The sequence below is a fragment of the Pocillopora verrucosa genome, chromosome 12 (genome assembly GCF_036669915.1).
Source record: "Pocillopora verrucosa isolate sample1 chromosome 12, ASM3666991v2, whole genome shotgun sequence".
In the NCBI taxonomy this organism is placed as follows: Eukaryota; Metazoa; Cnidaria; class Anthozoa; order Scleractinia; family Pocilloporidae; genus Pocillopora; species Pocillopora verrucosa.
Window position 1 is genome coordinate 16,348,326 of NC_089323.1, and position 72,089 is coordinate 16,420,414.

General features: G+C 38.3%; 2 protein-coding genes and 1 long non-coding RNA gene across 4 annotated transcripts; all 3 read right to left on the reverse strand.

The window, feature by feature from the left end:
• Positions 1 to 905: 905 nt before the first annotated feature.
• On the reverse strand, positions 906 to 2,863 carry LOC131783465 (uncharacterized). Its single transcript, XR_010715877.1, has 3 exons — positions 2,746 to 2,863; positions 1,679 to 1,709; positions 906 to 983 (listed from the first exon to the last, which is right to left on the reverse strand). It is a non-coding gene; the product is annotated as an uncharacterized lncRNA (long non-coding RNA).
• Positions 2,864 to 25,921: 23,058 nt separating this feature from the next.
• LOC131783169 (glycogen debranching enzyme) lies at positions 25,922 to 44,594 on the reverse strand. Of its 2 annotated transcripts, none has more exons than XM_059099915.2 (27): positions 44,509 to 44,594; positions 42,698 to 42,938; positions 41,687 to 41,834; positions 40,716 to 40,868; positions 39,688 to 39,959; positions 38,857 to 39,078; positions 37,886 to 38,101; positions 36,777 to 37,043; positions 36,339 to 36,396; positions 36,048 to 36,171; positions 35,129 to 35,295; positions 34,766 to 34,867; positions 34,269 to 34,427; positions 33,797 to 33,974; positions 33,188 to 33,330; positions 32,386 to 32,513; positions 32,061 to 32,272; positions 31,526 to 31,659; positions 31,030 to 31,163; positions 30,637 to 30,900; positions 30,020 to 30,245; positions 29,549 to 29,796; positions 29,101 to 29,213; positions 28,607 to 28,812; positions 28,047 to 28,144; positions 27,644 to 27,731; positions 25,922 to 27,158 (listed from the first exon to the last, which is right to left on the reverse strand). In XM_059099915.2, the coding sequence occupies exons 1-27, from the start codon at positions 44,582 to 44,584 to the stop codon at positions 26,883 to 26,885; spliced, it is 4,653 nt and encodes a 1,550-aa protein (XP_058955898.2). In that variant the 5' UTR covers positions 44,585 to 44,594; the 3' UTR covers positions 25,922 to 26,882. The 2 variants fall into 2 exon arrangements, with proteins under 2 accessions (XP_058955898.2, XP_058955890.2); XM_059099907.2 differs by having other exon boundaries at positions 28,607 to 28,824.
• Positions 44,595 to 45,586: 992 nt separating this feature from the next.
• On the reverse strand, positions 45,587 to 71,785 carry LOC131783455 (receptor-type tyrosine-protein phosphatase delta). The gene is given in 31 exon segments (XM_059100216.2): positions 45,587 to 46,669; positions 46,794 to 46,929; positions 47,254 to 47,405; positions 47,559 to 47,690; positions 47,938 to 48,072; positions 48,318 to 48,394; positions 48,548 to 48,641; positions 49,342 to 49,488; positions 49,998 to 50,133; positions 50,707 to 50,870; positions 51,307 to 51,429; positions 51,744 to 51,835; positions 52,519 to 52,555; positions 53,196 to 53,272; positions 53,666 to 53,756; positions 53,891 to 54,006; positions 54,237 to 54,289; positions 55,223 to 55,337; positions 56,016 to 56,097; positions 56,256 to 56,482; positions 57,183 to 57,494; positions 57,897 to 58,202; positions 58,932 to 59,255; positions 60,216 to 60,281; positions 60,284 to 60,424; positions 60,427 to 60,447; positions 60,450 to 60,497; positions 64,833 to 65,141; positions 65,497 to 65,793; positions 66,919 to 67,203; positions 71,151 to 71,785. Coding segments are annotated over 31 exon segments (4,434 nt in total). The 5' UTR covers positions 71,206 to 71,785; the 3' UTR covers positions 45,587 to 46,585.
• Positions 71,786 to 72,089: the final 304 nt, after the last annotated feature.

Sequence of the window (72,089 nt, forward strand, 5' to 3'; positions counted from 1 at the left end):
CTTGGAATCGCGATTTCAGCTCTGCGGCTGTGACATATCCATCATGGTTCTGGTCAGCTGCCCTAAAGTGATTGAGGTAATTTGTCTCTTTGATGTTTTTGGAAACTGCCTCCAGGATGTCCAGTTCCTCTTCACTTAATTTTTTGTCATCTTCGGAAAGAAAACCATAAAGACTGAGCTTCTCAACATTCAGAGTAACTTCCATCTAATTTCTCCTCACAATATCACCCCTGAATAACACATTCAGGTCATGAAAATAAAGGAAATGATCATCAATTTAGAAGCGCTAGATTGTTAAACAAATTCTTCTTGTCGGCACCTTAGGAAATGCACAAAGAACAGTATGGAGAATATGCATACTGATGTTAGGGTGTTAAGGTTTAAATCAAACACACTAAACAGAATTTCATTCCTGAACGATAACAACAAATTTGCTCTCACACTTTGTCGACAGTATCCTCCCCTCTTTTGGGTAAAAGACTAAAAGTAGTAGAGGACTTGTTCAGAACTTACAAGAAATTCAGAAAATACTGGTTTCAAGACATAAACTGAAAATTCTAGAACTGAACACCTGTTTCCCATTGCGGACCTATTTTTTTTAATCATGCACCTGTTTTAGGAGGCTCAATCAAACGCTAACCCTTCCAACCCTTAACCCGTCACATCCTGACATGAGCACTGATATTCTCTATTCTCTTCTCTGCACATTCTCTTTGGTACTGACAAGGAGAATTCGTTTAACAATCAGAGCCTGGAGATTATTTCTTTAATTCTTATTATCTCAATGAATGACTTAGCAGTATTATTGTAAGGAGAAATTAGATACTGGTCACTCTCAGGGTTTTAAGGGGTTAACAAGTGGAAAAGGCCATACTTACTGTTAAGGTCGTAAACCTTAACTTCGTTCCATTGTATTTTAAACTTGTTGAGTTCACTCTCAGAGACAAATCCATCATTGTTGCTGTCCAGCTTTTCAAATAGACCTGAACAAAGAAACAAATGAAGGCGAAATTAAGACTTATAACTTTAGAAGGGATGTCGTAAAGCAGGAACGAACAATATCAAGTTACATGGTACACATTTTTTTTAACTGGTTAACTCCTAACCATTAAGACATACACAGGATCAAGTAGAATTAGGCGACTAGGAATTTTGCTACACCAGCTCCCCCTGGATGGAGGGCTAGTCTAACTAGGTTTACCACTCCCCCCCCCCCCCATCCCTCTGACCATCTTCCAGTATTTTAGACAGTATGCCTGTGCCAATTTGTACTCTTGGGGGATGAGATAGGCATTGTGTGCAGCACAAAAGTGCGAAAGAGTGACCTCTCGATCTGGAGTACATATTGCTTGCTTTAACCTTTTAGTCCTTAAGAGTGGTAGCCATCTAATTTCTCCCCACTTTGTCACCCCTGAATCAAACATTAAGGTCATGAGAATAAAGGAAATGATCACGAACTCAAGAAACTCTTGATAATTAGACAAATTCTCCATGTAAGTGCCATATCAAAGGTATAGCGGAGAAGGGTATGGAGACTTTACATACTGATGTTAGGATGTAAAGGGTTAAGACCCCCACGTCCCCCCCCCCCCAAAAAAAAGGAAAAATATTCTGTGGCTCGTTGAAGTTTTGAAAATATATTGCATTTCAAGATATTTTTTTAAAACTTAATACTTACTTTCATCTTGCACATAGTTCTTGGTTTCTCTCTGCAATGAAAACAAACTTTTAGTCAATATGGTGCGAAAACCTCGACCACAGAATTATTCTTGATTCACTATGGCGGTATCACGAAAACTTTTAGGCCAGCGTCCCAATGAGAGTTCTTCTATGAATTTCCTTTCCGAATCACTGAAAATCCTGTCCACACAGGCTGACGTAGTCTACGATGAGTTTCTCCTTTTCGGCGAAGTCCGCTGCTTGCATTAAAAAAAAAAGTGATGATAGCGCTCCTCTCTAAATTGTGGGAGTGTGCTAACATCAATTTTTTTTCTTTGATTTTGTTTACTCGCGCAACAAACTTCACTTAAAAGGAAGGATGGCTCGTAGTCCTTGGCTGATGTGGAATTTGACTTCTTGATACGGTTTGTGGTGCTCCGCGAGGGCTCGAAATAAACGGTAGAGACTACAAAGAACTTTTTGTGATGATTTAATTGTGATGGTTGCAATCCTGCTTAATTTCAATTTAATTAACATTTGTACTCAAATTTCAGTTTTTGCAGTATAATTATTAAGTCTGGCTGTAACAAGTTACTAGTCTTAATTTATCGCCTGAGTGGGGAGGAAGGATTTCAGATGTGACACGATTAAATTCAACTGATCGTTCCCTCCCCCCTTGGGGCTCGGTGATATTTTATGATTTCGCAATCAATTTTTAAAAGTTCCTCCTTTAACGACAGCTGATCCCCTCCCGTTCCCCCTGAAAAACATCTGACAGCCCCAAAAAAACTTTTCTGACCCTCTTCCCCCCCCATCGAGAATAATGAATGGTTCCTAATCCTAATTAAGCTGATAATTAAGGAATGTAATATATCTTTTATGGAATGAGATCACTTGTTTATAATTAAAACCGTCAATAATTCCAACTGGCCATTTCAATTTCCTGTGAACCATTTGCTTCCGGTGTTGATGTTTCATCGGATACGCGTGTTGTGTTTTCAGCAAAACTTCTCAGATAATAATGTTTCATCAAGTGATGTACTAGTAAACCGCATCATTCAAAAATGAACAGAGCCGAGAACTTACCGGTGAAACGTTAAATTTTGGGGCAGCTTCAGCTGCACCTATTACCACAACCATAAACAATATCATCCACTTGATGGGCGCGGCCATTTTTGGACACTTTTCCTGCGAAGGAAGGTTTAATACTCTTGACCTCAGTTTTTAAGGGATCATCAACTCTTATCATCAGTTTGATATAAAGGAAGAACTTAACTTGACCATATCAACATGAAAAAAACTGTATACCTAGACAAATTAATCAATATACCGCTTATTTATCGGTTTACCGACGTAATAACTCACGTGGGATGTTTGGACTGCGCGAGAATTGAATATAAAGTCACTCGAATGTTCTCGCAACATCCCAAGGGGGTTATTATGTTGGTGAGTCTTCTGAGACTCCTAACTACGCCTCGCTGTCTTTTATTGGCGGTCGTCATTTCTAATAAACAGAGATTTGAAAGGTAAAGTAGATAAAAAAAGTTCCCTTTCTAAAATGGAAGAGAAACTATGTTGCCCGGCGCTGCCTTACACAGAACTAAAAATTTCCCAACAAGCCTTATCAAGGACGTCCTGGAAATAAAAGTTATCTTCCATAAAGCTGGTTGTTCCTATAAATTTGTGGATAAAACTATCCTCAATTTCGTATATCAAGCACTGAAATATGATGAGCCCTAATACTTAATTTTCTGCTTAAAGATCGAAGAATGATCCTCATCAATCGCCCGTTCTGTGAGAGCGGCAGCGAAACCTTCATTTCAAAATTGATTGAACTCACTAATCACAATTTATCTTATCTGTTTTATAGAAAATGCGCCAAATAAGCCTTTTCAACCACAAGGACAAAAACTTCCTCAAAGCCATTTTGGTACGTGAAGGAATGCGTTTGTGTGGAGCAAGTTGTATCAGTGAAACTTTCCAAAAACTTTGAAGCTCGCAAGTCTGAACATTTGGAGAGAAGTCATAAATATGAGTTAACCAAGCATCTTAAAGCTTCACCAAGACAGAGTTTTGCGTGGAAAGATTGTGTTCGGTTAAAAATGCCTTCAAAGGAAGAATAATGGAAGACTTAATCAAAGGAAGAATAATGGAAGACTTAATCAAAGGAAGAATAATGGAAGACTTAATCAAAGGAAGAATAATGGAAGACTTAGTCATCCCTTAAGGCATCCTTCACTAAATAAGGGATTATAATGTGTAATTTGGTATGATCAACTAAGTTGAGTATTATCAACTGTGCTGACGAAGGGCTGACGCTCGAAACGTTTTTAAGGTGGCAAATTTACGTTATAAATTCAATTGATAATTAATTAAATTACCCTGTTATACTCGCCCACCGACAGAGCACCACAGTTCCTTTAGAAAGGTACCCCTTCATTCAAAGAATTATAATGCTTTATTTCATAATTGTTTCCCCTTGGGTCACCCAGAGTATTGTATTTGCATTTGCACTGACAACACTGTTGTTATCTTTGCCTTGAATTTTTCTTAACTTGTGATCATATATTTCCTTTTTTCTGTATTTCTCAATTGAAGGATAACTTGAGGCTCGTGAACTAGCCTGTGAACGGGGTACTTATTTGTTAACAAGGTTACATAAGGTTTCCTAGGAACCTACTGGAACAGTGGGCGCGGTGCTCTTCAGATAATTTCTCTTTCTCTGATATCGTGCGCAATTCTACAAGTTATACTTTTGAAACCAACTCAGAAAGAAGTTGGAACAGGAACAAAGATAATCTTGCTTCGAAATGACAAATTTTGTAAAATGACATATTTTAGGCCTCAGTTAATCATGTAAGCTGAAAAGGCGCCAAATTTTGAGCGGTATAATGGTAAGAGAGGCGATGAATATTCATTCAGCGTTCTTTTGGTATAGCAAAGGTATAGCAAACGATAACAGATGAAGATCTCACTGGCTTTTCAGGAATCAGTCCAAGTAACACTGATCTAGCTTAGCTTTACAAATTCTTAACGGTAACTTATTAACATTATCAACTCCGTTATTAAAACCAAATTATCTTGCGACATTCCCCACCAACGCAGCACCACAGTTTCTTTAGAGACGTACCCCCTTTAACACCGACTAGCTCCGACTTACCTTGAATTTTGAGCAAATGATCTCGAACTGACTCAGTAAGGCTAAGCGCTGGATAAAACTGACGGCGCTCTCGAGTATCACGGTGCTTTTATGATGGAAAATGTATCTGCCCTTATTGGCTACACATTTGTTCTAATTTGACGTTGCCATGAAAACATCATTTGGAACACAAAAGTGGATAACTATAGTACTTATATACTTCGTTAACTTCAATGTTTTTTTTTCCAATGTGATTCTTGTAATAATACTCTAGAGTGCTGTTTCTTTTTCAAATGAATAAAGTGGGTAAGTTTCTAAATAAATTGTTTTGCTGTGTCAATGTTCATACCGAGGGGAACAAGAGAACCGATGTTAAAAATAAATTTTTGTTCTAGAGTGTTAAAGCTTTCCAAACTACCTAGGTATTTTCCTACGTATATAATCACACACAACCCACTATATTCTTCTATTCGCTAAGAGAAAGGACTACATCTCGAAATATTATCAACTCAGTTGATTAACTAAATCATTTCCAGTTTCTTTCAAATTTTGTTCTATTCACGTGCTTCTGGACGCTTGATCTACGAAATACAAAGAGGGGAATCCCCTTGAGACCTTCAGACGGAAAACAGAGCGTAGAAGCTAGAGAAGTCCACTAAAATCCAGTCGTTTTGTAGCCACGGACGTTTCGCACTCAGTCGATTCGTACCCAGAGTAAGAATATTCGTACTCAGTTTGTGTCAGTTCGTTCCCAACGCGCTGGTAGATATTTACCCGTCCAAACGCTCAATGACGATCAAAACCCGGTTAACAGATGGCTATTGTTGCGTTTTGCATGTTAATACAGAGTTAAGCGAGTAAGATGCAAATATAGTTCTGTTGGTTATAATTGAACAGTTAGTTGCTTATACTTGTGGCTTTCTGATTGTGGAAAGTATTAGTTGTTGTTATCAACGGTAATAAGAAACCGATCCTACGTTAAACGTACTTTACAAGGAAAACACACTTTATTCGATTAGTGAAATTTTGACTTCCGACTTAAAATGTCCTTTTCCTCTGAAATAAATAGGGACGGTCACTTCTTCAATTTAAAAACTTTCCCTTCGTAAGCAGACTGCTAATGATGTTCACGCGAAGGGAGTTCTTCCCTGTCTATTGGGTGACTGAACGAGAGCTGTGTGTGGTACAAATGACCTCAAAAATACGATATTTTGTGCCAACACACGTTTTTTAAACATTTATTTTTCTCATATTGTACCATACTTAACTTATGGTCTGATAGGGTAATTCAGTATTATCAACTCGTTGATAACGTTAATTGGTCAGCGTTAAGGGTTTAAAAGCTGACGTTTCGTCCTTCGCCCTGACGAAGGGTTATGTACCCTCGGTTTTAATTACTTTTCTGATCGCAACCAGCATGCAATTCCTTTGTTTACTAATGCCGATGTTTTACCGTTACAATTCTTCTACTATGAACTTACCGGCGCTAATTTGATGTTTAACATCAAACATGGAAATGCACCTTGCTGCATTCAAAAAATCCTCTAAATCTTCCAAAATATTTCTGAGATCCCTTTTTAGAGCACCCGATATTCTGCTTATAACAACTTAATAAACAACGTTCTGGACTTTCACATCCATTACAATTTCTTCAGACTGGAAAAAAAACATTGGAATGAGATGCCTTTAAAAAAAAAAAATCTTTCGAAAAATGAGTTCAAATGACCATCAAATGAGTGCCAAAATGGGACCTAGCTAAGCATGGGGCTAGATACAAAACCCCGAAAAATGGCATAGAAATCTATTCGAAATTTTCCAAAAAATATAAATGACATAAATATCATCTTTATCTCTAAAGATCTCGACATTTTCTCTAAAAAACCAGCATGGCTGTGAGATGAGATTCCTGTGATGAAACTGCATGGAAGCACCTTCAAACTGATTCAAAATAATCAATTATTTATTCATTAAGCAGTTCGTCTCCTCAAATATTTATCTTTCAAACAAACAATAAAGGCAATAGCAATGAACAAAGCTTGACATTTCATATGGCATAACCGAGGCCAAAAATATGACAGCTATACCGCTATTACAAAATTACTTGGCGAAGTACCATTTGAAGTCATAAATTATCCAAGACTTGAAACTAACCTTCCGGTTATCAGCTATATTTTTAGATGTTCTGAAAATTATCAAATTTTCTTAAAATCCTCCTTTTGACTCAGTCGATAAAGCCGCAAAACAAAAGTCAAATTGTGGAAGAAGTGCAGCTATTTCGGACATGTCAAATTTCTACCATAAAAGCACCGTGATACTCGAAATCTCGTCAGTTTGATCCAGTGCCTAGCCTCACTGTGTCAGTTTTAGATTATTTGCCGAAAAGTCAAAGTAAGTCAGTTTAAAAGGGAAAGTCTCTAAAAAAAATTGTGGTGCTGCGTCGGTGTTATCCACCGACGCAGCATGTGAACTAAGCTAAGTCAGTGTTAGCTGAACTAATTCCTAAATTAGTCCATTATCGGTCATCCGATAGAACTGCGGTATATCGCTTCCAAGTATATAGTATTCTTCATGTTTTTATAGTTAACTTAAGCTTTGTTATGTCGAACTGATGATAAGAGTTGACGATCTCTTACGAACTGTGGTCAAGAGTACTGATCTAACCTTTCCTCTACAGGAAAAGTGTCCAAAAATGGCCGCGCCCGCGAAGTGGGTGATGCTGTTTATGGTTGTGGTAATATGTGCAACTGAAGTTTCACCACAATACAAGGTTCCACTGATAAGTTTCTAGGCTCTGTTAATTTTTGAATGATGCAGTTTACTAGTACATCGTTTGATATAACATTGTATATCTGAGAAATTTGCTGAAAAAACAGTATGCATGTCCACAGAAACATCAACATCGGAAGCAATTATGGTTCGCAAGGACAAAGCCAGTTTGTTTTTAATGGTTGTACCCGGAGGTGATTCCTCAGTATACCACTGCGCATTCTTCTCCGTATAGAGTGACGTTTTGGTTGTCGCTCGCATGAACTGTGACCCGGGTGTTTTTCCGGACGACATACACTGGGAACTAGTTAAGAGTAAATTCAACATGGCGGCGTAAATATTCGAATAATCGGAAAGGGGAATCGCTTATTTTGGTACCAAAACAGAAGCAAAAACAGCACCCTAAGCATAATTTGCTTTTCATTACACATTTTCGGTTATTTTATGGTGTTTGGATGGAGAAAACTACGATAGAGTGGCTAGGAAACTCCAAAATGGAAAACACGTGTGACATTCAGATCAAGTGAGGTAAGGATAGAATACTTGAAAACTCCCTGATGGGCATATTGTTGCAATTCTGTGGAAGTATTATTTAGTCTTAAGCAAGAAAGCAAAATATTTTGCTACTTGAGTACGAGTGCTTACCGTTGTTTTGTTATTGTATAAAGCATTGCTACTAATGTGAGCTGAGTTTGCAGTTGACAAACCATAACTGATGCAATTACTTAATATTTTTTCATTGCATAAAAACATATATGAAAAAGAGCTCAAAGGTCTGAAAATATTTAATCTTCCACACCTTAAATTTAAATATTTTGTGTTGGCAATATGCATATTCTCCATACCGTTTTCTATACATTTCCTAAGTTGCTGACAAGGAGAATTTGTTTAACAATCAAGAGCTTCTTTTGTTGGTGATCATTTCCACCATTCTTATGAACTTATATGTGATTCAAGGGGGATATTGTAAGAAGAAATTAGATGCTGGTCATTGTTAAGGGTCAATAGGTGAAGGCATGTGGAAAAAAAGAAGCCTTAAAACCATTTTTGAGGATAACATGGAAGAAAACAGTTTGAATTAAACAAATCAACTGAGGTTTAGCGTGGTCTGTACTCTAAAAGAGTACAGGGGTAGCTGCTGTAATGGCAAAGATTGTAGTTGATAAGAGTACAAACCATGCTAAACCATTTTATACTTGTTTTTTACCACAATATTAATGTCAAAATAAAACAATTCTTTCTGTGAGTGACATGTTGTGTGACATGTTGTATGACACGTTGTGTGACATGTTGGCCCAAACAATGTTGTCTGTACTATAATCCACAGCAGGAAATTGGCCAATCAGATCGTGACATTACTGCCAATTATGATGAAAGTTAATTTTTTTCAATTTTGTGATTGAGGCATGGACATAAACCATTTTAATCTAACTAGTCAGTGATTCTGGCTGTTGCTTTATACAATGTGGAATTTAACTTTAAAGGGAATTTGTAACGTGTATATTTTCAAAAACTATTAATCAATTAGCAAATGTGTAGCTTGATGGGATTATCTTTCTAAATCTGTCAATCCACCTGCCATGGTAATTTAGTGAGTCTGTCACTGGACATATTAAATGAGACATTTGTGGAAAATTAATCTCTTCAAATGAAAAGGAAGAATACTGTTCATGTGCATAATAAAATATGAGAATGTTCCTGCTACACACTTGTATTTAACCCTTGAACTCCCAATAGTGATTAACATTTAACTTCACCCAAAACATCCATACATTACTCATCAATATGCATAATCTCCATGTTGTTCTTTATACATTTCCCTAGGTGCTGGCCTGTTCACAAACCTTGGAAGGTGGCCTGTGGCAGACAAGCCTTGGAAGGTGTCCTGTGGCAGACAAGCCTTGGAAGGTGGCCTGTGGCAGATAAGCCTTGCTGGGCAACCTTTAAACAATTCTTGGTATGCAGCTAATGGGCAATTGTTGGGAAGTGGCCTGTGGACAATCTTGGGAAGGTGGCCTGTAGATAAGCCTGGAAAGGTAGCCTGTGGACAAGTTTGGGAAGGTGACCTGTGGACAAGCTTGGGAAGGTGACCTGTGGACAGGCCTTGGAAGGTGGCCTGTGGACAACTGTGGACAAGCTAGGGGAGGTGGCCTGTGAATAAGCCTTGGAAAGTAACCTATGGACAATCTTGGGAAGGTGGCCTGTGGATAAGCCTGGTAAGGTGGCCTGTGGCAGACGAGCCTTGCTAGGTGACCTGTGGACAATCCCTGGTATGTAGTCTTTGGGCAATTGTTGGGGAGTGGCCTGTGGACAAGCCTTGGTAGGTGGCCTGCAGCAGACAAACCTTGGAGGGTGGCCGCTTCGGACAAGCCTTGCTGGATGACCTGTAGACAATCTTAAGTACGTAGCCTCCGGGCAACCCTTGGGAAGTGGCCTGTGGACAAGCTTTAGAAGGTGGCCTGTGGACAAGTTCGGAAAGGTAGCCTGTGGATAAGCATTGGTGGATAAACATTGATGAGCCTTGATGGTTAGCCCGTGGACAAGCCTTGGTAGTTAGCCTGTGGACAAGCTTGGGAAGGTGGCCAGTGGACAAGCTTGGGAAAGTGGCCTGCAGACATCTCTTCATGGTCAGTGGACTATCCGAGATCTTAGATAAGAGTGGTCAGTAGATGAAGAACAAGCGAACTGGCAAACCAGCGAACCAAAGGGCATGGGCAAAATGCGAAAGGTAAATGTTTAATTTTTTTGTCAACTTCACTAGACTTAGAGATCTTATAAAAACTTAGAAAATGAACTTACTTTCTAAGAGAAATCTTTTTGACTTTTCATATATCCTACATTTCTGGCTGTTTTGTGGAAGTTGTGATTACTAGAGCCACTAATTTTATTCACATACTTGTGTACAGCAAATTCACTTTGCAAAAGAATGTTCATATCCATTTCCATTGGACTGTCTTGATCACCTCTCATGGGAGACACAAAGATGTTATATTCAACTTTCACTAAAAGCATATATCGTAGAACTGTATTGGTTAATCAATTGTTACGTCAGTATCTCGTGCATTCTTAGTTTTGTCTTATATTCGATTGTTACGTTAGTATCTCGTGCATTCTAAGTTTTGTCTTATAATCGATTGTTACGTTAGTATCTCGCACATTCTCAGTTTTCTCCTGTAATCGATTGTAAAGTTAGTATTTCGTGTATTCTAAGTTTTCTCTTATAATCGATTGTTACGTAAGTATCTTGTGCATTCTCAGTTTTCTCCTGTAATCGATTGTAAAGTTAGTATTTCGTGTATTCTAAGTTTTCTCTTATAATCGATTGTTACGTAAGTATCTTGTGCATTCTCAGTTTTCTCCTGTAATCGATTGTGAAGTTAGTATTTCGTGTATTCTAAGTTTTCTCTTATAATCGATTGTTACGTTAGTATCGCGTGCATTCTAAGTTTTGTCTTATAATCGATTGTTACGTTAGTATCTCGCACATTCTCAGTTTTCTCCTGTAATCGATTGTGAAGTTAGTATTTCGTGTATTCTTAGTTTTCTCTTATAATCGATTGTTACGTAAGTATCTTGTGCATTCTCAGTTTTCTCCTGTAATCGATTGTGAAGTTAGTATTTCGTGTATTCTAAGTTTTCTCTTACAATCGATTGTTACGTTAGTATCTCACACATTCTCAGTTTTCTCCTAAAATCGATTGTGAAGTTAGTATTTCGTGTATTCTAAGTTTTCTCTTATAATCGATTGTTACGTTAGTATCTCGCACATTCTCAATTTTCTCCTATAATCGATTGTGAAGTTAGTATCTCGTGTATTCTAAGTTTTCTCTTATAGTCGATTGTTACGTTAGTATCTCGCACATTCTCAGTTTACTCGTCTAAACGATTGTTACGTTAATATCTCGCGCATTTTAAGTTTTCTCTTATAATCGATTATTACGTTACTATCTTAGGCATTCCAAGTTTGCTGTTATAATCGGTTGTTACGTTAGTATCTTGCGCATTTTCAGTTTTCTCTTCTAATGAATTGTTACGTTACTATCTTGAGCATTATAAGTTTTCTTTTATAATTGATTGTTAAGTTAGTATCTCGTGCATTCTAAGTTTTCTCTTTTTAATCGATTGTTACGTTAGTATCTCGTGCATTCTTAGTTTTCTCTTTTAATCGATTGTTATGTTAGTATCTTGTGCATTCTAAGTTTTCTCTTTTAATCGATTGTTACGTTAGTATCTCGTGCATTTTTAGTTTTCTCTTATAAGCAGTTGTTACGTTACTAACTTGTGCAGTCTAAGTTTGCTCTTACAATCGGTTGCTACGTAAGTATCTCGCGCGTTCTTAGTTTGCTCTTACAATCGGCTGTTCGTTTTCCCTTCTAATCGATTGTTACGTTAGTATCATGCGCATTGTTACGCTAGTATCCCGCGTATTCTAAGTTTTCTCTTATAATCGATTTTTACATTAGTATCTCGTGCATTTTTAGTTTTCTCTTATAAGCAGTTGTTACGTTACTGACTTGTGCAGTCTAAGTTTGCTCTTACAATCGGTTGCTACGTAAGTATCTCGCGCGTTCTAAGTTTGCTCTTACAATCGGCTGTTCGTTTTCTCTTATAATCGAGTGTTACGTTAGTATCTCGCACGTTTTCAGTTTTCTTTTATAATCGATTGTTAAGTTAGTATGTGGGGCATTCTAAGTTTTCTCTTGTAATCGATTTTTACGTTAGTATCTCGTGCATTTTAAGTTTTCTCGTATAATCGATTGTTCAGTTAGTATCTCGCGCATATTAAGTTTTCTCTTACAATCGATTGTTACGTTAGTATCTCGCGCATTTTAAGTTTTCTCGTATAATCGATTCTTTAGTTAGTACCTCGCGCATATTAAGTTTTCTCTTAGAATCGATTGTTAAGTTAGTATCTCGCGCATTCTAAGTTTTCTCTTATAATCGATTGTTAAGTTAGTACCTCGCGCATATTAAGTTTTCTCTTAGAATCGATTGTTAAGTTAGTACCTCGCGCATATTAAGTTTTCTCTTATAATCGATTGTTAAGTTAGTACCTCGCGCATATTAAGTTTTCTCTTAGAATCGATTGTTAAGTTAGTATCTCGCGCATTCTAAGTTTTCTCTTATAATCTATTGTTACGTTACTTTGTGGCTCATTCTTAGTTTTTTCTTATAATCGATTATTACGTTAGTATCTGGGGCATTGTTACGCTAGAGTCTCGTGCATTCTTAGTTTCCTCTTATAATAGACTGTTACGTTAGTATCTCGCGCATTTTAAGTTTTCTCATATAATCGATTGTTACGTTAGTATCGCGTGCATTCTCAGTTTTCTCTTATAATCGATTGTTACGTAAATATCTCGCGCATTCTTAGGTTTCTGTTGTAATCGATTTGTACGTTAGTATCTCGCGCATTCTAAGTTCTTTTATAGTCGATTGTTACATTAATACTTTGCACATTCTAAGTTTTCTCTTCTAATCGAATGTTACGATAGTATCTCGTGCATTCTTAGCTTTCTCTTTTAATCGATTACTATCTCGCGCTTCGTAGGTTTTCTCCTATAATCGATTGCTACATTAGTATCTCGCTCATTCTAAGTTTTCTCTTATAATCGATTGTTACGTTAGTATCTCGTGCATTCTAAGTTTTCTCTTGTAATCTATTTTTACGTTAGTATCTCGCGCATTTTAAGTTTTCTCTTATAATCGATTGTTACGTTAGTATCTTGCGCATTCTAAGTTCTCTCTTGTAATCGATTCTATCGTTAGTATCTCGCTTAATAATCGATTGTAACGTTGTTACCTGAGGTATTTGGAAAATTTTACAGCACCTGCTGTTTGTAATTTTCACTCTTTTCACAACTTTTCACTCTCGTCACTTGAAAAATAGACTTGTTTTCAGCCAATTAATTTTAGAGTGTACTTTTTTCATGTAATATAGTTTTCTCTTGTTATAGATTGTTACTTTAGTATCTTGCGGGATTCTTGAGGTTTTCTCGGAATCAACTGTTACCCTAGTATTTTGTGCTAGAGTCTATTTTTTTAGTAACAAAAAAAACAAGACAGACAAAATTTTGGCAGCGCGTGAATACTTTTTTGTAATATGCTTTCATATTACACGAAAACTACTCTTGTTTTCAGCCAATCAGACACACATTAGCTTTTCATGTAGATTATTACTCTTTTAATAGAATGTTATGTTAGTATTTCACTTATCTTCAGTTGCCTCCTTTAGTTGGTCGATAAGTAAGCATGATGAACAATCTTATTTATTTACCAAAATTGGTGCAATTTTTTAAGCTTAGCCACTGTATTTATGCTAGTCTTGATATTTTTCAACTGATATCCTATGCAGGAATTTGTAGAATATAAAATATGAATAGGATACATTTCATATGAATATGAAACGTGGGTTTGGTCAATTTTTCATTTATAGGTTGTTCTTTCAATAACTAAAGGAATACAGCTAAGACTGTTATATTAATTACCTTAAAAATTTGTCTAAAGCATTTAATTTTTTTTCAATGTTTCTTATTGCAGATTTACCAAAGAGAAGGATGACCATTTGAAAAAAGAAGCCTGGCATTGAGGTAGAAGTTTACAGCAGCACACACATTTTTTGGTGAGGGACCTCTGATGATTGGTTCCAACAACAAGAGCGCCAGGAAATTTATCAGTTATTTCCATGGAGTTTTAGCTAATTTTAGGTATTAAGATGGCCCAGCCCGGGAGGTCATTGAATGTGGGGTGCAGCTGGCCCGGGGTTTTCCTCCCAGGTGCAAGTGGACGTACAAGGAGGTTTTTCACCCAGTTGTTGTTCCACAACCCCCATTCATTTAGTCTTATGGAAGCCATTAATTCTTTAACTTTTTTTTGAGTGTGTGTGCCACAGTTGTTCAAACAAGTGCTCCCCTACCCTTTGGTTGTTAGATTTTTTTGGGTCATACAGTTTTTTGGGTCTTGGATATTTTGGGTGCTGTGTTTTCAAGGTCTAAGGTTTCATGGGTATAAGAGTTTTTCATCATAGGGTTGTTGGGCTTGGGGAATCTAAGTGTTAGCTACTAAGGTGTTCAGGGTCAAAGGTTTTATGGTCTTAGGTTTTTGGGGTCTAAGGTTTTAGGGCCTAAGGTCTTAGGAGTCTTGGGTTTTGGGGATCTATGGTTTTTTGGGGTCTAAGGTTTTAAGGTTTAAGGTTTTTGGGGTCTAAAGTTTTTTCGGGCTTCAAGGTTTTTGGGGTCTAAGGCTTCTGGGTTCTGAGGTTTACTGGGTTTTGAGGTTTTGGGGGGTCTAAGGTTTTTAGGGTCAAAGGTTTTTGAGGTGTAAGGTCTTGGGGTCTAAGGTTTTGGGGTGTAGGGTTTTTGGGGTCTAAAGTGTTTTGGGGGTTTAAGGTTTTTGTGGTCTAAGGTTTTTGGGATCTAAGTTTTGGGGTCAAAGGTTTTAGGGTTTAATGTTTTTGGGCTATAAAGTTCTTTGAGGTTTTTACGGTTTTTGGTGTCCAAGGCTTTTGGGTCTACAGTTTTGGGGTCTAAGGTTTTTAGGGTCTAGGGTTTTTGAGGTCTTAGGTTTTTAGGGTCTAAGATTGGGCTTTTGGGTTTTTGGGGTCATATATTTTAAGGATTATAAGGTTTATGGGTTATAAGGTTTTTAGCGTCTATGGGTTCTGGGGTCTAGGGTTTTTTGGGGGTCTAAGTTTTTTTGGTCTTTAAGCACTTGTTTTTACAATTTTTGCAAAATTTTCAAGGTAAAGATAGAAGGGTGGTTAAATGTTAGATGTAGCTAACTTATTCTAGCACTGTTAGACAGTCTGATTTATTTGTCCATGAGCTGGTTACACAATTTTACAACACTTTTTGATACTTTGTTTCTCAAAAGTCAGTTCTTACATTTTTTGACATCATCTGTCCATCAAATTCAGCTTTACAGCCACAGGTACTAAGGGGTTTTGTGTCCTAAGTCTTTATGACTAAGGTTTTGATTGGGTCACTGATTTGAGGCACACCTCTTATTTCATATTTTCACATATACATGGTGTTAAGCCTAAGCCTCTTTAAAAGAGAGGTTAATCATCCATTCATACAAGTAACTGTAGAATTTGCCCCACTGCTTAGGTCTAGCTTTGGAAACTAAATAAGCAGAAGTAATGATAGGTACTACTGCCAACATTGTGCTGCGAGAAATTTAAGTTTTGCAATCTTAGAGTTTTGGACTAAAGGTTTTCCTTGCTGGGTCTGGCCTGGGCTGGGATTTCTCCATCTAGCAAATATTTTTTGGTGGGTTGGCCTTCAGAATCTTAGGCTTCATATCTCGTCCTTTTCTTAATATTAGGTATTTCAGGTTTACCAGGGGTTAGGGTTGGGCTTTCTTCACTTCAAATCTCTTAAGATTTCTAGTTCTAAACCTCTAGTTCTAAGGATTTCTGGTGCTTAGGTTTTCCAGAAATCTGGCCTCTGGTGTCTTAGGCTCCTGAGTCTCAGACTTCCTTGTCTATGGGTAGCAGTTTTACTCTTCCATACCTTATTTATGTAATATTTAACACATTTTATCTCACAGGTAAGTGGGTCTAAAGTATTTCTAGTATGAGGTACTCCGATCCTAGGCATATGGGTCTCTGATTTCCAGGCCATAGGTATTTAACTTTATTTTGGGCTTAGTAGTTCTAAGTTATGGATATGAGGTTTAGGGGTCTTAGATTTTGTTAGTTCTTGATTTCTGAGTCTCAGATTTGTGGTTGGTGGTTCCTCTGAGCAGCAGGTGAAGGGGTCTTTAGTTTTCTTGATCTTATGTTCCCAGATCTCAGAGTTTTTAGGTCCTTGGTATATTTCCTAGTCTTGGGTCTTGGGTTTAGAAGTCTTTGGTTTAGAGGTCCCAGGTTTATTGAATCTTTAGTTTCCAGGTCCCTCATTTCCTTTTTGTGGGTCTTAAGTGTTTAGGTATTTAGTTCCCCAGTCTAAGGTTTTCTAAAATTTAGGATTTCTAGGTGTTACGTTTTATGGGGTCTTAGGTTCCTGCAGTCCAATTCTTAGTGGTTTTAGGCTTTTGGGTCTTAAGCCTTAGGGTGATAAGTTAGTCGAAGGTTTTCACTTTTCAAGGTCTCCAGAAGTCTTCGCTTTCACACTGGCATGATGTTGGTGGTAGTACATTTGCAAAGCTCATTAGCACAAACTATTCATAATTAGTAGTATAAATATTTTAGTTTGATTATGGTTACCTCATCATCTTGTCTCTTAGGCTGCATTTGTTGCTGCTTACTAAGATTTTTCACCAGGTAGTTTATTCATGGTATAGATGACCAAATTTTAGGTTTTTTACTAGGTTTATCATAATTTTGTCAAATTATGAAAGCAGATTCTTCATGAATTCACCTTAGTATCACCAAAATTAATTTTCCAAATTAAGATAAGCTAGATAAAATTTCACTTGCATATTTCCTTGGGATATTTCTCTTTTTTTACAAACAATGTTATCTTTTAGGATTTCCTGTAGGTCTTTATATTTTTTTTTCAGCACTCAGTTCTACAGCTGGTAGGTTTTTTTAAGCTCACAAATCTGAGCATATCCCTGAACTAGCTAAGTAAGTTAAGGCTTTATGCCATTGATGAGCATCCTCAAAAAAACACTATTCTAATTATTTATATCATTATTTATAATTTGGTAGGTTATTGATTGTGCTAATGAGCTTGCATATCTACTTAATTTTTTTCAGTATATTATTTAATTTCAGATTGCGGGTGGCACACACACTTAGAAGCAAGAACAAAGAAAAAAAATGTAGCCAATCCCATCCCTGCTGGGTTGTGGAAGCTCTGTCTGTTCTAAGAAGGTGTGTTTCTGATGTCCTCTGAAATATTCCAATTGAGAAATCCTGTGATGCTTTGTCTGATCCTAAAGTTCAAGCCAGGGACAGTTGGACACTTGGAAGAGTTGACCACTTGCTCTCAAGTAGGGAGGACAGTGTAGAGGAAGGTGAGAGTTTGCTCTTTTGTCTTTGGGGTCTCACCTAATTTGTCACAGAACTGCTGCATCAATTTGACAAGTTTTGGCCTCAGAAGGTGCTTTTTTGCATTCAATGTATCTCTTGAAATGTTTCACAACTAAGGATCATTAAAACAGTTGCGCTGAATTGTAGGGGTCAATTTAGGTGTATTTACATTGGGAGTGCGGATTTTTGCTGGATTTCTCTGGTCTGGCTTGACTGGGCTCACACAAATAACATCAAATTGAGCTGATAGTTACTGGGGGTCTCTCTGATGGGTTGATACTGAATCCAGAATCTCTCTTCTTTAGTTTTTCATTTAAATATAACTTAAATATAAAACAAAATAATAACCATAGGCCAATTATAAATAAACAAAATTTACTAGGGGTTCTTTTTCTTACAGAAGCAAAAAACATTACTGTAGATACCATAGGTTTAGGATAACCATAATGCTATAGATATGCTGCTATAAAAAATGTAAAAACTAGGTCTAGTTATTGATAGGGACTAACCCTAAGTAGCATTTTCTTTCAATCTAAAAATAAATCTATTACTCTAGGATTTTCCTCCTCCTGAATTGGATGAAACTTATCTTTATATTAATTTCAGGAAAATTTCTTTTTTTTCTACTTAAGTAGAATTTATCCACCATGAAAACATCATACTATAGATACTTTAATTTTAGGATAAGCATAATTTTTTTTGTAGAATATTAAAACAGGATTATATACAATAGGCTTAGTCATGAATAGGCAATTTCGTTTGCTTTTTTGATAAGGTAGCATTTTTTCCCTAAATTAGGATAAGTTATACTTATAGGATTTTCATCATCCTTTGCCAACTAAAAATTATCTTAGTTTTATTTTGGAAAAAACCTTAATCAAAGGACTTATATAGATAGATAAATAGTTAAGTTACTCTAATATTTTATAGGATAATTACAGATCTTACTTTCATTAGCGGTCACGCGGCTTTTCGTTGGCTTGTCACGCAGCTGTTCGTTGACTTGTCACACAATGTTCCAGTCACAGATGAGTTTGTGGCGGGAGCATTCTTAGGAATAATTAGCATAGGAATAAAAACATACTTTAGCTGAAATTTAAATATCTAACCGATCTAGGTTTTGAGGCCGATTTAAATCGCATTAATAATTAATTTTAAGAGCTAAGGTAAATCTATTCCTATCTTGTTAGCTATTAGAATTACTGCGCCCTAGTCTTTAGCTCAGTCTTAAAAATTCCAAGGTTCACTATCATTTCTCTAGCTTTTCATTTAGTTCGAGGCGGTTTTGTTTGTTGTTTGACTGTTTCAGATCACGGACGTTCTATGGGGAGTTGTTCTTTTATTTTTCCTCCAATTATTCCGTCGCATGCACATGCATGATTGAAAATTTAAAAGGAACAATTCCCTGTTGACGTCTTGTGATTTAAAATGGTCAACAAACAAACCAAGCTGAATGTGCATAATTAACATAAACCTTTTGCAATAATTTTTTTCTTATTTCAAATAAATCTAAACCTTTTAGTAGTCATAAGGATAGAAATCGCACCGAATTATTTTCAATCAAATTAGAGAGAGATTCTGGTATGGGTATCTTCACTGATAAGAGACATTTAGCGACTTGTGTTCTTTGGTGACATTTGTGTGATAAAGTCAAACCAGATTAGTGCGATTCCGTATCTTTCCTTGCTTTCAGTGGCGATGCACTGAAAATTAGGCACGGCAAGTTAGCACTTCGGTTTTTTTTGTCCTGGTTGGGAACATTTCTAACTCAATTAGGTTTTTTCCTTTTGATTTTATGGCGCGATTGCGAGCTTAAATTTTTTCTACTGCCGCCGAGGCAAATCACTTTAGCTTTTGATACATTGATTTGCAGATCAGCACCTTCAGTCAAATTCCATTTCGCATTTTAATTTTTTTTCCCAACTAATTAATTCCAAATTGATTAGCAGCGGTATTGTGACAAATTAGGAGAAAGACCCTGGAGGCATTGGGAGCAAACTCTCACTTTCCTTTACCCTGTCCCCCCTACTTGGGAGCAAGTGGTCAACTCTTCCAAGTGTTCAACTGTCCCCGGCTTGGACTAAGGGATCAGATAAAACTGAACAGGATTTTAAAGTTGGAATAATAAATGAGGACTAAAGAAACAACACTGACTAAGAGCAGCAGAGTGGAAGCAACCATAAGGCGGGGATGAGATTGGCTACATTATTTTTTTTTTATTTTTTTTTTACAATAAAGTCATGGACAACAGAGACAATGTTTTATTTCCTCAATAAAATCGCATGTTGTTTTACTTTGCAATCCAGTTGTTTGGGTGAACTAATTAAACCTCTCAAAATAGAGCCAAGTTCAGTGCAAGTTCCAATAAAACTTTGTGGTATCAAGTTACGTTTGGTTTCAAGCAAACAGTTCTTTCTGTTACCAAAGTACGCTGCAGACACAAGCTTCAGCCGAAACTTAACTTGGATATTTTTTTGTCACGTTATCCGAATTCGTGACATAAAGTTCACTCCTGTTGCGTGACAACAGGGAACGTTTTCTTGAACTGATAATAAAATTTTGGATATGTTTACGGCGTACATAAAACCAGAAACAACCTTTTTACAGAATCCACAGCACAACAGTACCACAGAGTATTATTAAAACCTCAATAATTATTTACTGTGAACATAAATTCAGTCGTTTTATAATGTTCAATCTCTAAATTCCCACTGCGCGTTCCGATCAATTTAATTTTTAATGCATGCGTTGAGAATTTCGCGCAAAATAAATTTCCTTTTTCCCGATATCGAGATCGCAGCTATAACTAGGAATTTAACCTGTTTTGGGGCTGAAGAGCCTAAGTATATCTTCTAAAAACCTCTCCATTTTCCTCAGTTAATTTTGTTTCCTCGTGAGCGGGAGAAAGTTATTCAAATATATTCCTACTTCGGAAAATTATTCGGTCGATCGACAACCAACAAATGCAACTCTGGCCCAGTCATCTTTCAGCTACGCGGAAAACGATTATTTTTGAAGAGTTCTGTTTACTAAAATTTAACTTAATATTGACACAAAGATTGATGAGTCGATGGTTTCAATGCGTGAAATAAAATTTTACTTTGAAAGCGACGTTTGAGCTTTTGATTTACGTTACATTTTGTCAAATTTTTCGTTCGGGTTTGATAACAAACTTTTCAGAAGTCGTTTTAGTTTCTTTTTTAGATGAAAAAAAAAGGATCAGACACACCTGAATCAATAAAACAGAAGAGAACCTGTTCTTGGGAGGATTCGCGTGACACGTGACATCGTTTTGGTAACGCATGGTACAATCTGTCACGCAATAGTAACCATGTTTGTTTCCCGAACGTACTTTTTTCCTACTTGATTTTCCGTTCTAAGTGCGAAGGAAATTACGAAAAAATTTGAACAAAACTGATATTTTGTAATTTGAAAAGCATTAAAAAACGCTGAAAATCAGGTCACTGAGGAAAAGCCAATGAGATTTTAAGAAAATAAACCAATTAAGTTCACAGTAAATAAAATACATGTACATTATACAGTCAAACCATCCATTGGCAACAACCTTAGATTAAGCAATATGTCTCTTAATACATGAGTATAATTTGGAGGAGATTTGCCACCATGAGATAGTTTTCTGAATTAAAACAAGTTGTTATAACAGAGTTGTTTGCTTCATGTGGCTAACTTAAAAAGTGAAAGCATATGTATTTCTAAACTACAAAATTTGCAAAAAAAATTTGCAGTAAGTTAGCTTTCATGTTTTTTTACCTCTAAGTTACTGTGTAAAGAAAATTTTCAGAAAATGAAGTTCATGTCCTCTCATTCCCTTCAATCAAAATTTGCCTCTTTTCCCTCAGTTGACTGAGTAATAAACCTTGAGATCTTGGATGAACCTCTACAGCTCAAGGCAAGCATTGTGGTTGGCAGGTTTTTAAATTTTATTTTCTGGCCACTGAAACTTTGTTTCTGGGCATCCATTATTGGTCACTGAATGACGACTTTGAAAATGAAAGTGAGCCCTGATTAAGCAAAAATTGAATCACTAGCATGACACCCACAACTTTTCAAATTTGTTTCCTCGCCATCAGATGGCAGTCATAATTACAGTGTGTCCAAGTGGCAGCTGTTAAGTTAGAGAGTTGCAATTCAACTTACACTGAGTTGATGGTGTTTTTTCTTTTTGGCCTAATATTTCTTGAAAAGTCTCTTTTTTGTGATGGCTTAAGGAAAGATTTTTTAAATGAGAAAAAATGGAGTGTGGTATCATTTTCAACTTTCTGTAAGGTTTGCCACATGGAAAGTTTGACTATACATCAAGTAACCTGGACATGCAATTCACGAAAGTACCATGCATAGATTGTACTAATTGTATAGACCACTAAGATGAACTGTAAAAAGCAACAAAGCAACAAAATATGATAGGAAAAAACTAAGAAAAATTTGCTTCTTCTGACCAAGCTTACTGGTGCATTTTTGTACTCTCTATTGTTGTATTTTTTCCTTAACTTTGGACTAAAAGAGATCACAGTGAAGAGGAGGCAAATGAGAGGAAAGAAAAGGGCTGAGGAATGGATGCACTTCACAAAGGCCTCTTCCTTAATTCTGTCATCCTTTTGGTTTGCTGCGTGATTTCTTAACCTCACTACTACTGATATTTTTCTCTTTTTCAAACCAATTTATGAAAACTATCCAAAGGAAACAACACTAATTCTATTTCCACAATAAATTGGCCATTTGGGTGATTATTTTAGATCCTCCTTAGGGAGACCAACTCTGCAAGTAAAGCCAAGGACTGAAGGAAGGGGTCTGGGAAGGAGACAGAGACTGTCCCAAGATTGATAGAGATGGTGGCTTACAGTGAAGGTCCTATGTTCCAAGGAAAACAAAGAAGACTACATACATCTCATACACAGTGAGAATCAAGCATGGCACTTATATAGATTGCATGTCTCAGGCAAATTTAGCACTGAACTTGGCTTAAACAAGAGTTTTGTTTACCTGGTTCACCCAAAGGCTGGATTGCAATTAAGTAAAACAACAACTCTTTGAAGATGACAGCCACATCCTGACTGCTGAGGCTGGTCTACTTCATGTTCCAGTTGGCATCTTCCTGTTAAAGTAAAAGTCAATAAGTACTACACTTCACAAAATGCCTTTAATTAAAAAAGCAATTACAAGACTATTCAAAATGTTTGTCAAATAGAATCATAAAATCAATAAAGGAAAGCTACTAATGAGACATAATTTATTAAATTGATAAAAACAATTTTCAATCCAGAGTAATCCAAAAGTAATCGGTTGCTTTGTTTTTACTTTACTTCCCTCTGTGATTGGTCCAGAAAACTCACACCACTCTCTCAACCAATCAGATGCAAAACAAAAATCAATCACAACTTGGTCTCCTGCATTTTCTTGCACTTCAGGCAGTTTGGTTGTTTTTACTTTTAGTTCTCATTGGTTCTTAAAGGTATTTTCTTTCTTTTGATTGGTCATTGTGATTACTTTCAAATTGTTATTGGTTTTACAACACTCAATCGCTAAAGTGCTCCAATGTTTCATGACAACTTCGGCATAGTCAAAATATTAAATCATGCAAACTCCATTTCACTTATGGCTTTTAAATGTGCGTTCAAATGAGAAATGTATCAACTGTTTTGGAAGCATCACAAAGCATAGGCTGCAAAACCAGCCAAACACCAATATGGTTCAACTTACTAGTTCCCACAAGAAATTAACAGAACTGTTTTTAAAACTCTTTGAAGAAAAAATGTTTTTGTTCTACACATTAAATGCGATTAGAAAGTTTTCCTTAAAAAGGGTTATCCATTTACAGGAGTTGAAGACCAAACTATAACAGGCTGCAAAGCCAGGCAAATACCAATACAGTTCAATTTTTTGGTTTTGGGTTTTTTTAATGGTAATTTTTCATGACATGCAAACTGGTGTAACAATGTTGAAGTATCATTCAGTGACAGTCTTATATGTCCATTCAATTAATCAGTGATGTAGTGTGTCCGTCAGTCATTTGATCTAACAATCAAACCTTCCAGCCAAACAGAATGTCACATAGGCACACAATTATACAGTAACTCAGTCAGTCAATCTGTCAAATTGTCTTCCATTCAATAACACAATCTTACAAGTCAGATTGTCAGTCAATCAGTCAGTTTGTCAACCGATCTGTCAGTCAAAAAGTCAGCCAGTGTGTCAGTGAGTGGGTTAGTAACTCATTTAGACAGTCAGACAATCAGTCATTTAGTCAGTCACTCAGTCAGCTAGTCAGTTAATCAGTCAGTCTTAAGTCAATTAATCAGTTAGTCAATTGGTCAGTCAGTCAGAAAATCAGTTAGTCAGTCAGTCAGTCAGTTATTCAGTCAAACAGTTGGTCCATCAGAAAGTAGGGTTAGTTCTTCAGCCAGTCATTAAATTAGTAAATAAGTGGGAAAGTCAGTCTGTTGGTCAGTCAGTCAATCAATCAGTCCGTCCTCCAACTAGTTAGTAAATCAGTCAGCCCATCAGACAATCACTCTGTCAGCCACTCTGATCATCTGTGAGTTCATAAATAAGTGAAGAAGTCAGTGCATCAGACAGTCAGTCATTCTGTAAGCCACTCTGTCCATTAGTGAGTAAGTATATAAGTGAGAAAGACCATCAGTCAGTCAGTCAGAAATTCTGTCAGTGACCAAGTTAGTCAAACAGTCAGTCAAACAGTCTGTAAGTCACTGAGTTATAAAGTTAGTGGGTCATTCAGTCATCCTATCAATCAGTCAGTCAGTCCATCAATCAGTCTGTCCGTCAGTGAGTACGTGAGAAAGTCTGTCAGTGAGTTAGTCAGACAGTCAGTCAAACAGCCTGTGAGTAACAGACTCACAAAGTTAGTGAGCTATTCAGTCAGGCAATCATCCAGTTGGTCAAAGTTTTTGATGTTTGTTGCAGTTTATTTATAAAATAAAATTACAATGTTTAAAATCTAACTTAAGTAAGTTACTCAGTTACTCTAAGTCTGTCAGCTGGACAGTCAGTCTGTCCCACTGTCGTCTCAAGGCTTAAAGGTAAACTTGCTGTTAAAAAGGATGATCTATTATCAAAAACTGTTTGTTTTACCACAAAAAAGAAGTTACACGAATTCAATATTGGGTCTAGAAGGCAGCATGAAAATTCTCGTACTAGCGTCTTGCCCTTATTTCAAAATGACAGATAATTTTTCCAAGTATTGACGACTGGCTATTTTAGGGCCGAAGCCCCAAAGGCAACCTCTTACTTCAGCCATTGTTTTCTTTCATACTAGAACTGTATGCATAATGAAGTATGGGCTGTGTGGAAATCTTGTCGTCGACTGCCGAAATTGAGAGCAAAATCATAACTACCTAAACTGTCATAAATACAGCCTTAAATTGAACGTAAATGTCATAAAAGCGAGAAAATCTTACCTTGTTAGGTGCAAACAAATCTTTCTAATCAAGGTCATCGCTGTTACACTGACATCTTGAATTCAGCCAGCAAACCAAGTGAGTAAAGTTAACTTATGTTTACCCTGAGGTACTTCAACGTTTTGGACCCTAAAAATATAGAACATACTTTCGCAAAACGCTGAGCTAAGTCGATTCAGTTATCTTCTCTGAGCACATTGTCCGCAATATGGCCGCCATACCGGTTGTTACCCGCCAAGACTGATGGGACGTGTCAGATTACTTCCGCCTTCTAAGCCTCACTTCAGTGCCGGAATTTTAAAGATAACGGAGTATAAACTTTTGATTGCGGAGCATATTAACCACTCTACTTCTGACATCCAGTTAGTCAAGAGCAACTCGAAGGTAAGCGGTGCGATAGCCAGCGGTGGATTGAAACGTGAGATTGGTCTGAATCAAGTCGCGAAATATTGAAGCTAACGCAATACAAGAAAGATACCAGTCTTAACTCGCAAGGCTGCGTTGCGTATACGTTTCTCAGAAGACGTTGTTTGTGAGCAGACTTAAGCTTGCGATCCCCTGGGTGGAGGGTAAGGGTTAGCCTAATCTTGTACCCAGATCTTCCCGTTTAACTATAACCGCGTAGCCATGGAAGGTCTGGGTACGAAACTGGGGCTACCATTGTCAAGGAGAGTGGGTCGGTACTTTACCTCTTAGGGGTGGACTTCGTCTTTTGTTTGCTATCCTCAATGTGATTTACTTCTGTCTTCAGACGCTTTGAGACGACTAAAGTACCAGCTGTTATCACGGAGAAATCAACTATTTGATCGAATGATCAGTATTGTATATTCCAGGGGAAACGAGAAGTGCCGGAAAACAACTATGATGGCCGGTGGCGGGGTTTAAAATATCGTAATAATGTTATGGAAGGGTTTTCACCACAAGAAGAATAAAAAATTCATTCATATTTCATTTATTTTTTAAAGTTCTTTTAAATCACGTACAGTGGAACGAACAGACAACTCACGTTACACCTAAAATGCAAAGTAACCCTGACGAAATAACTTGCATAAATAATACTATAGCAAAAAAAAATTCGACATTCTACATAAAATATACATAACCAATTTAATATTCTGAGAAATTAGTTCCTTTCTACGAAATCACTAATTTTTCAATGTTGTAACTTGATGCTACATTGGAGACACTACGATTTCCCATGATGTAATCCCCTCTAAGTGCTTTTCTACTGCGCAGGCTCAAGCGCATGCGCCAATACACACCGTTAAAATGGTAGAGCCCGCATATAGATCTCAGGTTGGGCAAAGAAGGAATTATACTTCGGTTGATGAAGTATACATACGATTTCGCAAAAATACTATTACATCTTGTTTTTTCATTAAAACTAATATTCATTTTTGTTTCGTTATTTGTGTTTTTTCGTTAGGATTGGAGGATCAGGCCTGGAGAAAAAAATTACATCCCATCTTAAATAAGCCATTAAAAAAGGTTTTGCACCTAACTACTTTGAAAGCTCCAAGTCTTTCCTAAACTAATGCAAAAAAGAAATCTGATGTTGAAAACAAACAATAAAACATTCACGAGTTAGCAAATGTCAGTTCTACACCAAAAAACATTAACTAAATATTTATCATTATCATTACTTGCAAATCTTACCTAAGTGAAATCTGACTTGGAATAACCTAGGGACATCTCTATGATATTCGACTTTACCTAAACCTTCCAGTTTTTCTAGGCAAGCTGCCGTTTCATAGTCACGCAATCTAACCCGTTCCGTGACCACTTATAGTCACGTCACATAATGACGACAACGTGCGTGGCAAACCCACCATTGAGTTACGTTACAGAAGTTGCGTTACTTAAAACAACCATAGGGAAGAAAAAGACTAGTTAATAAAAACTAAGTTTAATTATCTTTGACCAACTTTTCCATATCATACAGCACATCCAACAAGCAGCCGACAGACCACGCCTGTGCTGGACAGCCATCATGACACGGAGCCCCCCCTGCATTAGTAAGTTCTGGTAGGCTACGCCAGGGGGAGCTCGTTATCTCTACCTTGTGTCTTGCCAGGATGCTCTTTACACGCACAACTGCCAGTTCCAGTCCCTTTGGATCATGAAGTTTTTTAGCGAAGTACAGCCGAGCTCTCAAGAAAGGGCCAGTACACCATAGCCACTCCTACAAAATAACGATACAAATATTATATTCCCTCTCAGATGTGGGTAATATCATGTTTTCAGAACGATAAACCAAATTGTTTAAGTCTTGCTTGGTTCTTATATTTGAGTGCCGCAATTCTGTGGTGCTTCTTCTTTCAGGTGCCTCTTTTCGGGGGAAATAACCTTCTCTTAGAGTTGCTAATCTACGATTCTAAGCTTCTCATTTCGATACGGTATTTTTTCACTCAACACGTCACTTATATGCGAGCCCGATAAAAAAAGCAAAAAAATTAACAGGACTGGTTCTCTCAAACCAAAAAGAAATTTCCTAATTTTTTTTCATGACTTAGTCTCTTCGTCCTTTTCTTTTTCCCACTACTAAGGTGTCGAAATTATAGTAACTTTCCCTTCAACACCCTCCTTAAGTGGGGGGGAGGAGAGGGGAGCAGCAACCAGGCATAAAAACAATCCCGTCTTCAAATATCAAATTATTGACTGACTCACCGGGCCTTGGTGATAAGCGAATCCTTTAGCACTCTTGTATGAGGTGGAGTCTTGCGAGTTGTCATAAACTCCTTCATACGCCCAGTCACTGAAACAGAAAGAAATAGTATCAAATTAAAAAAATCCCCTTCCTTACCAGTAGCGGATCCAGACCTTGAGCTAAAGGGAGGGGGGAGGGCGCTTTTGTATCGGTTGCCCTGCTGGCTTTTCTTCCTTATGCAATTCTTTTTTTTTTTAACCAAAATAAGCGGGGGAGATCCGCCACTGCTTACGCTCCCCCCCCCTCCCTTCACACTCTGTCCTTTATACTCCTCTACTCTTTTTCTCTTTTTGTGTTTTACTGAGTGCGGAAGTTTTAATTAGGTTTTTTTACATCTTTTCCACAGATGTGCGATTACGTTACCTGGGATCCAATGTAGCCATGCCTAGTGGACCTAGGAGAATTTCCTCCACCATGTCAAGACACTTCCACGCATTTTCAGGGTTAAACATCTCTGGAGCCTAAAATATCAGCGAAACACGTGGCAAATTAGGCCAAGATCCAAGGGTTAACTCTCCTCACATGTAACAATACCATCACTTGTTAGCTAGTTCTGAGAATTTCCTCTTAATCATGAAAATATCATAACGCTTTAGCAAACAATTTTTTTAAATTCTCATTGAGTTACCCTCTTTGCAACGATGGACTAAAATTTCAAGGATAAATTAAGCCCTGAACAAATCTCAAAGTCAGAGGTTGAGATGTAGTGATACCGACAAGAATGTAACAGTTTATGGAGGTTTCGACCAATCGCACGTTCCCCTTTACCAGTTCGCCCCCACCACGACCAGTCTGCCCCTTCAAATATAACAAGATTTTTAAGGCGAACTGGTAAAGGAAGGAGCGCAATTGTTGTATTGCTAGAGGAGAACTAGTAAGAATAGGGGCGATCTTGCTACCTACAAACACCGAACTGAACTTACCACAACCATAGCCACACACAAGTTAGGTCTGAACTGGTAATCTGTAAATCTGTGAGTAGCTCCGACAGTGTCTTTGTAAATTCCTCTTCTGTGGACCAACTTGTCTTCATCACCTTGCTGCTTTTTATCTTTAGGATCCTCAGGTATCCAGAAATGTTCTTCAAACGCATTCTGAATCTTCAAGCTCCACTCCTTGTAAGATAACTCTACGGGAAAACCTTAAAAGATGTAAAGTTTCGCCTGTAAATGAAGCGATGATGGAATTCCTATTCTGCTAATAAATTTCCTAATGAACTTGCAACAATCAATATCAAAGAAAAGTTCAGTTTCACTCCCAAGAATGAACAGCACCTTGTAACAAGTGAATACTTCTCAACAATATGACATCCAAGGTTGATGACAAAGATACCCTTTAAATTTCTTAAAATTTGGACAAATAGATGTACCAGGGAACTTTGCATTTAAATCGGCACTGTAATGAAGATTAAACATACCATCTTGAAGTTTTGAAACGCCCGCATATGGAAACTTCTTTTGATCACACAGCTCAGCTAACCAGCGCACAGTTGATTTGCAAAGACCCACTATCTCAACTGCGCTGCCGTCCCTAAAACAGAGTATTCAGCTTAACTTGAATGAACTGTGCGATGTTCAACTCTCGAGAATTGACTTTACTGGAGACTACGACACGAAACAACGAGAAGCTTTTAAAGCGAGCTCACGAAAACAATTCACCCTTTAACTCCAAGAAGTGATTCAAATGTAACTTCTCCCAATAATATATACTTTATCCAGCAAACAGGAAATGAGAATAATCAAACTTATCAGTAAGAAACCATCTTGATCTGACTGTCTGCTGTATAGTTCTTAAACGGCAGAGTATTTGAATTAAGGTTAATATTTGTGTTTCCTGTTCCCATAAACAATAAGCAAGGTATTTACCTGGGAGTGGCAGGCACTCCAAAGTTTCCCGCCATATGAGATTCACCAACTTTGTCCATCCATGTCCCAGCATTCCACTGGCTCCCACCATAAACAAACCCAGTGCTCTCGCGGACACCAACAGAGACATTGAACCCTGCACCATGCATGTGGTTGTCTAGCTCTGGCCCAGCTCCCCGCTCACGGAAACTGATACCGTTGAAATGGCGTTGCATCACTTCTTGTATTACGTCATATAGAGGCTGATCCTGGAAAAGAAAGGGAAGGCAACGTCTACTTCCGTTATGACGGATGTGCAGTGTGACATCAACAAGATTGCAAGCGAGAATGCGCACGCACGCGAATTGTAAGGATCGTTAAATTGGAGTGAGAAGATTTTTGGCTGCGTGCACTGTTTTTCAGGCGAATAAACAGTGTTTATCTTAAGTATTTCGAGGGTTTTTAGGGAAGTTTAAAATATTTTTAACTTACGGTTTTGCCTGGCGGCTGCGGATCAGAACAATCCGAAGGGAAGATCCTGGAGACTGGTTCCGACAGGATCTTCAGCCCATCCGGGACAATGGAGCAATAATCCTGAATACACTGGAGCCACCACCACGGGGCGTCCCTACAGTTATACCGGGGCTTGCGTCCACCGTCCAACAGGTTAGGAATGAGGCCATGGCGGATACATCCAGCAAAGGCCAAGATATGATGTCTGCAATAGTCCAAGAAATTAGAGAACATTGAGAAGGCAAAGGGCTTTGAAAACAAGTATTTTATTTACAGTTCGATTGAGCGTCGTAAAACCAGCACCAAAGTAATCTCAACAGCCAATCACAAAAAAAGAAAATATCACAAGTAGCCAATGAGAATTCAAAGTAAAAACTAGCAACTGCCCGAAGCGAGGGAAAATGCGGGCGACCAAGTCGCCCGCATGTAGTTTTTAATCTGATTGGCTGAGAAATTGGCGCGAGTTTTCTGGACCGTTCGCATAGAGAGGTATGACAAAATCAAGGCAATTCCAGAGTAATTTTCGACATTAAATTTAAAACCTCTCAATAACATTTCACATGCAAGTAGGTACAAGAGCTTCTTAACTTATATACCTGGCATCCTGGTACCTGCCCGTTACAAGTAATAAACCTCTAAGTGCAATAAACGTATCTCGCCCCCAGCAGCGCATGAAGCCAGAAGAAAAATGAGGCAAACCCGCCGCTAATGACATCAGAGTTGGCATGTCAGCCCCAGATGATGGACCATGGTACAGTTGGGGCGACAGAGCTGGAAGCGAGGCTGTCCGAGACAGGCCAACGAACTGGAGCGAGCCAAGTGAAAGGGCTTTGAGGAATGATGAGCCATTTTGAACAAAACTGAAAAAATGGAAATTTTAAATTACACGGATGGTACCGTGTTCTCCTCTAAGAGATGATACCACAAGATGAATTTCAAAGCATCTACAAGGCCACTGGAAAAACTTCACAGAAAAAGAAACAACAAACCTTGACATCTGGCTCCAAGCTCGATCCAGCAGTTTAAGATAAAGAGGGGTGATAATGGCGTCAAAGTAGCATGGAACCAGATATCTTGGACATTCCTTGATCAGACTGAAAACCTTGTCAAGCCATACACCCAACTACAGGTATAAACACAACGGAAATCATAAAGTAATTATACTATAACAAAAACAAAGTCTTTGGGAAGCTTTCACGTGCCAAGTGCCAACTAGAGAAAAAAGCTCTTACAATCTTTGTACCTGTTACCTATATTCAGTCGTGTTAACTGCAATTTAGAGCTCTTGCCTTAAACCCTCACACCCTTACATCAGTATGTATATTATCCATACTGTTCTCTATACATTCCCTAAGGTGCTGAAAAGGAGAATTTAGTAAACTATCCAGAGCTTCTTTAGTTTTGGATCATCTCCTTAATTCTCATTACCTTGATGTGTAATTTCGAGATGATATTGTAAGGAGAAATTAGATGCTATACACTGACCTGTCTTGTACCAACAAAAGGAAGAAGTCTTCCCACAACATAATCCAACAACCAGTTTCCATCCCGCAGATTTCTACACAGAGGGTGAGCGAGATCATCAAACGGCCGGACATTGGCCAGCACTGATATCACACCTGTAGGACGTTAAACAAACAACAGCAAAAAAGGGGTAAGTTTCAAAAGAAATTGTGGTGCTGCGTTGGTGAGGAGCATTAAAAGATAATTTGCTTTTATTAACTGAGTTGTTTATGTAAACTACCCGCCATAAGGAATTTCGAAGGGCTGACGTTTCGAACGTTAGCCCTTCGTCAGGGTGAATAGGAGAATTGTGTCTTGTGTATAGCAGGTAATTTAGTGTTAACAACTGGGTTGAAAACGTAAATTAGCCACCGTAAAGGGTAAAAAAGCTGACGTTTCGAGCGTTAGCCCTTCGTCAGAAGAAAAATGAGGCAAACCCGCCGCTAATGACATCATATATATAACCCATTATATAACCCAATAACGTTCCTTTAATGGAGAAAACGTCTGCACTGACCTTGTAAACCACAATAAACAAGAGGTCCTGTATCAGGCAGAACATACACTCCCCCACCATTACCATCATCTCGTTCTTCGGGATCTGCTCGGTACAACACTCGGTTGAGATCGGACAGCGACAGATTGGCGAGTATGTCGTCTAACTCATCAATCATTTTGTAACTCTCCTGGCTCCCAGACTGTTTCTCATACAAATCCACTCCAAGCTGTCTAAAGGAACAGAAGAAAAGAAAGAAAAACACAGAATATATCAAACGATTACTAAAACGGCTCAAAAGACATGACGCAGCAAATAACTATATAGCCTCTGTCTGGCACCTTACCTCAACTGACCGAGAGCATTCTTGACGTTGGTTTCCATGGTGACATCAAATGCAATGACACTTCCCGGGGCGAAATGATCAAAATATACTTCAAAACTGTTATTTCCTTTCTGTTCAGCACGACAAGTCTAAAGTATGATTAAAAAGAGAGGTTGAATGTTCCAAGCACGACAAGTCGATGACTTTTGGATGCAGCAGTATTCGTTACTTTGTTTGAACCTTTTTGTGAAGCATTGGCCTTTGTTTAAATGAGACCCTTGTTGAGTTCTTTTCAGTTTTTGCGCGTATTTGGGTCAGTTTTAAAGCCCTGCTTCCTTTATTTTGCTTCGCGATTGGTCCAGAAAACTCGCTACACTCAATCAACCAAGCAGATGCAAAACTAACACCAATCGCGCCTTGGTCGGTAATTGTGAAGAACAGCTCCCCTCCACCGACAGAGGGCTAACTGTCGGCCAACAGTCGGCTGACTGTCGGTAATCTGTCGGTTATCTTTCGGCCGACAGATTCCCGCGTTTTCCTTCGCTTTAGGCAGTTTGCTTGATCTCACTTTGAGTTCTCATTGGTTCTTCTGGGCTGCATTTTCCGTTCTTCTGACTTACCGTTGTAATTACTTTGATTATATGACACACAATTGGAAAGCCCTCTGACACGCCTTCAAGTGGTAAATTTCACATGGATATGAAAATTTTACCTAAAAAACTGTGCGTGAATTTAACCACTTCAGGAGCCTAAATACACGGCAGATATGCGTCTAGTGTGCGTCTAGTTTGAGGGAAGTCAGAGTGACTATTCCCAGTCTTACCTTGGCCTCATGGAGTGGTTTATGCCTCTGGAGTAGCACTTCATGTGACTGAAGTCCATTGATAAATTCAGCATCTTTAATAAATTCACTAGCATCTTGCCTCTTCAGCAACATGGCTTCAAAAATGATTTCGTTGATCTCACCTACCGAGCGAAAAACATAGTCATCCCGAAACAAATAAAGAACTTCTGTAAAAAAGACAAAATAACTACGGAAACAGCTTGCTTGCCCTGTATGAGGGCCGTGGACGTAGGTCCGGCTCTTCCACTCAGTCAATAAGTACATAATCGCCACTTAATATAAACATCGACTATGTGGCATTTAAAAAAAGACTAGCCATAGCATATCCCTAGTCATTCCTGGGTTCTGATTGGTTCTGACAGGGTATGATAACTCACCTCACATAGCATGGACACGGGTTGAAACAAAGAAATACCCCATTGAAGCATTTTTGCTGCGATGTTGGATGCGCATTTTAGGATTTTCTCTGAGCTGTTCTCAATAAAAGCAACATTCCATACCTACAGCTAGCTTGGCTTACAACTATCATCCCATATATAACGCTTGATATAATAATTAGTATAGTAGTTATTTATCCATATGACCGACCTGGGATGTTTAGTGGTGGAATACCACTCATGTGAATCTCCTGCCTGTCCTTAGTGGGTTGAAGATGGTCAGAGGGGTGGTGAAAGGCAGAATGTGCTACTAACACGACAGTCTTTCTCTTGTCTGGGCAGTGCCTGGTAATGGCGTGAACATCATGGTGAATCTGGTCCACATACACCTAGAAAATAATATCAAAACTCACTCAATGGAAAAAAGAATAATTACTTCTAACGTTTTGATACAACAGAGGTTGAAATTAACCTTTCGACGGTCCCAAGAGAGACCGCGAAGCAATTTTTTTACTGGAAAATACTAAAGAATGAAACAACAAGGGGATGTCGTTTCTGTTGAAACTGGTACATGGAAATATTTAACAAATAGATCCCATGTTGCCTTGCGTCTGTTGGGTTCTAGATCATAGATGACGTTAAAATGTGGTAAGAACAAAAGATTTGCAAAGGAAACTTTGTACCTGTGTATATCCTTCTTCACCGAGCCATCTGTGCAGTTCATTGATGGCTTTTTTGGCTGAGATAATACCATCAGTCTCTTTCACAAATGCCGCTTTTTCAAGTTTAGATTTGTCATTTGGCCAAGACAAGTACAGGCGATCTTCTTTTACGACATGGATCTACAACACAATTTAAACACACAGGAATTAACTAACAAATCTTTGATTATGAATTTTAAGATATCTTCAGGATGATAGAATATCTCTTAATGACATGCAAGGAACAAGTATTTGCATACTATATCTCATCACAAGCACCCGTTTTCTTCCTCCTCCCGAGTTCTTACGCGACTAAATCTTTCTCCTTCTATCAAATTGTTTTTATCTTATCTTCGAACATTACCTACCCATCCCTCAAGTGTTTAACTGCTAAATTTTCCTTGTTCCTTTTACTTTCTGTATCTCCCCTTTTAAACCCACCAAAAAATGCATCTACCATCAGAGCGAGTTTAACTTACATGATGCGGCACCAGTTCGTCGTATCCTCTGGAACTACCCGTGGCACAACAAGCCATTGATACTAAAGCTGAACTGGCAATTGAGTCATAAACTGATCGCACCTGAGAAAAAACAATAGCTATATCATTTCACTCGATAAGCTGGAAACCACTCCGCTTCGCGTCGTGGTTTCCTACGCTTATCTCGTGTTCTCCCAACCTCCCAAGTGTTTACATCAGGCTATGTAAACACGGAAACCATTTTACATTTCTTCAATGAAGCACTCTCTCACCACAGAATTTGTTTAAATAAATTGACCAGCAAGTTTTTACTATCATGTTACTCCTACAGTGAGATATACTTGATAAATTCTCTTCATGTACCTGAAATGGTGAAGGGTTATCATGTGTAACATCCATAAACAGAGCATGCGCGATGACAGGCACAAGAGGCTTCACAGCTGATGGGTGCATGAAAGCACCAACAGTTTCACCCCCATAGAGGTAAATCAGCCTGCCTTCCTCATGTGGGTCAGGAGCATTTAGAGCTTCTGTTTGGGAGATAAACAAACCAAAACGTTCAAGATTAAACAACGAGAATTCAGAATGAGAACAGATATTTTGTAGTAGAGAAGATGCTTAAGAAACAACTACCGTAAACCAAGTTTAAAAAAGTTTTGTTGCAGTCACCAATATCAATTATTCTATCTTCCAAATGTTTCCAGTTTGGTGACCTTATCTACAAGTATTTACTCCCTTTACACCCTCACACCAATATGAAACCGCAAAACCAAGGGAAAAAAATCATCCAAAGCCGTAAAAAGATTCGATCAAAACCGAAAACCGCATGCAAAACTGTTAAAGCTGATAAATTTTCACATCCCAGTTATCAAAACCCTAATCGATCCGATATAGAGGTGACAAGTGGAGCAAAAAGAGGTTTCGCGGCTATGCTTTGCGTTGCGTGGAGGCGAAAATTGCCGCTCAGAAGGAAGAGGAACTGCGGAACCCAAAAAGGAAAAACCGAAAACCACATAGGATACCAAATCCAAAAGCCCAAAAGTATTTTTGACAAAAACCGAAGACCAAATGCTAAAAACCGAAAAATGCGCAAACCGCAATAAAAACAAAAACCGCAAAACCGAACTTTTATTGACACAAAAAACCGAAAAACCGATCTAAAAGATAGCCAAAACTGCAAAAGCGAAAATCCCAATATTCCCCTCTTTGAGATTTGATTGTGGGGTGATTTAGTAAGGAGAAATTAGACGCTGTTGAATTATAGTAGTCAAAGGGTTCTTACCTCTTATAAGAGATGTAATTCCTAGTCGGTTCACAAAAATATTGTCCGTAGCTTCAGAACCAGTGAACAATTCTGCTGTAACATAAAGGTCAGGTTCCACTCGCCTTGCTGCATCTACAAAGTACTGCAATTAAAATTTAACATCTTAAGAGAAACATTTATCCATTCTTTCTCAACAGGACTGGTCTGGATGCACCGGTGCAGTTCACAACAGTTTTGGGAAAAGGTTTGGAATTACTCAACATCTCTCTATACAGTTTTATTTAATGGTTTAAAATATGTTCTACTAACCTCTGCCACATGAAGTGGAGTGCTGTGACAATTATCAAGGCGAATGCCATCAAATACCCTAAAACACAGAGCAATTGTCAGAGATATAAACATTTAAAGCATGGTTACTGGACCTGCAGATTTCACTAGGCACTGGCTGAGAAAGAGGTCATTTCCCGCAAAAATTAAGCGGCCATTGTGCTATAAAAGCAAAGTAGCCTTGAGTTGTTACTGTGGAAGTCATTTCAATTGCTAATTAATGCATCATATCGATACGCAAAAACAGATCAGTTATAGCTAATAATCTGGACATTGCTGGTGAAATTAGGTTTTCTATTTAGCAGTTGTTTACGGCTTCTGTTGATGGTTTTTTCCAGGAACTCACACTTGTTGTAGCAATTTTTTTGACAGAAAGAAAACTAGAGAGGAGACTAAAAGATATTCTGGCCATTATCTCACCTTGCACAAATCTTCACATACTTCAACATGAAATCCCAAAGAAATGGTACATCCTCTGGCCCTTTACCATATCGAAGTTTAACACTGTCACCCCATGCAATTACTTCACGGCGGAAATAGACAAATGATCCTGGGGCAGCAAAGTCCCTTAGAGGGTCACCACCCCATATCCATCCTGGATGTGCCATGCAAAACTTTGCCTTGTTCGAATACATGAGCTTCTCCTCTTCTTCTACTGTATCACAGTCGCCAGGTGTAGTGAAATACCTGGTAACGAAGAACACAAGATCACCACAGACTAAGGTTTTACTCAACAACCTTTTACATCATCATTGTCAGCTGTGCTCATTGCACCAGTAGGCGCATTGAGCCATCAATTTTTCTTTTGCCTCTACAGGTTGTATATTTTAGCATAGACACAAATGCTTAATAAATAATTTAAACTCAAGCATCCAAGGTCAGACTTAACTTTTGAAAACTTGGGTTTCCACTTCATGAAGTGACTGGGAGTATAAGGAATCTTGACTCCTTGTGTCTTAATGGCTAATTGTGCTCTTGTAACCGTTCCAGAATTCAACAATACAAACCATGGTTCAGAATTTTTTCCATGCCATTGACAGCATAGCATAAAAGCAAATTAGCTGAAATAACTTAGGTTGATCGCAATGGGCAAAAAAAAACTGTGCCATTAAACTTGACAACAGCACTCAGCCTTGGGCCTCAGGCTGTACCCAAGACATAGAGCACAGTTCAAATTCCTCATGGACCTCCTCCTAGTAAATAACACAACAATATATCTTCATGGTTGGGACACTGGTCTATCGATCAAAATAACCCAATAGCATTTCATCAAGATTCCCCAAAAGTTTCCCAATACCCACCCACAAGTGTATTACTCCTAGATGCTTAAGCGCTGTGAGAACAGTGTCCCACACAAAAAATAGAGTTTGACCTCTTGATCCAGAGTCCTTCATGTTAAGCTCCCTACAAATTCTCCTTATCAGCACCATAGGAAATGTTTAGAGAACAGTATGGAGAATATGCATACTGATGTTGAGGTGTAAAGGATTAAATAACAAATCTAGAAATTCCTAAAAATGTCTCCTTACCTTGTTACTAAAGGACATGTTCTTGTGACTCTTGGATGTCTTGGGCCATCCCCATTCAGACGTTCATACCGCACTGTATTCTGAACGCTCTGGATGGCAGATTCAATATGATCAGCAACTTCTCTGTTCTTGACATTGTCATTGAGGTTATTGAGATGTGCTTTAAAGTCCTCACAACATAATTGAAGCCGTCCTTTTTCATCCAAAGCATCAGAACTTAAGAGGTAACAAAGTACAATCAGTTTAAATGCCTGAAAAGGGAAAGCCTTAATTCCAACAATCAGGTTTCTATAACAACCAAGTTTGCTGTTGTTTAATTTAAGGAAATTTTATGATGGAAATTTATGAAAGATAAGATGAAATAAAAATTTTAAAAATAAAGAGAAATACACTACTCATTTTCAATCGATTTGTCTTTAGAGACAGTTTGAAGTTTATCAACCTATGAGACAGAATTGTTATGTTCTAACAGTGATTATATTAAATGGGTTCCATTTCAAGTATGTTATGATGAATTTAAACACATGCAACTACTGTGAGTATGGATATTATGATGCTGAATAACAGTGGGTGAACTAAAAACAAAAATTATCTGAACATGCATATATCACAACATTAGATCAAATGTGATTTAGCATTGCAGTCAAGGTGTAATATCAATTGTGGGAGCTGTATGAAGTAATTATGTAAGCTAGTAGTGATATAGCCATAAGTGAATTAACCCTTTCACTCCCACAAGTGACCAAGACAGAATTTCTCCTTACAATATCCATACAATATCAACCAGAAAAGTGATGAGAATAAAGAAAACAATCAACTGGGGATAATTAGTTGATCAAATACTAAATTCTCTGAACTAACATAAGAAGAATTGTATGGTTGACAGTAAGGAGAATTACAAATTTGATCTGGGAGTTAAAGGGTTAATTAAGTATTACATTAGAAAATTAAAACAAAGAGAATGTATTTACCGTTCTCTGTTAAACTTTGCAACAGCCTTTACCATATCAACAGTTGCTGAAAAGCGTTCGTATGATGGACCTACTGTTAGTTCAAGTGGCTCCTCATCATGTTTTAAAGAGCCACTCCCTGGTTTTTTAACCTTCAGCATGGCTGTACGGAACTGATCAACTGCCTTTGCAACATCCACACTAAACAACTCCCATAGCCGTAGTTTTGGCAAGACTTGGTGCCTGACATTAAGAAAAAATAACTTATTAAATAAATCAATATCTATTGGTAACAAAATCTTGGCATATATCCGTTCTGTAATTTCTTAGTACTTGTAAAATAATTTATCTATGCTCATGAAAATAGGATTATTATAATTTTTTAATAACTATCAACTCATAAAAATGATTGAAAGGTTTCAATGTACTGTACTTCTCCTAATAATTCGATGTTTGCACCAGCAAACAGATGATGAGATTTTACAACCTCATCAACTATCAACTAGAGGATACTATTGCAATATGAAACCACGTTTCTCAGTTGATTTATTGAGAAGGAGTACATGTAACCGAGAAGAAAGAACCATTTCAGAGTGAACACTTTTAATCAACTCCCAAGAACTTATTGTCAATTCTCTAGCTGCTACACATTTCCTTGTAAATTAGCTACAAGAATTTGGTGTTAGACCAAGATAACAACTTCTACCTGATGATGAATATTCTCATTACCTAATTTGAGTTAATTCTCATTATCTATTTGCTAGATAATGTATGGATATTACAGGGAGAAGTTACATGTTGATCACATCTGAGAGTTAAAGGGCTTAAAGACAGAAAACTCCCAAAACTTACCTCAATATATCACCTATTCTATGTATATGGTATTCACAGTTCACTTCTGCAGGTAAACCATCTGCAGACCATTGCCCATCAGCTACTTGACAGGTGAAATGCCACAAGGCACGATCCAACAAAAATGCAGGTTTGAGATGAGGAGAGTTTTCCAAGTTGTAAGAGCATTCTGGATGATCCCATAACCAGGGAGAGTTGTTAGCTGTGTGATTCAGAACTACATCCACAATAGACATTACTTTCCACTCACTGCGCATCTTGTCAAGGATATCCTAAGAGAAAAGTTTATAAAAAAATATCAGTGCATCAAATTGTTAATATATGGTCATGAAATGGCATCTTTTTAACCCTTTTATTGCGAGGAGTGACCAACAAGTAAATTCTCCTTACAACGACAATAAGATAGTTCATGAAAATTAAGAAAATTATCAGCAGGGGAATTGTCTTGATAGTACTCTAAATTCTCAGTAATACACCACAGCAGTTGGTATTATCACAGGTTAGGAGAATTAGCACTCAGATCTTTGGAGTGAATGGGTTAACAAGTCAAGCTTAGAGTTGTGGATATGATTGGGTCTTAAAATTGTTTTTTGAATCACTTTTTTCAAACAGTACAATTATTATCAATGAACTGAAGATAAGTTATTACAAATACTAACTTAGTAACTATCATTATCTTTAGTTAACCCTTCAACAACCAGATCAAATTTTTAATTTTCCTTATTGTTAACCAGACAATTCTTATCAAATAATGATAGCTCAGAGAATTTAGTATTGCACCAACTGATTATCCCCAAATTGATATTTTTCTTTATTCTCATCACTTATCTGGTTGATATTGTATTGTTAATGTAAGGAGAAATTCTGTCTTGGTCACTCATGGGAGTTAAAGGGTTAATGAATCAGTCATAACTAATTAGTCTAAAAAAATCACCAGTATGATTTTTATCTAATTAGTATGATAGTACTCTGAAAATAAGTGTTAACAATTCATGAATTGCTTTATAATTTATTTCAAATTCATGTACCTTAACTCCATCAAAGGAAGCATTTTTTCTTCCAGGTGAATGAAAAGCAGCATTGACGCTGAGCTGATCTAACAGTGAATATGAAGAGTTTGACTTTCCCAGTTGTTGTATCGGCGTAAAGTGAATCATATTGTAACCAGTTTCTTTGGTTACCTGAGAAATCAAAGCAAGTTGTAGAAAATAATTCAGTTGAACAAAGTATCTAATATCAAAATATGTATAAATATAAGTATTACTTATTATATTGTGGTAAAATATAAAGGGAGTTAATTGATTTCTTCTCTCCCTGAATGGAGGAATGGAATGTTACTTTATCACACTTCAATGTGCTTCCTAAAGGAGGCAATGTGTCTCCCAAGAGGAGACATCAACAAAACTTGAAAGTATAGGTAGTAACTTGCTATAGAACACATTTCAATGACCTGCCCAGGGAATTACCCAGGGAAAAGTTGATCCTCAGTTCTTGAGGCACAGTTGTTTAACTTGTTCTTGAAATAAAGTGCTCATTAGGACCTGCATTTTGAGGGGCTTTTACCTTCACATAAGAAGAAATTAAAGGAAAAATATAAACAATCAAAACTGTCAGCAAAGCTACAAAACTAAACCGAAATTGTTGGCTAACCCTTGGTTAGCTTAATTGTGCTTTGAACAGCCTGGGGTCTTGGGGTCCATTTATTCATCACTTCACGGGTTTATTTAGAACAAACTTCATGACCAGCTCCCAGTTGGCTTGTTAACTCAATTGGTAGAGCGCTGCACCGGTATCGCAGAGGTCATGGGTTCAAATCCCGTACAGGCCTGAATTTTTTTCAGGCCTTATTTTCACTACTGCCTAAGTAGTGCACATTACTGCGAGGATCACTTTCATTAACGTCTTTATCCGCAGTTCAAATATATGACTTTCATATATTCTTAACCATTTACTGGGGTCTTGTGTACTACATAATTCACTGTACATACTGGGTACTAACCCTAAGTCGATCGCTCCACTCCTCCAAGGGTCCTAAACTCTTAGACAGCACAGTCTGTAAGCTTACACACTCTAATGGGATAGTTTCTGAGCTGTTCACTTTTAAAACTGGATCCACTGAAAAATAACCGGAGGTTGTCCTTCTCTCTCTAAATCAGAAACAAAATAAAAAGAGGCAAGGTAAAGTTTGATGCATAATGACATGACAGCTAAATATGCTGTAATGGAAATCAATTCCACTTGCGAATTATTGAAAGCACAATGTTCAGTTACACAGAAAAGCAAATTCCTAACAATAATGTCAAAAAGAACATTTGGAGTTCTTAAAAAAAATAATAATTGAGAGACACAGCCAGGTTGTCTATCATCTATTAAAACTTTGACAGCTGATTAATAACTGATCAAGTAAGTGAGGATGAGCACAAATGCCTCGCTTTAAACTGGAAATTCTTCTAGTGTTTGAATGAGATCAGTGTTTTAAAGTCTTATACCAGTGCCACCCTATCCAGGTTTTAAGTAACCCCCCCTCCCCTATCTGGAAACTCCAACCTGACTTGATACTTCTAACTCTCAGAAGTGATCAACAGTTAACTTCTCTTCTCAATCTTAATATACTACCTACTCAAAAAGTGATGAGAATGGACAAACCTATCAGATGAAGGGCATCATCCTGATATACAAAATAAACCTAATTCTCTTGACTAAGTTTCTATAAAAAAAAATAGAGTGACTGAAAAGGAAAATTCCAATTTGACGTTACAGGGTTAAGACTTAGCCATCCCAACTCAACCCTTCGATTCCCATCAGAGACCAAGATAGAATTTCTCCTTACAATATTGATACAAAATCAAGCAGGCAAATGATGAGAGTTGAGAAAAATATCAATTAGGGGATTATTAGTTGATCTAATACCAAGTTCTTCAAACTAACAAAATAAGAATAGCAGACAGTAAAGAGAATTGCTAATGAGATTTTGGGAGTGAAATGATTAAGGCAGGACAAGCTTTCTTACTCTTTTCCTTTGTTTTCACCATTTTGGTAAGTGACATAGAAATGAAATGATCCTGCAGTATGTGCTATAATATCTGCAAATCTATCAGCATCGTCACATTCTTGTCCAGGTGGACATGTCCATGTTAACTCTGTGTACTTTTTTCTATCAAATGACTGCTGATTGGACGGCGGGTGGTTGCAAAGTAAGTGAACATTGTAAGGTTGTAGTGAAGGACCCAAGGTGAAGCGTAAAGTCCATCCTTAAAAGAAAAAGAAACAGTTAGCCTTTTCACCCCTAAGAGAGACAAGCATCTCATTTCTCCTTACAGTATCACACCTAATTCAAACATAAAGGTCATGAGATTAATGGAAATGATCAACAACTACAGATGCTCCTGATTATGAAGCAAATTCTCCTTGTCAGCACCTCAGGAATGACACGGAGAACAGTATGACAAATATACATACTGATGTTAGGGTGTAAAGGGTTAAGAACTTAGCTATTGAACATTAAAAAGCTGCTAAAATACACAATTGTACAGACAAAAAAATTGAAAAAATAACCCTACCAAGTTGGCCATTTGCTAAATGAGTTACTTTTCATAAACACAGTGATTTAGCCCCTTTAAAAATAGATTGTTTTCCCAGAAAGAAAAAAGTGACTTAAAGTATGTGATCATGCAAGATCATGCAAAATATCAGGCTAATAGTGCTGATGGTTTATATTTTTCTTAACTTTCAAACTACTGTAATGTTTCTCCTACTCCAGCAATGCATTTACAAATTGGTGGCCATGAGACCAACAGTTGCCAAAGAACCCCTTTTTTTTCAACTGTCCATGATTATTAGATTTTGTTTGAGTCAAATTTCCTGTAAACAGGTAAACTGAGGATGAAAGTCACATTAATTCCTTGCAAGTTCAATTAAGAATGCAGTTGAATATTTCTTGATTTTGAAAGAAAGCTCTGATCCTGCCTGCTAAACTAGATTTATTCATTCACAGCTTTGGATACATATTTGGCACAGTTGTACGTGATAAAATCAATTGGACCTTGTATTGACCCAAATCAATATCATTCGTGTCACGCATCTGGTGAGGTGTTTACAATTCTGCTTGCACATTCACTGGTTAATAGCAAAAAGTTTACTTCCCGGTAAATTGTACACAAATGATATAAAAATCAGTTGGAGTAAATTTACTTACTTCAGTCATAAAATAAAACACAAAAAATCCATAGAAGCTTCCTACTGCATAAAACATGCGGTGCAAAATTGAATAAATTGGAAGCATTGGAAAAGGCAACCAATATCAGGCCTCTTACTAAACGTACATAATTTAAAAGCCGATAAATATGTTTATATCCTATGTTTGTCTGAGATCATCCAATCTAAATCGTGAAAATCAATCCTTTCAAGAGCTTTCTTAAATCAAATTGTATAAAAGACAAGATTAGAGGCAAATCCGCCTGCATTCGTCCCAATTTTTTTAGTGTGTGTTTGCTTATCAGGGTGTAACATAACCCTTGATGTGGAAATTTCACCGGGAACTTTGATCACAATAATAAATTTTCAAATTTTCGCCCTTTATAAAGAGCAAAAAATTGCGATTGCGAAAATATAACATGAACATGCTACAACTTGTGCAAATACAGTTTTTTGGCCCAGTTTTTCTAAGAAAACATCAGAAACTGAGAAATCAACTGGTTAGAAATGTAAGTTTTGCGCCTACGTAAATTTGCTGTCACCCCACTCTGAAATATAGATACAAATTTTCAAACAGTTTTGAAACGCTTCCCGGAATAAGTGATTTGTAAAGCACCAGAAACTCACCTTTCTCGATTCTGAATAGTTTTGTTTCCAACTCTTGACCAGCTTCGAGTTGAAGCACTCGAACCTGACCCGCCATTTTGGATGAGTGGGTCCAACCGCGCTTACTGAGGGATCTGGGCCGATTCTACTTTGTCACGCAAGTCACGCAAATGTTTTCTCGTGTTTGCGTGACAATATGGCGGATTACAATTTGGCATGTACGAGGTATATTTAATTCAAGAACGCTTGTCAAGTAAAGGAGAAAAAGAGAATAGTGTGTAATAAATAGGTTAATTTAGCAATTCACTCAGTATACTGGTCCAGAGTTCGAATTCTCCCGTTACGATTCTTCTGGACAAGAAACACACGAGGTTCAATAATGTTCAGTCACATGAGCGCACATTTTTAAAATTAACCTTGGGCAAAGTGGTATGATTATATTTGATATCTTCAAGGACACACCATTTCGTTTTATTATGAGTCCACGAAAAAAAGTTACAGAATGAGATGCAGGAATGTCTTGGAAAGACACAAATGAAAATCAAATTCTAGCACTGAAATTCTCATCCCCAAGAAGTAGTATCTCTCCATTGACGGATTATCACATGGAAACCATGCCTGTTAAACGTGTTAACCTTTAGGAAAAAATTACCCAGCTTTAGCGACCGGATCAATTGTGACTCATTTTCTAGAAAAGACATATTCTCAGGAGTGAAAGCATTTACATTTTTTGGAATGGCTAAAACCGATGATGGTTTCTTTTTCTCCATCAAGGAAATTGTACTGAAAAAGTCAAGGGGAAGACCATCCGAATCTCTCTTAGGAGAGAGTTTTTTTTAAGTATCTTGCAAGTATATTTGCAATTTGCATACTAAATCACCAAACCCCCCCTCCCCACCCTTCCATCCAAAATTGTCACCTTATGGTTCCATCAGCTAAACAACGCACCTAGAAATACTTGTCATGAATTCTTACTGATTTTGTAACAGTTTGATGGCATGAACTCCTCAGAAATAGCCAGGACAAGTTTTGCTTATAGTGCCGACTAAAAAAATCATTTCAACGTTATATTTAAGTTATAAAGCCAAGTAAACAAACATGAGTTCCTTATTTTATTTTGCGAAAATGAATGTCTATTGTATGGTAACTTTAAAGTTTATTTTTAAAATGTATCTTAGCGTGAGTAATATAATAATGGCATAAAAGGTAAAACCCAAAATAGCTTTTATCTTGTACAACTTGAACGCAAACGAAACAAAATGACCCCTTTCAACGGGACAATACAAGTCATGTTACTCTTAGGAAGCAAAAAACTTAAGTTTACATATATGATATGAAGCATTTAACACCTAAGATTTTTTCTCTAATAGTTTGTTTTATAATGGGGCTATCTTATCAGTCCTTTGAAGGCAAAAACTTAAGACTTAAAAACCTTATTTTTAGCGGATAGGAGTACATTGCGTGACATGACCAAGCGCAAAACGTTGCTGTCACGGTAAGAAAGTTACAGTTTGTATACAACGGCTCACCCGCGTTTTCCCGCGCTTCAGGCAGTTAGCTTGTTCTACACTGAGTTCTCATTGGTTCCTTAAGATATTCTCTACTCTTATTGGCGGCCGTGATTACTCTTGTTTTGGCTTTAGGGCACTCGATAAATTTGCGCTCGGCTGAAATATTAACATGGCTGCAATAGCTTAAGTAAGTTCTCTAGAGGATTAACCAGAAAAAGTTTCGAACTCTCTTATTTTTTGTGGACAATGACTAGCTTACAGGACAGGCTTTTAGCGAGAACGCGAGTAAGAAACGTGTGAAAACAGACACGCGGGTAGTAGTGCTTTCCCTTACTCGCGTATGCGTGCGTGCGTGACGTCTCGCTAACATGTGCACAAACTAACAGAAAGCAATAGGATTATAAACTGACAAAACTGTGCGCAACACAGAAATAATGACGATGCTAATTCACGTTTGGCTTTCTAACTATTTGGTTATTTCAGAGTCTATTTATATGTATGTTCTGCGAATGATCCAAGATCTGTGCCACAGCGACACAGCTGAGCCACATCCATAGAAGATTGCCTCTTTCAGAGAAAGATGGTCCTCAGACATAATCATTCTTGATGGTCGCTCTAATTCTCCAGGCCATGTAACTCTTCATCAGCTCATAACAGAAGTTGTACTGATCCTAAACACAGGTAAGGAAAATTGACCAAGTTATCTTACAAAGTATTTAAGGCTTATTTAGAAAGCAATATAGACCAGACCGTAAGGAAAAGGTGTAACTCCTTTGTAAATCGCTGTGTACCTACCAAGCTAGATACCAGTCCCGCTCTCTGTGATCTAAGCCATCGGACAGTGTTAAATATGTCCACGTTATCATCAGTTTCCAGTCTGTCGATACTCAAACACAGGCTGAGAAATACTCCTGTGCGACCATCACCATTGCTACAAGGACGGGGTAACAGCAATAAAGTTAACAGGATTTAATTTAAAAAAAAACTGAATGTGAAAATGTGTCAGTCATTTATTGTGCTGATAGCTCAATCAATCACTTTATCAAATGGTGGACTAAGTGTTCAGCCAATGAATGAGGCAGTCAGAGAGCCAGTGAGTAAGTCAGTTAGACAGTTCTTAAGACAGTCAGTCCACCAGAAACCAATTAACAGCAGCAAATTCAAACAATATCATCCACTATTTCAAGTTAGTAGCACGCATGTTAAATGTATCTCAACACTGCATAGATTACTCGAGGGTTTGCACGTGCGTTACCTGCAGTGAACAATGATTGGTCCGTTGTGATACTCCCCAGGCTCCACCTTGTGAACCTGGTGCTGTAGGTATACGAGGCTCTCGGCCCGAGGCAACCCATTCTCCTTCCAACCGTGGCATTGAAAATGATACACCACGAGACTTTCGTCGCCCTGTGAATAGCAAGGAAACAATCCAAAAGGGAAGATTCATAACAAAAAGATGGCATATGAGTTGAAGGAAAGGAAATCCCTTAAAAAGATTTTGAAATCCATTCCTGCTCCCGAAAATGTGAATTTATCAAGTAGTTCCACAATTAAACTCACCCCATGACGCCGCACTTTAAAGACTCTTTGGGTGTGGTCCTCGAGAACCTCCTCGTCAATCTTCGTCACCCGAATTTTTCCATATTTGGCACAACCTTCTTCTTCTTCGGGCCAGTAGCGATAACATTGTTCCTAGGAAAGAAGCAAGGAAAGAGAGACTTTAAAACAACGTGAGAAAAATAGTAGGTCTGGTATCCATAGAGGAAGCGCACTAAGGCAAGCCGAAAGCTTCACAGCAATCCGCCAAAAACAAATAAGTAAATAAATAAATAGACGAGGAAAACAAAAAGAAGGAAAGACATTGAACAACTTCTAAATGAAATTTACGTCAATATCCGCTCAAATGATGCTCGCAAGAACTGTATTATACGTGTCTTACCACTCCATTTTCCCGGAGATCAGTGAGCATGACCACTACGGTTGACCGCTGTTCCCACAGCATACGCCAAAAGTCATTGACTGTACTCGGCATGGGCCCTTGAGTGGCGATGTATGCGGCGCCTTCGTTATAGCTCTGATGATTAAAAGTAAAGCCCAGCCTTTTAAGGAAAGATTAAAAGATGCATAATCATGGTTCTAAACTCTACATTCCCTTTTCTTAATCATCAATATTTTCTCTGATCCAACATTTGTCTGTTACACATGAAAGTCCAAGGCCTTATTGTTCTCTGATTCAAAACTACTAACTTGAACAAAGAATGCACATTTCTTTTTCACTTTAACTAATTGCGGAGTAAATAGCGCATAGGAACTTCTTACATCAATCAAGCTGGCGTTGATGTAGTCGGAACAAGGGTCGTCTGGAAAAGGCTTTAGGTAAACTCTGTTGTGGTTAACTAGGAAACAAAAAGAGCAAAAAAAAAAAAAACTTGGTGTAAAAAAATGTTCTATCAGTGTTTCACACTTTCAAAAGTGAACACAAATACACGAGACAAAGACTACAATTTCATGAGCCGAAGCTGAGCGGAAGGTGAAACAAACTTTCTTACATGGTAACATCTCTGGCGAACGGTTTTTCAATGCGTTTTCTCGAAATAGTGCTTCTCTAAACAGCGTTTCGTGAGCGGAATAGTCTTGAAGGTTCTGTTCGTAAAAAACACGCAAAGAAAATAAGAATGTTGTCACTTGTTTGCAAACCAGGAAACAACGAAACTACACACTACTTGATTCCACACCCTAGATACATAATCCGTCTGCCACACAGTTTCAATCCTTTGATAACACCCTGACACCAGTATTACTTTTCTTGTAGTATTGAAAAGGAGAAATCGTTTTAAAATCAAGATCGGTGATCATTTTCTTTATTCTCATGACCTTAACATTTGATTCAAGTCTGATAACGTAAGGGAAAATTGGAACTCTAAGGGGTTAAAGGGTTACGTATTTTAGGCGGAAAGAATTTGGTGGTCTATGCAAAAATATCCCACAGCTGATACTTTCTCCTTTCTCCTTTCTCCTTTCCCCTTTCTTCTTATTGCCTATCTGCTCGGCAATATATTGATACTGAAAAGAGAAATTACTTACTGGTCACTTCAGGGAAGGAACAGGTTAACCCTTTAATTCCCATGAGTGACAAGGGCAGAATTTCTCCTTACAATATCAATACCATAGCAACCATACAATTGATGAGGATAAAGAAAAATATCAGTTTGGGGATAATTAGTTGATCCAATACTAAATTCTCTGAACTAACATCATAGAAATCATACGGTTGACAGTAAGGAGAATTACAAATTTGGTCTGGGAGTTAAAGGGTTACGATTATTCTAAAAAGAGGTCTTACCTCAAACTCAAGAGTTCTTTGCTCGACTACCTCAGGTTCATCTCCCGAGACGCAAAGAAGATCGCTTCCAAATTCACTTGATGTGATTGTAGTAACACCACAGATGGATGCGTCTCTAAGGACGTCGTAGATAAAACGATATTGCTCCTGAAGCGAAAACACAGATGTAGTAGCGTCAGATCGATATGGAAGGAGTGTTAACCAAGCCAACGCCTGATTTTGATCGCACTGAGGTTCAGCTTTTATATGTGAAATGTGCTCTTAGTAGCAAATCAAGTTGAATAAACTGTACAAAGCTAACAGAAAATGCCAGGTTGTGCCCCGTCCTTGATCTTATTTGAAGTTATCTGTTTATTGCGACGAAGGTTTTTTTAAACGTGATTCTTCAGAAATAAACGTTTTCGAACGATTTTTTTCTAAACTTTCCTGAAATGTTTTCTATCAAGCTATATATTGAGAAAGACAACATGATAAGAAAAGATGGATCGAGTTTGGCGGCATGGAAAGACGCCCTATTAATGTTGCCAATTACGCAAAGTGCATAGTACAGGAGGTGCGGTGCATTACTGAAGAATCACAGCAGGTCTTCATTTGAGCATAAGTGAAGATACATAAAGCAAAAAGAGCAACTCTTTTCCAAAGGAATTGTAACTTACTTCAGTCTGGACCATGTAGTTACGTTGTTTTCTCATTTGCGCCACAAAGCCATACACGTCTACCACCTTCTCGGTGTCCATTTGCTCCATCAGCGAGTCAATGGCAATGAAAGATCCCGTGCGTCCGACACCAGCACTAAGTAATGCAAACAGTGATTTAACTCCTCCAGCTAACACCAGAGCAAAATATCAACATAAACTGCAATTCTTGGCTATCGTTCTACAAGAACCTTTGTGTTATTTGTTTTCATAACTAGAAAACGTGGGGGCTGAGAGAAAAAGGCGAAGGCCACACGAGAGAGTGTCAGATCTAATCAGAAACGCACTTTAAATTTTCATTTTCGCTAAGTTTGATGAGCTAATGCTTAAAGAGGTTTTTTTCGAGCGCCTTTGTTGAAAAAGAAATTCAAATTCGAACTGTGTAATTCAACTCCAATTTCTTTTTTTTCATTTTCCTTGATATCCTTAAAAATATCCATAGAAAATATTCAATTGTACATCATATGCAAAAGTTTCACATGACTAAAAGTGAAAGTTTAATTCTTAACAGGTGCTGTTACCTAAAACGTGACTCTAAATTCCCTATTACATTCCACGAGTTGAGCCTACTCGACAATCTTATCAAACGGGGAACGCCCATATTTCACAGATTAACGCGACACATGTAGACCATACGATAAAGCTATCTATGTCTATTTCTACCACTGACCTGCAGTGAATGATAACAGGCCCAGGGTCAGCAACCAGAGTTGTCTTTAACTTGTGATGGAACATTAAGAAAGCAATGGTGTCCCGGGGAACCGAGTGATCAGGCCACGATGTGAAGTGATACTGAACTACTTCTCGCTTGTCTACACTGTCAGGATCTGTTGACTGCGGAGTTAAATGAAAACACCTTATTCAAAACTTTGTGTTTTGATGTTTTTGTCAAGATATTTTGACAGCAAAGAAGAGGCCTGGTAACGAAAATTGAATTACCACTGGGAAGCAAGATAAAAGTGTGTGATAATTTCGAGTGTTCGCCCTTCGTCAGAGCAAATGATAGAAGTCTACACAGAGTGGGAAAAATTGTGAGTCGAACAAATAACAAAAACGAAAAAAACACATGAAGAATAAAAATTCTAAGTCTCCTCGATAATGGTTCCAATGCAAATAAGACTTCACTCCAGGTATCTTGTATACTACAGTAGCAGGCACATGAGTACAAGTTCTGCTTGGTGCTTAATTCATACCACTTAGTAATTCTCGTTACGACGTTTCGAGGCCTAGAATAACTATTTTTACGTTATTGCATGATTTGCTCACTCACCCAAAGCATAAAATCCCTGATAGTCCAGTCTGACATAGCCATACTACTAAGAAGTGATACAGCCACGTGACCGTACTCTTTGGGCTCAGCCTCGCTCCAGTACCTTTCACAAGGTGAATCTTCCTAAAGTTGGACAAATTGTTTACCAAACACTAATTTAACTGTCCTAAAAGATACTTACGACTTTAAAAATGTTTATATATATACATATACTATTATTATTATTATTATTATTGTTATAAGGAAAGCGCTAGAGAACGTGGACTCAGAGAAGTTCCTCTATACCAGTGAAGTCGGTCGGGCGAGTCAATACAAATCGGCTGAAAAAACAGTCGGTACCGGTAAATTAACTTGCACCACAGACTGCGATGGTAGAAATAGAAGTGCTTTTGGTGTACAAAGAACAAAAAGGGAGGCATCAGCCTGCAACAACTTACGTCTCGCTCCAACATTTCTATCATAATAATCGTTTTTACATTCTTCTCCCACACCATTCGCCAGAAGTCGTTCACCGTTGACTCAATAGGACCTGGAGAGATAGAGCCACAAGACAGAGTGACTTAGAGTGACTAGCATCTAATTTCTTCTTACTATATCACCCCAGAATCACGCATTAAGGCCACGAGAATAAAGGAAATGATCACCAACTAAAGAAGCTTGAATTCTCCTTGTCAGCAACTTAGGAAATGTATAGAGAACAGCACAGAGAATATACATACTGATCTTAAGGTGTAAGGGTTTACAGAAATCCTATGCAGATTCTCAAAAAATTGTAGGAGACAACAGCGAACCCGAATGAAAAACCTCGATCAAAAAAATTAATCTCTTGTATTTCTATAGAACCTCAATTGCGATAATGACAAAACTTTCCCGTCTTCTCCTAACCAGTGTTGTTACCTCAATCGAGAAGAAATTTAAACTCTCCTCACAGTATCAGTACATTATCCAGCAAACAGGAAATGAGGATAGACAACTGAACTTATCTGCCGCAGGGTTTAATCTTGGTAAAACACCAGATTCTCATGACTATTTTTCAAAGAAATGTAGAGCAGGTGGAGGTGAGAATTGTAAGTCAGATTGTGGGAGTTAACGATAAGTGCAGTGTTAGGAGAAAGAGGCTGCCATCACAACAGTGTTGTGAAAAAATGGTTCTGTGCTTAAAATGAAAAACTTCACCCGATCTTTAAAAGACAAAGGTAATTTCCTTGATACCTTGTGTTGCGATATACTTGGCTGGGAAACTGTAACCCTGAAAACAAAAACCAGCATTACCGGGTTGTTTTAGTATCTATATAGGGTGCTTTTCTATTGAGTGTTGCAAGGCTAAAACTGGAGTAAATAGGTAATTTAGTGTTAACAACTGAGTTGAAAACGTAAAATTAGCCACCGTAAAGGGTAAAAAAGCTGACGTTTCGAGTGTTAGCCCTTCGTCAATCGCTCTGACGAAGGGCTACCGCTCGAAACGTCAGCTTTTTACCCTTTGCGGTGGCTAACTTATGTTTTCAACTCAGTTGTTAACACTAAATTACCTGTTATACTCTCCCACCGAAGCAGCATCACAGTTTCTTTAGAAACTTATCCCCTTAAAACTGGAGTAAATAACCGAACAGCATCACCAGAAAAAAGGAAAACATCACAGGGAGCCCATGAGAAATTGATGTGAAGCAAATCTGAATGACGCGCGCAAAACACAAATGCCTTAGTCGCAAATGGTTGACGCTGCGCACTTGATTGGCTGGGAGGGTAGAGCGAGTTCTCTAGACCAATCACATCATATGATGAAGTAAAATCGATACGATCCCGGATAACGTTCAGTCCGACTCTTAGGAAAAAAAAATTGCCTTAAGAATCAACGTAAATCAAATTGATCAACAAACAAGTTTTCTTACATCAACGTAGTTGGCGTTAATGTAGTCAGATCCGGGGATATCTCTCTTGGCTGTGAGCACAACACGACTATGATCATCTGTGGAAGAAAAGATATAGAGAATGAGGCATACACTATGTTCAAAAACTCATAAACAAAAAGTAGAGTTCAGTTGGTAACGAATTCGAATGCAAACTCAAGACTGGAGATGGAGTCTGAATGGGTACTTCACGTGATTAAGTATTATTGGCTCAATCAGTTGAGAAAAGAATATAATCACTTACAATCACAGTTTCTCTTGATATTCAATGTAAAACTCCACAAAAATTTGACTTATAATGTGACTGACTCTACAGCAAGTTGGCACTGCGTTAAAGCGGGATTGTTGACGAGTTTGTTCCGTTCAATGTTGTAATTCATCCACTTTACCGTTAGGTCTCCACGAAGAGAAACGTTTTAAGACCTGCATCAAAACTAACAATTTCAACTTACACGCCACTACGTTACAATAGCGGTTTTTGGTCCTGTTATGTGGGACCTGACTCGCCTCCCACGTTGATTTCCACGCAAGCCGATCAAGGCACTGAAAACGAAACCAAAAAAAGTAGATCATTTTAATTTTCGTATCAGTTCAATTTATACCAGAAGACTCATATTGATAAACTTCAGTAAGAGTGTATAAACTCCTAATCTTCACCAATGAATGTCAAAGTCTACCTTGAATTCGTCGTTAAATAACGCATTGTTGTTGTCATGGAAATGAGCACAGTGCTCTGCCAACTCTTTCACAGGAACTGGTCGCCTGGGTCGAGCAGTCTGTGATATGATGGACACTTCAAGACAATAACATGATGATCAGACAGTTACCACTACAAATAATTTGTGAATGTTAAATAAGTGGTTTTGATCTGTAAATTAGAACTCCTTGAGACGGAAAGAACTTCGCATCAACTTTGCATAGAGGTAGGGTCCACCAAAAGGATTGATTAGTAACTAAAATGACTAGCAATAAAATGTGGTCATGTCATACATTGTGCATAGTACTAGAGAAAGACAAACTCACAGGTACGTTTGGTAATGTCTCCTCCCTTTTTTTTTGAACGTCGAGCATCTCGTCTGAAAAAAAACATGCAAAGTTGGTCAGAAAGAACAAAGAGGATACAAGAATCAGTTTCGCACAAAAGTGCCGCTCATGGCATGAAGAAATTGTCTTAGCATCGCGAGTGCCAAGTTACGGTGTGGTCCCCGGCGAGGCTCAGTTTAGAAAGGAGGCAGGGTTACCAAGCTAATTTTAACAGTCGTGTGTCAAGGTTGATGTGCACGCGGGCTGTTAGAAACCTATAAACTGGAAATTTTTTAAGCAAACTGCGGCTTAGCGTCGGATGCAAGGGGAAGATTGAGTTTGTAGTGAATTGAAATGAAACTACAGTATATGTGCTTGCATTCTGCGTTGGATTTGTGGCCGCCCGGTCATTTTGCGCTGGGATTTTTCGCTTCTCGGATCGGGCGTTCGGAAATGGAGTGTTCAGCCTTGGGCTTTTCTTATGTAGGTTGAAAACCTCGAAATGGACAACTCGCTAAAATGGGTTCTTTTCATCAAAGTAAACGGTCAGATAACAAGTGATACGCTGTGGAAGTAAAGTGAGTTATTTTCATTTAGAATTTGACGTATTGTATTTATAAAAACTCTTATAATTCCGCCATAACTGTTATTGTGCAAGATGATCATCTCACAGCTGGAGCTTGGGCTGCCTGTGCTCCCATGTGTCCTTTTAACCCAAACACAATTTACCACGCCACGTTGTCACTTCCTCATCCTCATGACAAAAGTAACCTATCAACCAGTACCCACCCCTCCCCTAACCAAAAAACAGTCAACTGATAACAAGTTTGGTCAAATGTTGGGTTAGGGGTGGGGTAGGTCCGTAGTTTCTTAGGTTTTGACATAGATCCTTTTATCTAATACCCAGGTAAGAGGGAGAATTATCCATCATATACTGAAAGCAAAAGAGTTGAACCTGTTTTTTTTCCCCCTTGACATATACAAACCTGAGGAGTAGAATAGTTGTGATTACCACCAGTAGGAAGACAAAACCCACCACTCCGGCTATGATCCATACTAACTTAGACTTGAACAAGCTGGATTCTTTGGTTGGTACACGAGCTGGGAAAGTAATATTCATATCTTTAATTTTTAAGAGCGAGCAAGTGAGGATTTCTCGTAGCAGACGTTGGTGGTAACAAGCAAGAGGAAACACTTATGGTTTTGAATTAAACTCGTTTCTTGTTTAAGTATTTAAAATTTCGATTCATTGTTGATAGAGTCGTAATATTCAGCAAAACACCTCTCAACACGAGCGTATTAAGAATATTTTATCAGTGACTCAAAGAATCTAATGACGGTTGTGAACTAATTTCGTTTCCCGCATCCTAGTTCCCTTAACCAAAAGGGTAACGAAAGCCAAGGAACGACATTGGCTACAAAGCGTCAATAAGAAAGCTATAGAAAACTGAGGCCATATAATGAAATAAGCTGTTGAGAGTTCAGACTAAAAACGAAGCGGCCTCCAAGGACAGGAAAACACGAGCCTGGTGTGCTTTCTGGAAAAGAATGAAACTGCTTCTATGCACGTTCGGCAATTGAAGATCTAATAAGACTCGTTTCAATCCTGATTGGTTAACGAAAATCCAGTTGCATCTTTACTCTGACTCGTAAAAGCATTTCCAAGCCTTTTCAACCAATTAGACAGTTTAGACGAATAAATACTGCTAGTATCAATCAAGAACTTCTCTGACTTTCATATCAAAGTTTGATGATATCAGAATATTTGATAGTATTTACCCTCTGAAGTCTGAACACTGGGTGAATGCTGTACGGTTATCTCGTCACTCATTTGCCCCTGTTTTGAGTTATAAGCCTGTACCTAATGATATAGAGATAGATAAAACATCAAATTTAGTTCCTCGCGAACGTTTTGGTCATCAAATACAAGCTTATAAGCTACAACTTTTCCTTGTAAATGTCTAGGATCTAAAAACCGACATTCCAAGTTCTCTGTTAAAGTCCAACATTTTTACTTACTTTGATCTTGTACTCAGCCTCGACATCAGGAAGAGTCATTTCATACGTCACATACTCCTTGTCGACATCAGTGTCCACAGTGTAGGTCTTAGTGACCTGATCGCCATCGGTAAAGTGGAGTTCGTATTTCCTGAGGACACCGTTTGTTTCTTCTGGTCGTCGCCACTGAAGAATTAAACGAGTTTTTTCTTTGTATTTCACTGAAATTCTGCGCGGCGGAGAGGGAGCTGGAACAAACAAAGTACTTTGTAAGATCAGAGCAACAGAGGAGCTTGTAAATTTTTGTGTGTCTTTGGAAAAATCACATCAAAATATAAAGATTGAAATCTCAGAAAACCAATATTTTGCAAGGATTCTTCTTGGCAACTGACGGAACTCTTTCTGTAAAATCATAAACCGGTCATGAACAGAAATCCGAGTTCTTAAGAGGAAAAAATGGCAATGACCTTTCACCCCAATGACCTCTTTTGGTCGGGTGCGCACACTGTACACTTAAGCCAAAGGGAGTTCTTAGCTACAAAGGCTACGTACAACTATAGAGTTACAACCACGCCATATTCTACTAGAATTAAAGGTTGATTGTGTTATGTGATCGCGTTATGTTATTGAGTTGTGTGATTGTGATATGTGATCGTGTTGTAGGATCATGCAGGTGAAGGTAGTCCTGTATGGCAGTGACTGACGCCTATACAACAGGCTTAGGAGGGGAGGTCATTACTAGATTCAAGTGAATGTTACATGTCAAGTTCCTTAAAAAATAATCACTTTTGCTGCGAAGTTATTGGCTGCAAATTAGTCAACTTACGACTGTGGATGTCGCCAAGCACTCTCTTAAAACGTCGAATTACACACTTTTTCCTGACGCTTTCAGTGAATGCTTATATAACACAGAATAATACGGTTTGATAAAGGTTGAAACAAGCTTACCATCCTCAGGCATAATAACATCAACAGGGTCGGAGAATTTTCCCCAGTTGTTCTGCCCAGTCTCCTCTCGCACCATGAAAGAGTACATGTTATGGGGCTTTAGTCCCCCGACTTGAGTCTCTCTCCGGTACGGGTTTCCCGCGTTTACAATCTTATGACCATCCATTCTGGAGTCAGCAGTGCTACCCACATGAAGCCATTTAACCATGTAACGCGTCACGAATTTCGTGAAGCTTGAGTGAGACCTCCAAGTAATAAGAACACTCTGAGGGTTTTCAACACTGACTTTGACTCCCTGAGGACTGCCTGGGACTACAATTGAACGAAATATAAATAATTCAATAGAATCTAATAAAACGTAGATTTATTAGTGCATTTTTTCGATTTTACTTCACTGATTGCACAGAATCAAAGAAAGAAAATATACAAGATAATAGTTCCAAAAGATAAGAACTAACAAACCAAGAATTAAAGACAATAAGGGCTAAAGAATGAGGATGATCAACCCTTTACACCCTGACGTCTCCATATTGTTCTCTATACATTTCCTAAGGTGCTGACATGGAGACTTTGATTAACAATCAAGAGCTGTTTTATTTGGTGATCATTTCTTTATTCTTGTGACATTAACGTTTGATTCAGGGGTGATATTGTAAAGAGAAATTAGATGCTGATTACTCTTTGGTTTAAACGGATTGGAAAAGACTTACTGACCTGTTTGAGGTGTGGAAACAAACGTTTTATCGCTGCTGGGCCCTGAGCCCTTTTTGGTAAATCCCGTGATCCATACACGGTACCTTGTCAGCGGTTTCATGTTGTCCAAAGTGACATGCACCACAGATTCGTTTACAGTGATCACGTTCTTTAGCACAGGATAACTCGTATCTATCTGACTATAGTGCACGTGGTAACCTTGGAGTAATCCTTTCACGTGGTGCTGTGGTATGGGTTCCCATTTGACAAATACTGAGTTGGGACTCTTTGCAAACACTTCGAGAAGGCGAGGAGCGCGTGATGGTACTACATTGAAAGGAAATGTGGAGCAACGGAAGATACATGAATATATTTGGGTCAATGGCAGCATCTGAGTGACCGCGCACCCACCCCTCCCCTTACACATCGTTAAGTCGAACTTGTTATCAGTTGCCTATTTTTGTGATGGGAGAGGTGGGTAAACAGTTGCTGAGATACCAACACTAATTCAATAAGTTTCTAAGATTAAGTTACTCAGTGTTTTTTAGCCGTTGCCACAAACTTATTCCATTTAGTTTGCTCGATTTTAGCTAATTCAAATTATCTGCTGTTTCTTTTCCTTTTTTTTTGGCGTTTTCATGGACCAGGAAAAGAAACGTGGACGATAACAGTCCAAAAACTCCTCATATGGAACCACCTAAGCCAAATAAGTATTAAGAATTTCGCTTTCACGGAGCTGAAGCAGGCACTCTGCATATAGGCATGATGGGTCAAAAATAGGAACTGAAATCAAAATGGTCCATCAAAGCCAAGGAAGATATCGTAAAGAGCAACTGGGAACTCAAAATAAGAGCAAGAAAGAAAGCTGCCTCAATAGGAGGAAAAAGTGAGTGATCACCGAGACGATAATTTAACTCATTGGTTGAGAGGTTGACGCAAATTTTCTTGACCAATCGCAGAGCTTAGAGAGGTAAAACTAATGCAAATCAGGATTATTATCGACACTAAGTTGAAGCTTGCTCTGTAAGAAAGACTATATCAGTGTGATTAACATACCATCCTCATCAGTGGTCACTGTCACGGGTCTACTTGGAGGACCGCTGCCCATCGCAGTATACGCAGAAACCCATACGTCATAAGGCGTAAACGGCTCTAAAGACGTTATCTCCACACTTTGAATTGACTTATTGACTGAAACGGCTTTTATCACTCCCATTTGACTGACTGAACGTTTTATCATTGGTCGACCTGCTCTGTAATACACGTGATATCCTCTTAAAACGCCGTGTACGTACTGCCTAGGGACTGGGCTCCACTCGATCAAGATACTGTGTGCCCCAGTGCTCCGCACCCGCATAGAGATCGGAGAACGACTTGGAACTAGATACGAAAAAGCTGGTTTTAGATTTTCCCATACTCTTTAATATATAGCGCTACTTACAGTAACCCGGAACGTTTTCTTACCGCTGAGGATGACCAGCATTCAATGAACTCCGTAATAAACTACACAGGTCCGTGATTGAACCCTAACCATGTCAGTGTGTTGTGCACTAGGCAGGGGTTTCATTAAAACTGGTTAGTGGCGGTCTACCACCGACTATAGGACCCCCTACCGCTATCTGTTTAGCTTGAGAGCAAGTGCCCGTATTAAGGTATCGCCTTACGGCCCCTTTCCGGCACAGAACTTTTTTACACCATAAGGAAGCGCTTACAGAAATGGTTACTCCTGGCTCTATTGCAAGATTCTTTTCTTTCACTTCACAATATATCTCGCAGTGTGTGCCTCTTAGCTCGGACGAAATGACAGAAGTCTAGCAAACATGTTACTGACACAAGGCAATTTGGTTTTATCAACTGAGTTAATAATGTAAATTGGCCGCCGTAAAGAATTTCTAAAGCTGAAGTTTTGAGCGTTCGCCTTTGGTCAGAGCGAATGAGCCAACACTCGAAACGTCAGACTTGGAGACTATTTTACATTATCGACTCAGCTGATACAACCAAATCACCTTGTAACACCCCTACCAACGCAGCACTACACAGTTTCTTTACAAACGTACCCCTTTTATTTTTTGATTGACACGATCAGAGAAACCATGTATGAAAAAGCTACGGTAAAAAAAACTCCATGTGTGAAGTTTTCTTCATTATAATATTTATAAAACTTGTGTAGTTGACCCTTTAACTCCCGGATGTGATTCACATGTATCTTCTCCCTAAAATATCCATACATTATCCAGCAACATTAATGATAATACTCAAAATGTATCAGGTAGAATTGTTATCTTTATCTGAACACCAACTTCTTGCAACTTATTTACAAGGAAATGTGTAGCAGCTTACCATCTTCCATTGTGGTAACGGTAACTGATGCGCTTGTATCTCCCAGTCCCTCATCCGTCTTACTGTGACCGTCACGGTATAAGTAGAAAACTTTTTAAGATTCTTCAGCTGTGCGATAGATTTTCTAGCTCCTATCTTCTTCGTGTGAGCCTTTCCTGATGTGCCCCTATAGGTCACGTGATACCCTTTTAGAATCTGTGGGGAGATGTAACTGGGTCCCAGGTCACTGTCAGCAGGTGGAACAAAGACTGAAAACGCGTAAGTTTTTTGGAGCCTTCGAACCTGAAAGGAAAAAATTGGCCGATTACAGTCTGTATTTAAATTAAACGTAACAAAAGAGGAAGCTTTGAATTAATGTTTTTCCTTTTGCTAATAGGGGTCAGTATTAAGGACGAATGTCATACTTTTGCAAACAAAAGTAAACACTTACTTCCAAATAGAAACAGCAAATCTAAGTGGACAGAATTTTTACCGATTAAGTCAACTCCAAACCATCACAAAGAAGATCCTTCGTCCTATGAAATAGCGGATATGTTTTTCTAGGTTTGACCTTTGCAGTACGTAGGACACCTCAAACATGACTTTAAAGTTCAGTCTCCCATATCGACAAGTTCCCCGCAGCTCAGTGGGTAGAGCATCTGACCGCACCATGTTGCGGTCCGTGGTCAGGGTTCATTTTTGTCTTTTTTTTCATTTTTCTCATCATATTTTTCTCCTTGCCGGTAACATGTCTTTCATATCTCTTTTAGTTGATACATATAACAAATATAATTGAATTTATCTATTCTTTTTGCTCACGATGTCAAATTGAGGAGATGCATTAGCGCACAAAATTCTTAAAGTACACACGTACTTCTGAATTGAAACAGCAAATTTAAGTGGACAGAGTTTCCTCTTACTAATTGAATCAATTCCAACCATTGCAAAGGAGATTATTTTCGTCCTATCAAATAGCACATATGTTTCTAAGCTTGATTTTTGCAGTACGCAGCGCACCTAAAACATGACTTTAAAGTTCAATCTCACATACCGACAAGTTCCCCGCAGCTCATGGGTAGAGCATCTGACCGCACCATGTTGCGGTCCGTGGTCAGGGTTCAATCCCTGGCGCGGGGAACTTGTCATTTTTGTTTCTTTTTTTTTTCTCATTTTCCTCAGCATATCTTTCTTCTGGCCTATAACATGTCTTTGATGTCTATTTTTGTTGATATATATATCAAATGTCATCAAATTAATTTGGTGCTTTTCCTTAAGATGTCAAATTGAGGTAATGCATTAATGCACAAATTTCCTGAAAATAAAAGTAAACACGTACTTCTCAAAAGAAACGGCAAATCTAAGTGGACAAGGTTTTCCTCTTACTAATCAAATTAATTGCAAACCATTACAAAGGAGATTCTTTTCGTCCCATCAAATAGCACATATGTTTCTAGGCTTGACTTTTGCGGTGCGCAGGACACCTAAAACATGACTTTAAAGTTCAATCTCACATACCGACAAGTTCCCCGCAGCTCAGTGGGTAGAGCATCTGACCGCACCATGTTGCGGTCCGTGGTCAGGGTTCAATCCCTGGCGCGGGGAAACTTGTCATTTTTGTACTTTCCTTTTTTTAATTTTTCTAATCATATCTTTCTCCTTCCTGATAACACGTCTTTGACGTCCTTTTTTTTTTTGATACACATATCATTTATCATCAAATCGATTACATTCTTTTGCTCAAAATGTCAAATTGAGGTGGTACACCAGAACAAAAATTACCAATGTACTGAAATAGGAAAGGTAATCCTCAATTGAAATAGAAAATCTAAGTGGAGAGAGTTTCCCCTTACTAACTGAATCATTTGCAAACCATTGCGAAGGAGATTATTTTCGTCCTATCAAATAGCACATATATTTCTAGGCTTGATTTTTGCAGTACGCAGCACACCTAAAACATGACTTTAAAGTTCAATCCAACATACCGACAAGTTCCCCGCAGCTCAGTGGGTAGAGCATCTGACCGCACCATGTTGCGGTCCGTGATCAGGGTTTAATCCCTGACGCGGGGAACTTGTCATTTTTGTATTTTCTTTGCTCTTTTTTTCTTTTCTTTTTCTAATTATATCTTTCTCCTGGCTGACAACAAGTCATTAATGTCATAATTGGTTGATTCACGTATCATTTATCACCAAATAGATTACATGCTTTTGGTTATGGTGTCAAATTGGAGTGGTGCATCAGAACAAAAGTAACCTACATATTGAAATAGGAAAGGTAATTCTAAAAATAGCAAATTTAAGCGGACAGAGTTTCCTCTTACTAATTGAGTCAACTGAAAACCATTGCAAACGAGATTCATTCGTCCATGAAATAGCGCGTATGTTTCTAGGCTTAGTCTTTGCAGCACGTAGGACACCTAAAACATGACATTAAAGTTCAATCTCACATACTGACAAGTTCCCCGCAGCTCAGTGGGTAGAGCATCTGACCGCACCATGTTGCGGTCCGTGGTCAGGGTTCAATCCCTGGCGCGGGGAACTTGTCATTTTTGTCTTCTTCTTTTTTCCTTTTTTTTTTTTTTTTTCCATTTTTCTCATTATATTTTTCACCTTCCTGATAACACGTCTGTGACGTCTATTTTTGTTGATACACATATCATTTATCATCAAATCGATTACATTCTTTTGCTCAAAATGTCAAATTGAGGTGGTACACCAGAACAAAAATTACCAATGTACTGAAATAGGAAAGGTAATCCTCAATTGAAATAGAAAATCTAAGTGAACAGAGTTTCCTCTTGCCAACGGAATCATTTGCAAACCATTACAAAGGAGATTCTTTTCGTCCTATCAAATAGCACATATGTTTCTAGGCTTGATTTTTGCAGAGCAAAGGACACCCAAACATGACTTTAAAGTTCAATCATACATACCGACAAGTTCCCCGCAGCTTAGTGGGTAGAGCATCTGACCGCACCATGTTGCGGTCCGTGGTCAGGGTTCAATCCCTGGCGCGGGGAACTTGTCATTTTTGTCTTTCTTTTTTTTTTCATTTTTCACATCATATCCTTCTCCTAGCCGTAACAAGTCTTTGATGTCAGTAGTTGTTGATACACATATCATTTATCATCAAATCGGTTACATTATTTTGCTTAACGTGTCAAATTAAGGCGATGCAAAGGAGCAAAAATTACTTTTATAATAAAAGAGGAAAGGTAATCCTCAAAAGAAAAAGCAAAAATTCGTGGACAGAGTTTTTATTACTAACTGAATCATTTGCAAACCACTGCAAAGGAGATTCCTATTGAACCTATGAAATAAAGAATATGTTTCTAGGTTTGATTTTTGCAGTGCGAAGGACACCTAAAACATGACTTTAAAATTTAGTCTTACATGCAGGCAAGTTCCCCGCAGCTCAGTGGGTAGAGCATCAGACCGCACCATGTTGCGGTCCGTGGTTAGGGTTCAATCCCTGGCGCGGGGAAACTTGTCATTTTTGTCTTTATGTATTTTATTTTTCTTAGCATATCTTTCTCCTTACTTATAACAAGTATTTTTTTTTGTTGCTGTTGATACACTTATCATTTATCATCAAATTGATTACATGAGTGTGCTTGTCATTTTTTTTTCTTCTTTGCATTAGTTGTCATTTTTGTTTTATTTTTCTTTTTTTTTTATCATTTCTTTCATCTTGCTGATAACAAGTCTTTGAAGTCTCTATATGTTGATACACAGATCAGAAATCATAAAATTTGTAACTGGTTTTTGCTCCAGACGTATGTCAAATTGAGGTGGTGCACCAGAACCAAAATTACCTTTGTAATAAAAGAGGAAAGGTAATCCTCAATTGAAATAGAAAATCTGAGTGAGCAGAGTTTCCTCTTGCTAATTGAGTCAATTACAAACCATTACAGAGGAGATTCCTTTTGTCCTATCAAAAAGCGCATATATTCCTAAGCTTGATTTTTGCAGTGCGCAGGACACCTAAAACTTGACTTTAAAGTTCAATCTTACATACCGACAAGTTCCCCGCAGCTCAGTGGGTAGAGCATCTGACCGCACCATGTTGCGGTCCGTGGTCAGGGTTCAATCCCTGGCGCGGGGAACTTGTCATTTTTGTCTTCTTTTTTTATCCTTTTTTTTTTTCATTTTTCACATCATATCTTTCTCCTAGCCGTTACAAGTCTTTGATGTCTTTATTTGTTGATACACATATCATTTATCATCAAATCGATGACATTCTTTCGCTCAAGATGCCAAATTGAGGTGGTACACCACATCAAAAAGTACCTTTTATCCTAACCTACTGAGGTTATGTATTGCGGCGTACCAAAATCCTGACCAAAAGTCTTTAAACAGTTAAGAAAAACACAAGCAAAATACGCGTCGCTGCCTTCCCTGAGCAGCCCCTTTCCTCATCTTTTCAATGTTTAGCCTATTTTTAAGTAAATTTTAATTTGGAAGGGATAAGTGAGTTTTTTTCAACAATTACATCGATGTTAAGACAGGTACATCATTATATTTGTAGTAACTGTGTCTTGCAGAGGCGTCCAAAACTCTGTCTCTGTAAACATTTTCGCTATCAGAAATTCAATTTACAGATAAGATTAGTGCTTTGAAATAACAAAACGTTCCTTACCATATTTGGTGGTGACTTTCTTCGTTCGACTGAGGACACCATTCCTAATATAGCCCCTGACGCGAGTCAGCCCCGTCAATTGCACCCCATAAGAAGTGTTCCTTTTAAGCCCCACTATGACCACGCTTAGCGTTGTTTGGTTTACTTGAATCACGTGGTTGTCTTGGGACACACGAGGCATCCTCCAGTAAATGACGTAATAGCCTCTGAGCACTCCATTGACGTGTTCCTCAGGTATTGGTTCCCAGGCTACCCTGATTGCAGTTGAGTTGGTCGTCAAGGATGTTATTTTAGGTGCGACTGAAGGAACTGAAAGAGAGACGAGGTTATGCGAAGCTGATACCTTGCTGGAAAAATAACCTCTCTTTGAAACTTCGAGACGAAGGGTAAACGGCAAGTGCTTAGGGGGAAGGGGAGGGGAGGGTAGAAGGGATAGATACCCGGGATGTTCAGGACATTATAAGACTTGATAACCAGATGCTGCTCGTCGGATAAGCCTGCGCTCATCCTTCTTGGGGGGGGGGGGGGGGAATTGTTTCTTTGTTCCAGGTTTCCTTTATCTCTGGAATCCAATATGGCAGCTTCAGTACTCGATCGGAATATTGAACACTCGCTCGCCAAAAAAGCATATGCGCTGCAGGCCACAAAATTCATCGTAACTTACCAAACTCATCAGTCCAAACTTGCAGTGGTTGACTGGTGGGTCCTTCTCCCTGATTGTTATACCCCAGCACTGTGATCCAATAGGGAGTGTATGGCTGCAGGCCACCCAGCTCTAGTCCTAAAGCAAATACAGCTGTACAGTATAAAATGCTGTTGTTTGTATCGGCACGTTTGTAACAAACTTTGTAACCAAGAATATAGCCATTTCGGTGGTATTTTGGAATCTGCCCCCAGAATACCATGATGCCAACAGAGCTTGTGTTGTAGGCTGTCACGTTTGCAGGAGGAGCCGTGGGGACTAAATTAAAACACAGGAAAAAAAAATTAATAATTATTAGTATGAATCTTAAAGTACACTTTAACAAACGCTGCAATCTGATTGGCTACCTTAATCACTTTTATTCCGTGTAGAACCGAGTAATGTGGGTGGTTTAACTGGATTACAGAATTATGTTGCCTCGTTTAACAAAAGTTCCATAGAAAGGAGAATTAACACACACTGAAGCAGCTCCAAGCATTACTTCAGTTCTTATCCCCCAAACACGCCCAACTACTTAAAAAATGACCTGTGTTATGTGGCTTATATTTTAAGTAAATTAAGTTTAAAATAGACGGGACTGAACGGTTCTTCAACAAAGGCAAACCGGCGCCAGAACGCAGACGAATTCAGAAGTTTTCTTAGCATTAAAATTCCTAACAAATTTTTATATCCTGAATTTAACCAGCTAATAAGTTTTTCACCAAGGAATATTGTAATGAAGGAACGCAGCGTAACTCGTCTTGACTCTAAGTTGCGGCGACATTCAATTCCTTTAGCTGACAGAAATGTTTGCGAAAATCTTTGTCCGTGAGATAGATTTTTGTTACTGGATTAAAAAAAAAGTTTGATTCGAGTTAGGAGAGCGTTATGCTTTGGCGAAAGAAAAGAAGAACTACATTTTTGTTTATAAAGTCGCTGTGAGAAGTCATTATCCGTTCTTGAAATTGGCTGTTGAAAAAATTTTCGTTCCGCGCGCTGCCTCCATTTGAATTGAAAATTTACTCATCCAGAAACATACCAGTTGAGAAAAGGGAACATCTTGCAAATCCACCCCCAAAAATAGCACTTTGCAATAATTAGTGTGACTATTGCGCGACTCTGAGGGCACAGACTACATTTAGTCCAAACACCAGCATTACCCCTCCTACCCCCCGCACCGCCCCCCCATACCCTCACGGGCCCCCCCCCCCCATACCCTCACCGCCCCCCCATACCCTCACCCCAAACAAAAGGGGAGACTTAAAACAACTTAATGTAAGTTGCAAGTTTTAGAGCGTGACAGTAACACGACTTAGTTCTTCATATGCCGTCACACACTGGTGTGACATCCAAAGAATGATTACACACGCTAGTGTGCTGCGACTTCTAAAATGCACACAGTACCTCCTTCCGGTGTCCAGACGTGAGTATATTTTGTGAATCCTCCCCAAGTGCCATTCACCAAACCTTTCCGTATACGAAAGAAATACTTTGTGTATACTCTAAGACCACGTACGGTAACATTGTTTGTGGTACCAGAGACAACCATGAAGGACTCGTCGGAATTCGCCCTCCATCTTAGTTCAAAAACAGTGTCACTTGATGGAGATGTCACTTCCCAAGCCAACTTTACTCCTCTATCGCCAGTCACGTAACCCACAAAGTTACCAGGTGGCGAGAGGTCAAAAGCTGAAATTTCCCAACAAAAAAAGATCATCAAGTTTTATATGGAAAATGCCATAAAACCTCTAAAATGTAGATTTACTTGGTACTTCGTATACGCTTGATTATTTCGATGTCGCTTATTGTTCGCATCAACTGCGCTTGCTCAGCTACAATCGCTTAACACTTTAACTCCTTACACCCTAAAATCAGTATGCATATTCTCCATACTGTTCTCTTAGCATTTTCTACAATGCCGACATGAAGAATTTGTCTAACAATCAAGGGCTTCTTTAGTTGGTGATCAGCTCCTTTATTCTCCTGACCTTCATGTTTGATTCAGCCCTAATATGGTAGGGAGAAATGAGGCGCCGGTCACTCTTGGGGGTTGAAGGGTTGATCCCCCTAACATTACTCTGCACACTCTCCATCCTAGATACTGTTCTCTATACGTTTCTTGAGGTGCTGAGAATGAGAATGTGTCTGACAATCAACAGCTCCTTCACCTGGTGATCATTTTCTTTTATATCCATGCGATTCATGGGTGATACGAAATTAGATGCTTGTCACTCTTAGAGTCAAAAGGGATAATTAACTTTTATACACATTTACCGACCGATCGGTCGATCGCGACCAAATGGTAGCGTCAGGTAAATTATAGTTCAGTTGTCTTTTGCTCATATCTCTGGTTCTTCAAAATTCCTTGACAGCTCACGCAGTGCAAGACTCAAGCTCTCGACTGACGCTGAATTCTCAGTAAGGTCACTTTAAGACAAACTAATTATGACCTGCTAAGGCCGAACACGAGAGAGTGTTAAACATTTTTTTAAGCTACATATTGCGTTTCAGTTAAGCGTATTAGGCGAAATAAATATGTTTCATCAGTTGATACCTCTCACCAGCACAACATGACCTGGTTTATTCTCCATGAGTCATTTCAACTATAGGAGTACAAGCTTTCAAAATTTCGGAATCCAAATGTTACCTAAAACACGGTTAACGATGCAGACTATGTAATAAAACAACATAAATTACTTTGTCGGGCATAGTTTTGGTCCCGAGTCAATAGGCAAGGGTTTAAACGACTCTGAGTCGTGCCCTAAAACTGTCACTTTGGAGGGCATTGAGAGAAAAAAAACGAAACAGTCTCAACAATCAAGGGAGGGCGCGAGCGGGCTAACAGCCAAAATCTCTATTTTAGCCCGCAAAATGCGTCACAATGCCCGTTAAAGAGAAAATAATAAGAAGGCAAACACACTGGCACTTTGCTTCATTAAAAAGGTGAAACTGTTTTTTCACAGCATTACATAAATTTTAACGCGATCGTCACTCTCTAAAGAAGCACGTCGTACAAATTGAAATTGCATTTTCTTTCACTGCTTTGAGATTTTGAGATGATCACTGAGGCCAAAATGAGTTATAAAGCCTAGTTTTGGAATTAATATATACAAAACAGTTTCTCGCAAGCATTTGTTGCAACCTCTTTTTTTCTAGATTATGCTGGCCGTAATTGCAATCAGATCTCGCTTGAAAACATGAGTTTAGGCTTTGATAGACAAATTGTCGCCGACAGACTTCCATGCGTGACTTTCATGAAGATTATCCTTTACCGAAAGAGGACTGGTTATGAGTAAGTTGCGAATTAGAAACACGAGGTATTTTACGAGATTAACCTATTGTTCGGTTATTTTTTAAACGGATAAATGCTGCTGATTCGTCCTGTTACAGAACAAGTTTTTCATTATTTCTCCTGATGGTTTATGAATTTCTCGACATATTTACATTAGCTATCGATATCCAAAATATGACGTGCCAAAACCGCAAAATAAGGCACGCAAACAACAAACCTTTTTATTGTTAAACAAATTCTCCTTGTCAGTACTTCAGAATACGTATTGAGAGCGGTATGGAGAATATGCATACTGATGTTAGAGTTAAACGAGAAAATATTTAAAAGCAATATCTTAACCAGATGTCTATTTACACCCCATCTCTCCAAATATGTAAATTAAATTAACACCATTAATTTTCACTCGTAGACTTTAACCCTCTATCTTCCATGAGCGACCAAAAAAGAATTTCTTCTTACAATATCAATACACTATCAAGCAGACAAGAGATGAGAATATAGAAAAATATCAGTTGGGGTGTTATAAGTTGATCCAATACCAAACTCTCCAAACTAACATCACAAGAACTGAATGGAAGACAGTACGGAGAATTACTAATAAGATCTTGGGAGTTAGAACTTGACCCCGTTTCTGATTAATGACATCTCATCTCCTTCGCTGCGATTTTCAAAACTACCACCGAATTCTCAGCGTTCCTGGTCAAACAAGATAATCGTCGAGATCTTAAGACGCTAATCTGGCCGCCTCAGCGAGTGTTAGAGAATTTTCGTGCGCACGTGAAACCAGCCTGTTACTCGTCACTCAGTTACAATACAAAGTCGACCCGCTGCGAGTTTCCTGAATTTACCAGAAAATGATAAGGAACTTTTGCGCTCGGTAGCCCTTCGGCTGAATTACTTTCAGATAACGTCAATCTCCCTTGGATTGGGGTTTTATAGGGATTCTTCGCCCCCAGGAACAAACACAGTCAAACTACACAAAGTAGTACACTCGCTTAGTATTGTCACGCAACGCTTTAAGAGATGGTGTTGCGTGACAAGATCTTCCTTAATCCCCCAACCTATCCCAATCGAACACACCTTAATTAAGACTGTTAGGACCTTTAGAACTGCTACACTGATGTTTTCCGTACCCTTTATACCAAAATTCAACTAACGTCATTGCTGATATGCGAAACTTATTCAAAAGTTATTTTTAAATCAAACTAGCGTATAACTACTCAAAAAATTGTTGACGGAGGCTTTTCACAGTTTTTTTTTCCTAATAAGATTTAGGTTTATAGAACAAGTTGACCTACATTTTTCTTAAGATGTGAGATCAACCATTTTATTCCTAAGAGTGACTAGAATCAAATTTCTCCTCACAGTAGTATCCCTAAATTAATCATTGAGGATGTAAAAAAAAGGAGAATGATCGCCGATTTAAAAAGCTCTTGATCATCACACAAATTCTCTCTTTCGTTTCCCTAAGAAATGTTTAGATAATAGCACGGAGAATGAGCATATTAATGTTAGGATGTAAAGGGTGAAAGGGGCAAATATTTCCTCTGCCTTCATACTTGAAATTGTAAAGCAATACACCCCAGCGAATGTCAAAATGCAAGCAACGTAAACCATGTGGGCATAAACCAAACAATCAGATCGCCAAACGTGCTCTGAAAGAAATATTATATTTGCTTTTTCCTAACGATCGGCTAATGATTAAACTAACAGACGAAACAACAGATGTTTACTTTGAAAGCAAGAACTAAAGACAATTGGAAAGATTGAAACGGAAAGATAAACATTACTGAAGGGTTTGTAACACTCACTAAATCGGGATAATGGAAAGTTTTTGTTGAAATCTAAAAACAACAAGTAAAAAATGAAAGCTGTAGAATTTGAAGTGACATTCGCAAATTCCTTCGTGATTACGCTAAGAACGGTTGGCTTGTGGCTGAGAAACCTGATGCTTCACACTATTATTACTAGGGATAAGCTGTTCTTTTCTTTTCCTGGGTATGGTGTTATGAACAAAGCTGTTTAGACAATCCAACGGCCAAATTGCTCCAGTTAAATACGTTTAATTGGTTTGGTGAGGAAAAAAACACCGCCGGTTGTATGAAGATAAGAAAACGTGTAGAATAAACTTCTGCCCTGATTGCGAGAATGGTTTGACGTTAATTAATTTTTTTGAAGAGACGTTTGATATTATTAGATTGTAGAATCATCACGTCAGAGGCAAAGTCCCATGTACAAGCTATATTCCCTACTGTACAACCGTTAAGTGGTTATTTAACGCATAACGCTCCTGTTTGCAAGCTAGCAGCGGAAGCAGTAATGAACGCACTATGTTCTCACTTACCATTCACAGTCACTGTAATCCACAGCATGTGAAGGATAAGCCAAAAACGGTACATCTTCCTTGAATCTTGTCTTCAGGGATTGACTTCGATGCCTACCTGCGCGCAATCCTTACAACTGTCAGAACACGCACCAATATCGAGCATCACATCATGCGAAGACTTGTACACAAGCCATGCGTCAGTAGCACTATCCTTAACGTTTCAGCACAGAGGAAACCTGTTGAGGATACCAGTTCTCAGATGCCTAGTTCCTTTTCCCAGGTCAAGAGCAATTCACGGATTAATTTTTTCCTGTAGTGCAATGAGTTTGATCAACATGCCTTGTGTCAACTGCAGCTCTGTTTAGAGTTGAGTTTCCAATTAGGTGGTATATGACACCACAATTAGACTATCAGCTTACAGTTAACTGGTGAGAGTGCCTTTTACCGCTGTAAATTAACTAACCACGCGATTGTTTATAAACACACGCTGCTGTTCTTTTGCTATCTCATCAAGTCTCCAGGCAGGAGGCAGCAGTACCTGAGCTCCACAAGAAAAAGACAACGCGCTCTTCTTGAGATGATAGCAAACACCTCAAAGCTTGTTAACGAGTCCACTGTATTCTCCTAGTGAACCAAGCCTCGAGAGCATTCTGACATGACAGGATATATCTGTTTAAAGCAGTTTGAGAGACGCTTTACTGTTTTGATTTCTCTCTTCGTTAATCTTTGGTATTTGCGGTTTTTTAACCACTCAATTGCGGCATGGAGCTTTGATGTTAGGGATCTAACTCGTTACAGCCTGTTTTGGCTCAACTGGCTTTTCTCTCTCTTAGGGAAAAAAAAAAGAAAAAATATGAGTAACATCCTACTTCTGTAGCCCAGTCCTGGGCGAATCTCTTTCAGTCTAATTTTTTTATGAAATAACATACAATAAAATTCAGCACTAAGAACTTTGGG

What these genes read in the sequence shown, in the direction of transcription:
- LOC131783169 (XM_059099907.2), bottom strand. Translation starts at nt 44,584, where the DNA reads ATGGCGGGTCAGGTTCGAGTGCTTCAACTCGAAGCTGGTCAAGAGTTG. An exon ending in ATAACCCTTCACCATTTCAG is followed by an intron (nt 34,868 to 35,128) that starts GTACATGAAGAG and finishes GTTTTTTCTCAG; the next exon opens with GTGCGATCAGTTTATGACTC. An exon ending in TCGCTTATCACCAAGGCCCG is followed by an intron (nt 27,159 to 27,643) that starts GTGAGTCAGTCA and finishes GTTATTTTGTAG; the next exon opens with GAGTGGCTATGGTGTACTGG.